This window comes from Arachis ipaensis, chromosome B4 (genome assembly GCF_059453495.1).
Source record: "Arachis ipaensis isolate K30076 ecotype BB chromosome B4, ASM5945349v1, whole genome shotgun sequence".
Taxonomy (NCBI): domain Eukaryota; kingdom Viridiplantae; phylum Streptophyta; class Magnoliopsida; order Fabales; family Fabaceae; genus Arachis; species Arachis ipaensis.
The window spans coordinates 42,526,215-42,598,303 of NC_142439.1; the positions used below are offsets into that span (position 1 = coordinate 42,526,215).

Below are 72,089 nucleotides of genomic sequence, written 5' to 3' on the forward strand. Positions count from 1 at the left end.
GTTGTTGCTTAGTCCACGCGTTCACGTGGATCTTCCTCAAACGCCACTTCCACGTGTACGCGTCATGCACGCATATGCGTGGGTGGCAAATCTTCAATCCATTTTTGAAAGTGTCGCACGCGCTTGTTGGTGGAGAACGTAGTGCTCTTGGTAGAAGAACAGTCCTCATATCTTCACGTACGCATCACCCACGCGTACACGTCACTAGCAAAACTTCCTTGGTGAAGAATGCAGCGCTCTTTGAAAGGGAACGTAGTGCCAAGGGTTATGTTGCAGGGGAACATAGCGTTCTTCAACTTGAGTGAGCGTAGCGCTAAGATAATGTGCTATTCTCCCCTGTCACAGCAAAATAGTAGCACATCAAATTTTATGAAGTTTTTGCACCATACATATCATCAAGTAAGATTTGCATAAAATTTTATGAAGAAGCACATAAACAACCATGTTTAATTGAATCAGGGGATGCATTAATTTCCAATCCAATTACTTACTTGTTGCTTAAGAAATGCATGAAAACTAAGTAATGATGAATGAAAAAGGCTTGTGAAACTAGCCTAAGATGACTTGTCATCACAACACCAAACTTAAATCTTGCTTGTCCCCAAGCAAGCACTAAGACATAAGGAAAATGAATGACAACAGAAAGAGGTATAAGACCTTTATTGAAAGACATTCGATACTCGTTAGTGAGGTTTTCATGCATAGTAATTTAGTGATTTTTATTCTGTGGCTAAGGTATCAACACTCCTTGGGATCCTTACTTGAATTACACAAAAAATGAGACTTGTTATTATTGGTCCTTAATTTTCTTGCTCTCTTTCTTTTGATTGAGATTTATTGTTTGCTGAGGCTAAATGCTATGTGTTGAGGAAGCTCTTTAAAGTAAACTTTCAGCCAACATTCTCGCCCCAGTTGGTTTAAGATGCTTGGTGTTGAGACACCCCTAAGGGCTTACTTGCTCAAGCCACTCCTTAGCACACACACATCACAGGCATTTAGCTTGTTTTGTTCTTTGGAAATTGATGCCCAGCACCTCTTTGGGTTACTAAATGCTTTGTCTCAAAGTAGCTCTTGATGGTGGACTCTCGGTTGGTAATCTCGGGTTAGTTAACCCAAGTTGCCAGGTGATGAAGCACCCCTTAGAACATAGTTATCCAAGCTTATCTTTGTACAAGAGCATCACAGGCATATATCCAAATCTCAAGCCATTGGTGCCCAACCTTGTTTATTTATTTTTGTTTCTTTCTCTTGTGTATTTTTTTTATGGACCTCTTTCATTTTTCAAGTCTCATAGAATGTAACTCAAGTTCATATCTCAAAGTTATGCCAATCTCTAGTCTTATTCATAAATCAACTAATGAACCAGCACATACCACCACATAACATTATTCTGTCTCTTATCAAAATAGACTTTTACTCTTTCTCTATTTCATATCAATTTTTTTCTTTATTCAAGCATGGGAAACAAAGCATACAACTTAAGCAAGATGGCATGACATAAGCACTTAGACTAGCAGCCCAAAATGACAATAAAAAGATAGACAAACAAAATGCAATTAAATTATAACTAAACTGATACAACTCAACATGGGTACAATTATACTTCCAATTTTAAAGCATTTCAAACTAGAAATAATTAAGCAACAATACAACCTCTTGGTGTCTTCTTATTTTTTCCTTGTTATCATCATCCGCAGCTTTTGTATACTTCTTTGTCTCCTTGGATAATGATGCATCTTCCCCTCCAAGAGATTGATTGACTTTCCTGCAAAGATATTGAAAGTTTCTTGTTCCCCAAGCACTTGAGAGATGGTTAGCATGCATGTATGTTTGTAGGCTTCTAAACTTAGGTTGGTGTGTGAACACCAAACTTAGTTCCTTACCTTATGCAGCAAATTGTATACATGCAGAAAACCTCATGTGCTTTTATTAAGAAAAAAACTATAAACTAGAAAATAACTATGAACTAGAAAGCAAACTATGAACTAGAAACTAAACAATGGTTAAGTGGTTTCTCTGATTATTTGGGGCTGATAACTAGTCATGCTGAGGGTGCAATGTGTTCTTAATAAAATCTTTGGTGGAACACCAAACTTAGCATCCAACATTCACCCTTTAATTACTTTGGTGTGCAACACCAAACTTAGCTCCTTGCAATACAGATAAATCTTCTTAACTTTCTTATTGAAACAGTAAAGGAGAAGAGAGTTACCTCTGGTTAGGTTTCCTCCCAACAAGCGCTCTTTTATCGTCACTAGCTTGACGGTTGTCCCTTATTAGGGAGGATGATGAACATAATGCCTCAACCCTTCCCCTCTCACTGTGAGCTTTCCTCTAGTATCATTCTTGATGATTTTCACATGTTCAAGTGAAAGGATCTTATTCACCTGTGTAGTATCCAGAAAAATGTGGGGATGTTTCTATTGGTTGGTAAGCTAGCATCACTTTATCCCCTAGTGTGAAGCCTTCAGTGAGAATTTTTCTATTTCTCCACCCTCTTGGTATTTTCTTCTTTGGATTCTTTTCTTTTCTAGGAGGTGATTCATGTTTTGGAGTCTCAATTTTTGGAAGGTTCTCGCTGAGGATCTCATATGGGGGCTTTGGTTGTGGTTCCTTCTCAACTCCTTGAGCTTGTTGCAGCACTTCTACCTTTTCCCTTCCTTTCCAGCATGAGCTTAAAGGCATTGGAAGTGACTCATTAGGTGCCTCTTTAAAGTTTGGATCCCTTAAATCAATCTTCATACACTATTCTTCTTGATTGGGATCTTGAAAACTTTTAAAGACATGAAATACTATATGCTCTTCATGCACTCTCAGCATTAATTCTCCTTTTTCAACATCAATTAATGCTCTGCCTGTAGCTAGGAAGGGTCTCCCCAGAATGATGGGAGTGTTGTGATCCTCCTCCATGTCTAGAATGACGAAGTCAGCTGGGAAGAAACATTTTCCCACCTTTACCAATACATTCTCCACAACTTCAAGTGCTTGCTTCATGGATTTGTCAGCCATTTGGAGGGCTATCTGTGTAGGTTTCAATTCATGATTTTGAAGCTTCTTCATCAAGGATAGAGGCATCAGATTTATGCTTGCACCAAGGTCACAAAATGCTCTTTCAATTATCATGCTGCCTATGGTGCAGGGAATATGAAAGCTCCCTAGGTCCTTCCTCATTCTTGGAAATTCTCTCTGGATGATGGCACTACACTCCCTGGTCATCACAACCATTTGTCCTTCTTTCAAGGATTTTTTCTTTGTCAACAATTCCTTCATGAACTTAGCATATAATGGCATCTGTTCAAGTGCTTCTATGAAAGGGATATTGATGTGTAGTGTCTTGAATATCTCCAGGAATTTGGAGTATTGATTCTCTTTGTTTTCTCCCTTGAACCTTTTAGGATATGGCAGCATTGGTTGGTATGCTTTCACTGCCTCCTTCTTGATTGACTTATCATTCTGTGTAGAAGTTTCTTGCTCCTGCTTTTGCTCCTTCACTTCTTCTTTTGAGCCTTCTTTGATGTGCTCTTCTTGACTGATGGCTTCTTTCTCCACCTTCTTTTCACTTCTCAAAGTGATTGCTTTGCACTCTGTAACAACCCCAGTTTTCAAGTACGCAAGATCTTTTCTGAAAGTACGGATTTCTCCGAGAGATTAGTAAGGGGAGAACCTTTGATATATCATCAATTATCTCAATCCTTATTGTTATTATGTCATTTTTAATTTAAAACCTTTTCTGAGGCAAGCTCGATAACGCAGTCATGAAGAACCTAGTTTTTGAGCCGTATCAGTTAGGAGTTTTGATTCTGTTTTTCGTAAATAGTTTCAGTTTGACGAACCAGACTCGATTCATGAGAGAAGAGAGGTAATAGGATAATATTACCATTATATTAGTATTAGAATCTTCTTGAATGATATTATAAGGTTACCTGATTAGTTTTAGTTAAAAACAAAAAATCGGTTTAACCGGGTTCACAGTTTACTGGTGGAGTTTAGCACCAGCACTCCCTGATGACTTTAGCAATGCTAAGGCCTCATTATACATATTTTATTCTCACAATAAATATTTTACTAGTGTCATTTATGATAGTAGCTCAGAAAATAATTTATAGAGATGTTTTTACAAGTGTTCCGATACATCTAGTTTTAGTAATTATACACCTGAGATATTTTAATATTATTTTAACCCACCTCCAAGCCAACCAATCACAACTCACCCTACAGCACAAAAACCCCCAAGTCTGGTTCATTTTCTCCTTGTGGCCGAAATTTCCAAGAGAGAAAAAGAGAGAAAAGTTATTAGTTCCAAATCTTCAAAGCTTGATTTCTGCTGAACTAAAACTCAAATCAAAATTCCAATCCGACCAAAATGATTCTCTCTTCTTTATCTACATGATCATATGACTTATCAGGTCTGGAATCAAGGTGATTTGGCTGCACTATCTCCCTTTTGCTTCGGTTTCAAGGAAACATGCTTAAACATGTGTTTTCTTGATGTTCTTCCTTAGAAATCATGCTTAACTTGACTTGAGGGTCAAGAAACATTAATTTCTAGCAAGTCTAAGGTGAGAAATCCCTTCCCAACATGCTGAGTGAGATTAAGTCAGTTGAGAGTTTTTGGATTTAAAGTTGTTCTAGATGTGATTTAGGAGGAAAAAGTGCTTAAGGACCACCTGAAAGTCTAACCGAATTAGGAGCAACAAAACCAGGTAGGATTTGACGAAATTAATCTTGATTGTTTGTTTTTGAGTTGTGTGAATGTTGTATGATTTGGCTGTGCTAAAAATTGGTTGAATATATGATTGATTCTTGGTGAAAATTTGGTGAAATTTGGATGAAATTTGATGAAATTCAAGCTTTGAGTTCATGTTCTTGGAGCTGCTGGAAAAATGAAACCATAGGTTTAAATTGAGGTTCAATTTGTGTTAAAATCATGTGAAAAAGATAGGGTTTTTGTGGCTGGTAATTTATTATGAATTATGATAAAAGTCGGTTGCTGAAAAGGTTGAAAAACGGGGAAAAACAGAGAAAGAATCTGAAGAATTTACGAAGAACATGAAGAACACTTTGAGTGTGATGAAGAACAATGAAGAACATGTTTTAGATCCTTAAAAGGGCAAGGAAGTAAAATTTTTGGTGTTTGGGGGGTTATTTGGTAATTTCTAAAAGTTAGGGCGGTTAAGGTAGAAATATTAAAGTTACGGGTGGTAAAAAGTAAATTTTAAAAGTTAAAAGTTAAAGAGGGGTAATTTTCGAAAATTTATTGATAAAATAATAAATAATAATAAAATATTAAATAATAATATTTAATTAAAAATAATATTTAAATAAAAATAATAAAATAATGCAGAAAGGCAGTTTTTTGTAAAAGTTTTAGAAAGAAAACTTTAAGCGCAGAATCTCATAATTACCTTCATAAAACACTTAAGGAGTGGTAATAACATGTTAGTGAGGCAAACATAAAGGAAAGATAAACAGTTAAAGAAAAGATAAAAAACAAAGAAAAGTCTGTAAAGTTTTAATAACAGAAAAACAGACAGAGATTAGTGAACGAAATAGGGCAACATAGTTAGTCCTTGAGTTGCGACTAGGGTTAGGTATTATATGAAAAATTAAACTATTTCAGTATAGACTTAATGAACCTATACCTGGGACAGGCTAACTATTCATACCGAAATTTACATAAGCTTTAAATGCTAACGTTAAACAGAGTAATCAGAGCAGAGTAAAGAGATACCCAAGAAAAAAAGTAATCAGAGCAAAGTAAAGAGAATGAGAGCAGAGGACCTATTGAAAAGTTATTCATTAGTTGCATTAAGGCAACCCCAGAGATATCTATATGTTCATTGATGATAAGTCATCTTAGCCTAGTTTCACTAGCCTTTTTCTTTGTTTTTATTAGGTTTTATGCACTTTCTTGCATTCTAAGTAAGTAATTTGGAATGAAAATGCATGACTTCTTTAAATCAAACAACCACCATATAACTAATGCAAAATCATGAGGTTTAAGCTAAATTTAATTGATAATTAATTGATTTATAAACCTTGTGAATTTTGTGATACTTTGATTGGTTGTTTTGATTACTTGTAGGTGAAGAAAGAAGAAAAGAAGAAAAGCGTGGCATAAGAAACGTTCCAAAGGAAGCCACAAGCGTGCTCAAGAGAGAAAAACCGTGGCAAAAATCAAGGAAGAATGGAAGCTAAGTTGGAAAAGTAAACTGAGCTTCACAAGGAGTGAAAGGAGAAAGCAAGGTACAAAGCTAAGTTCAAATAGTTAACTGAGCACTAAAGAAAGCAAGGAAATGGCATAAAGCTCAGTTAACTAAGTGAGCTTTATCGGAGACCTCTCCAAATTAATTCAAGATGAAATCCCATGAGTGAAGCCACCAAGATTCGAACCAAGGACCAAGGGAAGGCAAGGAACGTTCCTTACAAAAGAAATCATGAAGAATTAGCCAAAATGCCTCCTCCATGGTTCGAACTTGGAACCACACGCTACTCCTTGCAAGAAAAAATCAAGAGAAATAGCTAAAGTGCTTCCTCTAGGATTCAAACTTGGGAATTCCTTGAAACATAAGGAAGGAGTGCCACCAAGCTTGCAAGGAAAATCAAGAGGAAATAGCTTAAATTCTTGAGCCAAGTTTCGAACTTGGGAATTCCTTGAAACATAAGGAAGGAGTGCCACCAAGCTTGCAAGGAAAATCAAGAGGAAATAGCTTAAATGCTTGAGCCAAGTTTCGAACCTGGGAGTTCTTTAAAACATAAGGAGGAGCACCCACTCATCGAAGGAAATTAGCTTCAAGATTTCCTCCACTTGCTCCCACCAGGATTTGAACTTGGGACCTTGAGGCTGAAAACAAGGCGCTGCACCAAGGAAGCTCAGTTGGATTTTCCAACTGAGCACTACCTTCCCCCCTTCTCCCACTCTTTGGCGCAACAAAAGCTCACAAGGGAGCTTGTCATGCGCAATTTGACACGGCCAAGCAAGTATAACGTGCACCATGACACGGCCTAGAGCTCAGTTCAAAATTCCAACTGAGCTCTAGTGCAATCAACACACCAAGGCTGGGATGCACGCACCAAATGACACGGGCAATAACAATGGAATGCTCAGTTGGTTTTTCCAACTGAGCTTACCCCTGGGAGGTGCATTTGGGCTAAAAAATGGATTAAAAATCTAACTTAATTCATTTCTTCACCAAATCAAAAGCCCATCCAAATTCCAAAATCCAAGAATAGAAAGTGTATAAATAGGAGTTAGTTTGATGTAATTAGGACTTTTTTTACCTTTTTGACACCTCTAGATTTTACTTTGAATTTTCCTTTTTACTTTCATTTTCATTTTGAGCTTTTGAAATTAGATCTTAGGGAATTGGAAAGGAGAATTGATCTCTCTTCTTCCTTGTTCTTGCTTGAGCACTCTTTTATTTTCTTGCTTTGGATTTGGGGTGAAGAATTGAAGAACTTCTGTTTCAATCTCACCTTGAGATCTCTTGTTTAATTTTTCTGCATAATTGAATTCCAATTTCCATTTACTGCTTCATCTTCTACTCTTTCTGCAATTTACTTTTCAGTTTCTTTTGCAATTGTTCTTGTTGGATCAAGAAAGGATTTGAGATCTAGACTTGTTATCTAGTCTCTTCCACTCCTGAGATCGTCAACCTCTTTTACTTTGCTGCAAATTAAGCATTGCTTTCTCTGTTTTTTAAATTCTCAAAGCATTTTACTCTTCTGTTTAAGATCTACTTCACTGCAATTCAATTTTCTCTTTTATGTTTAATGCAATTTACTTGTTCTTGTTTAATTTCTGCAATTCTAACTCCCAATCCCTTTTACAATTCAAGCAATTTATGTTTCTTGCACTTTAAGCTTCAGCCATTTACATTACTTGCAATTTAAGTTTCTGCAATTTAATTTACTTGCACTTTAAGATTCAGCTCCTTTACTTTCCTACTCTTTAATTTACTGCAATTTCCCCTTCCCCTTTTACATTTCATGCAATTTAGTTTCTGCAAAGCACAAACCACTCAACCAATACTTGATTCGCTTGACTAAATCAACCACTAAACTAAAATTGCTCAATCCTTCAATCCCTGTGGGATCGACCTCACTCATGTGAGTTATTATTACTTGATGCGACCCGGTACACTTGCCGGTGAGTTTTGTGTTGGATCGTTTTCCACACATCATTCATCCTCTGCATTGAAGCAGTCAGATAGATGGTGGTGCGACTGGTGCGGCGAAATTGTGATCATCAATGGCGCCATCAACATGGTACGCACAATTGTAATCTCAACTCTTTATCACAACTTCGCACAACTAACCAGCAAGTGCACTGGGTCGTCCAAGTAATAAACCTTACGTGAGTAAGGGTCGATCCCACGGAGATTGTTGGTATGAAGCAAGCTATGGTCATCTTGTAAATCTCAGTCTGGCAGATTCAAATGGTTATGGATGATGAATGATTAAAAGATAAATAAAACATAAAATAAAGATAGAGATACTTATGTAATTCATTGGTGAGAATTTCAGATAAGCGTATAAAGATGCTTTGTCCCTCCCGTCTCTCTGCTTTCCGACTGTCTTCATCCAATCCTTCTTACTCCTTTCCATGGCAAGCTGTATGTTGGGAATCACTGTTGTCAGTGGCTACAATCCCGTCCTCTCAGTGAAAATGTTCAACGCACTCTGTCACAGCACGGCTATTCATCTGTCGGTTCTCGAGCATGTCGGAATAGAATCCAGTGATTCTTTTACGTCTGTCACTAACGCCCCACAACCACGAGTTTGAAGCTCGTCACAGTCATTCAATCCTTGAATCCTACTCAGAATACCATAGACAAGGTTTAGACCTTCCGGATTCTCAAGAATGCCGCCATCAATTCTAGCTTATACCACGAAGATTCTGATTAAGGAATCCAAGAGATAAACACTCAATCGAAGGTAGAACGGAAGTGGTTGTCAGGCACACGTTCATAGGTGAGAATGATGATGAGTGTCACGGATCATCACATTCATCAAGTTGAAGAACAAGTGATATCTTAGAACAAGAACAAGCTGAATTGAATAGAAGAACAATAGTAATTGTATTGATACTCGAGGTACAGCAGAGCTCCACACCTTAATCTATGGTGTGTAGAAACTCCACCGTTGAAAATACATAAGAACATAGTCTAGGTATGGCCATGAGGCCAGCCCCAAAACGTGATCTAAGGTAGCATAGAACTACTCAAAGATTAGACTCAGATTCCAAGATGAAAATACAATAGCAAAAGGTCCTATTTATAGAGAACTAGTAGCCTAGGGTTTACAGAAATGAGTAAATGACATAAATATCCACTTTCGGGCCCACTTGGTGTGTGCTTGGGCTGATCATTGAAGCATTTTCGTGTAGAGACTTTTCCTGGAGTTAAACGCCAGCTTTTGTGCCAGTTTGGGCGTTTAACTCCCACTTTGGTGCCAGTTCCGGTGTTTAACGCTGGTAATTCTGATGCTGAATTTGAACGCCAGTTTGGGCCATCAAATCTTGGGCAAAGTATAGACTATTATATATTGCTGGAAAACCCTAGATGTCTAATTTCCAACGCAATTGAGAGCGCACCAATTGGGCTTCTGTAGCTCCAGAAAATCCATTTCGAGTGCAGGGAGGTCAGAATCCAACAGCATCTGCAGTCCTTTTTAGCCTCTGAATCAGATTTTTGCTCAGGTCCCTCAATTTCAGCCAGAAAATACCTGAAATCACAAAAAAACACACAAACTCATAGTAAAGTCCAGAAAAGTGAATTTTAAATAAAAACTAATAAAAATATAATAAAAACTAACTAAAACATGCTAAAAACATACTAAAAACAATGCCAAAAAGCGTATAAATTATCCGCTCATCACAACACCAAACTTAAATTGTTGCTTGTCCCTAAGCAACTAAAAATAAAATAGGATAAAAAGAAGAGAATATAAAATGAATTCCAAAAACATCTATGAAGATCATTATTAATTAGTTGAGCGGGGCTTTTAGCTTTTTACTTCTGAACAGTTTTGGCATCTCACTTTATCCTTTGAAGTTTAGAATGATTGGCATCTATAGGAACTCAGAATCCAGATAGTGTTACTGACTCTCCTAGTTAAGTATGTTGATTCTTGAACACAGCTACTTTATGAGTCTTGGCCATGGCCCTAAGCACTTTGTTTTCCAGTATTACCACTGGATACATAAATGCCACAAACACATAACTGGGTGAACCTTTTCAGATTGTGACTCAGCTTTGCTAGAGTCCCCAATTAGAGGTGTCCAGGGTTCTTAAGCACACTCTTCTTTTTGCTTTGGACCTCGACTTTAACCGCTCAGTCTCAAGTTTTCACTTGACACCTTCACGCCACAAGCACATGGTTAGGGACAGCTTGGTTTAGCCGCTTAGGCCAGGATTTTATTCCTGTGGGCCCTCCTATCCACTGATGCTCAAAGCCTTGGATCCTTTTTATCACCCTTGCCTTTTGGTTTTAAGGGGTATTGGCTTTTTCTGCTTGCTTTTTCTTTTTCTTTCTCTTTTGTTTTTTTCGCCTCTTTCTTTTTTTTTTTGCAAGCTTTTCACTGCTTTTTCTTGCTTCAAGAATCAATTTTATGATTTTTCAGATCATCAGATAACATTTCTCTTTTTCCTTTCATTCTTTCAAGAGCCAACAATTTTAACATTCATAAACAATCAAATTCAAAAATATGCACTGTTCAAGCATTCATTCAGAAAAACAATAGCATTGCCACCACATCAAAATAATTAAACTATTTTAAAATTCAAAATTTCATGTACTTCTTTTTCTTTTTCAATTAAAAACATTTTTCATTTAAGAAAGGTGATGGATTCATTTTCATAGCTTTAAGGCATAGACACTTAGACACTAATGATCATGTAATAAAGACACAAACATAAATAGACATAAAGCACAATTTTTGAAAAACAGGAAAATAAAGAACAAGGAAGTTAAAGAACGGGTCCACCTTAGTGATGACGGCTTGTTCTTCCTCTTGAAGATCTTATGGAGTCCTTGAGCTCCTCAATGTCTCTTCCTTGCCTTTGTTGCTCCTCTCTCATGGTTCTTTGGTCTTCTCTTATTTCATGGAGGAGGATGGAATGCTCTTGGTGCTCCACCCTTAGTTGTCCCATGTTGGAACTTAATTCTCCTAGGGAGGTGTTGAATTGCTCCCAATAGTTTTGTGGAGGAAGATGCATCCCTTGAGGTATCTCAGGGATTTCATGATGAGGAAATTCCTCATGCTCTTGTCCATGAGTGGGATCTCTTGTTTGTTCCATCCTTTTCTTAGTGATGGGCTTATCCTCATCAATGAGGATGTCTTCCTCTATGTCAATTCCAGCCGAATTGCAGAGGTGACAAATGAGATGAGGGAAGGCTAACCTTGCCATAGTGGAGGACTTGTCCGCCCCCTTGTAGAGTTCTTAGGATATAACCTCATGAACTTCCACTTCCTCTCCAATCATGATACTATGTATCATGATAACCCGGTCTATAGTAGCTTCGGACCGGTTGCTAGTGGGAATGATTGAGCGTTGGATGAACTCCAACCATCTCCTAGCCACGGGCTTGAGGTCATGCCTTCTTAGTTGAACCAGCTTCCCTCTTGAATCTCTCTTCCATTGAGCGCCCTCTTCACATATGTCCATGAGGACTTGGTCCAACCTTTGATCAAAGTTAACCCTTCTAGTGTAGGGGTGTGCATCTCCTTGCATCATAGGCAAGTTGAATGCCAACCTTACATTTTCTGGACTGAAATCTAAGTATTTCCCTCGGACCATTGTAAGCCAATTCTTAGGGTCCGGGTTCACACTTTGATCATGGTTCTTGGTGATCCATGCATTAGCATAGAACTCTTGAACCATTAAGATCCCGACTTGTTGAATGGGGTTGGTAAGAACTTCCCAACCTCTTCTTCGGATCTCATGTCAGATTTCCGGATATTCACTCTTTTTGAGTTTAAAAGGGACCTCGGGGATCACCTTCTTCATGGCCACAACTTCATAGAAGTGGTCTTGATGCACCCTTGAGAGGAATCTCTCCATCTCCCATGACTCGGAGGTGGAAGCTTTTGGCTTCCCTTTCCTCTTTCTAGAGGTTTCTCCGGCCTTAGGTGCCATAAATGGTTATGGAAAAACAAAAAGCAACACTTTTACCACACCAAACTTAGAAGGTTTGCTCGTCCTCGAGCAAAAGAAGAAAGAGAAGAGCAGAAGAAGAAGAAAAATGGAGGAGATGGAGGAGGCTTTGTGGTTCGGCCAAGGGGGAGAAGTGGTGTTGAGGTAGTGTGAAAATGAAGGAGTGAAGATGGGTTTATATAGGAGTTGAGAGGGGTGTAGGGTTCGGCTAGTATGGGTGGATTTGGGAGGGAAAGTGGTTTGAATTTGGATGGTGAGGTAGGTGGGGTTTTATGAAGGATGGATGTGAGTGGTGAAGAGAATGGTGGGATTTGATAGGTGAGGGGTTTTTTGCGAAAGAGGTATTGAGGTGATTGGTGAATGGGTGAAGAAGAGAGAGAGAGGTGGGGTAGGTGGGGATCCTGTGGGGTCCACAGATCCTGAGGTGTCAAGGATAGCTCATCCCTGCACCAAGTGGCGTGCAAAAATGCCCTTTCTGCCAATTCTGGCGTTAAACGCCGGGCTGCTACCCTTTTCTGGCATTTAACGCCAGCTCCTTGCCCATTCCTGGCGTTAAACGCCAGTCTGGTGCCCCTTTCTGGCGTTAAACGCCCAGAATGGTGCCAGACTGGGCGTTAAACGCCCATTTGCTGCCCCTACTGGCGTTTAAACGCCAGCAAGATTTTCCTCCAAGGTGTGCTATTTTTTTCTCTGTTTTTTATTCTGTTTTTTTTTTTCAATTGTTTTTGTGACTTCACATGATCATCAACCTACAGAAAACATAAAATAACAATGGAAAATAGATAAATATAACATTGGGTTGCCTCCCAACAAGCGCTTCTTTAATGTCAGTAGCTTGACAGTGGGCTCTCATGGAGCCTCACAGATGTTCAGAGCAATGTTGGAACCTCCCAACACCAAACTTAGAGTTTGAATGTGGGGGTTCAACACCAAACTTAGAGTTTGGTTGTGGCCTCCCAACACCAAACTTAGAGTTTGACTGTGGGGGCTCTGTTTGACTCTGTTTTGAGAGAAGCTCTTCATGCTTCCTCTCCATGGTTACAGAGGGATATCCTTGAGCCTTAAACACAAGGGATTCTTCATTCACTTGAATGATCAATTCTCCTCTGTCAACATCAATCACAGCTTTTGCTGTGGCTAGGAAGGGTCTGCCAAGGATGATGGATTCATCCATGCACTTCCCAGTCTCTAGGACTATGAAATCAGCAGGGATGTAGTGGTCTCCAACCTTTACCAAGACATCCTCTACAAGTCCATAAGCCTGTTTCTTTGAATTGTCTGCCATCTCTAATGAGATTCTTGCAGCTTGTACCTCAATGATCCCTAGCTTCTCCATTACAGAGAGAGGCATAAAGTTTATGCTTGACCCTAGGTCACACAGAGCCTTCTCAAAGGTCATGGTGCCTATGGTACAAGGGATTGAGAACTTTCCAGGGTCCTGTCTCTTTTGAGGTAATCTCTGCCTAGTCAAGTCATCCAGTTCTTTGATGAGCAATGGAGGTTCATTCTCCCAAGTCTCATTACCAAATAACTTGTCATTTAGCTTCATGATTGCTCCAAGGTACTTAGCAACTTGCTCTTCAGTAACTTCTTCATCCTCTTCAGAGGAAGAATACTCATCAGAGCTCATGAATGGCAGAAGTAAATCCAATGAAATCTCTATTTTCTCATTATGAGCCTCAGATTCCCATGGTTCCTCATTAGGGAACTCATTGGAGGCCAGTGGACGTCCATTGAGGTCTTCCTCAGTGGTGATCACTGCCTCTTCCTCCTCTCCAAATTCGGCCATGTTGATTGTGTTTATGGCCTTGCACTCTCCTTTTGGGTTCTCTTCTGTATTGCTTGGAAGAGTAGTAGGAGGGAGTTCAGTAACTTTCTTGCTCAGCTGACCCATTTGTGCCTCCAAATTTCTAATGGAGGACCTTGTTTCATTCATGAAACTTTGAGTGGTTTTAATTAGATCAGAGACCATGGTTGCTAAGTCAGAGTGGCTCTGCCTAGAATTCTCTGTCTGTTACTGAGAAGATGATGGAAAAAGCTTGCTATTGCTAAACCTGTTTCTTCCACCATTATTGTTGTTGAAACCTTGTTGAGGTCTCTGTTGATCCTTCCATGAGAGATTTGGATGATTTTTCCATGAAGGATTATAGGTGTTTCCATAGGGTTCTCCTATGTAATTCACTTCTTCCATTGCTGGGTTCTCAGGATCATAAGCTTCTTCTTCAGAGGAAGCTTCCTTGGTACTGCCTGTTGCTGCATGCATTTCAGACAGACTCTGAGAAATCATATTGACTTGTTGGGTCAATATTTTATTCTGAGCCAATATGGCATTTAGAGTGTCAATCTCAAGAACTCCTTTCTTTTGACTTGTCCCATTATTCATAGGATTCCTTTCAGAGGTGTACATGAATTGGTTATTTGCAACCATTTCAATGAGTTCTTGAGCTTCTGCAGGCGTCTTCTTCAAATGAAGAGATCCTCCAGCAGAGCTATCCAATGACATCTTGGATAGTTCAGAGAGACCATCATAGAAGATTCATATGATGCTCCATTCTGAAAGCATGTCAGAAGGGCACCTTCTGATCAATTGCTTGTATCTCTCCCAAGCTTCATAGAGGGACTCACCATCCTTCTGTCTAAAGGTTTGGACTTCCACTCTAAGCTTGCTCAATTTTTGAGGTGGAAAGAACTTTGCCAAGAAGGCATTGACTAGTTTTTCCAAGAGTTCAGGCTTTCTTTAGGTTGTGAATCCAACCATGTCCTAGCTCTGTCTCTTACAGCAAAAGGAAAAAGCATAAGTCTGTAGACCTCAGGGTCAACCCCATTGGTCTTGACAGTGTCACAAATTTGTAAGAATTCAGCTAAGAACTGATGAGGATCTTCCAATGGAAGTCCATGAAACTTGCAATTCTGTTGCATTAGAGAAACTAATTGAGGCTTAAGCTCAAAGTTGTTTGCTCTAATGGCAGGGATTGAGATGCTTCTCCCATAGAAATCAAGAGTAGGTGCAGTGATGACAAGTCATCTTAGCCTAGTTTCACTAGCCTTTTTCTTTTGTTTTCAATTGAATTATGCACTTTCTTGAGCCATAAGCAAGCCAATTGGGTAGATTTTCATGCTTCCTTTGATTTAATCAACCATGTATGAATTCATGCTATTTCATGAGGTTTTATGCTATAATTGTCACATATTATGAAAGAATGAATATCTCATGATTTTGAGCATAGCTTTGATGTATTTGGTTGATTAATGATAGGTGAAGAAAGCTTGGAGAAAGGTTGAAGCAAGAAGGAATGGTTAGGAGGAAGAGAGGACAAAAAGTTTGAGCAAAAGTTTGCCTCAAACTTTAGCTCAAACTTTTGGAATAAGTGGAAATGAACCAGGGAGCAAAAAGCTGGACCAAAAGTTTACCTCAAACTTTTGTGCAAACTTTTGGGCAAAAAGCTGGACCAAAAGTTTACCTCAAACTTTTGTGCAAACTTTTGGGCAAAAAGCTGGAGCAAAAGTTTTCCTCAAACTTTTTGGCAAACTTTTGGCATCACAAATCAACACCCTGGAGAGCAAAAGTTTGCGCCAACGTTTGCCTCAAACTTTTTGGCAAACGTTGGCGCATGAACAACACACCCTGGAGAGCAAAAGTTTGCGCCAACGTTTGCCTCTAACTTTTTGGCAAACGTTGGCGCCATGAGTGTGCAAGGGGAGGCCAACGTTGGAGCAAAAGTTTGACCCCAAACTTTTGACCCAACGTTGGTATCAGCAAAAGAGGGTGGCTGATGTGAAAAGTTGGAGTAAAAGTTTGCCTCAAACTTTTACTCAAACTTTTACTTAAGCTTTCATGATTCCAAACCCGGTTCAATTCGGTTCTTCTCCAAACTCCAAGAGCAATCAACCAAGGCCTCTATTAACCCAATTCCATCAAGAGCAAAGGCCCAATTGAAGGCTTGAAGACCATTTGAAGAAAGTGTATAAATAGCATAGGATTTAAGTTTTTCGGAGAGCTTCCTTTTTAGAATTTTCAATACTTGCAGCAGGGAGCTTTTCCCTTTTAGTTTTCATAGAGAGTTTTCGGAGAGCTTTTGGTGTGGAGTGAATTTTAATTTCTATGTCTCGGGGAAGGAGAATTGAATTCCCTTCCTCTTAGTTTTCTTGCTTTCAATTTCAATTACACTTATCTTGGATCTTGGGTTGGAGAATTGAAGGAATTCTGTTTCAATCTCACCTTGGGATATTGTTTAATTCTCTGCTTAATTGAATTTCAATTTCGGTTAATTGCTTCTTCATCTACTTTCTTTTCAATTTACATTTCCTTTGCAATTGTTCTGAGATCTAGACTTGGTTATCTAGTCTCTTGGGTCCTGAGATCTGAATTCCAATTTTACATCCTCTGTTTAATGCTTTTTCAATCTCATTTGCATTTCTGTTTTGAGATCCGATTCAATCCAAGTTATCTTCTATTTCTCTGCTTGTTGAATTTTACTTTCTCCTGTTTAATCTCTACAAATCCAATTCCCAATTCCCTTTACAATTCAAGCCATTTACATTTCTTGCAATTTAAGATTCTGCAATTTACATTTCTTGCGTTCTAAGTTTCTGCCATTTAATTTCTTGTTCTTTAAGATTCAGCACTTTAAATTTCAGTTCTCTTTACTTTCATGCAATTTACCCACTCCCTTTACTTTCTCTGCAATTTAAATTCTGCAAATCACAAATCTCTCAACCAAATCTTGATTCGCTTGACTAAATCAACCACTAAGCTAAAATTGCTCAATCCTTCAATCCCTGTGGGATCGACCTCACTCCCGTGAGTTATTATTACTTGATGCGACCCGGTGCACTTGCCGGTTAGTTTTGGGTGTTTTGGAGAAATTCGTTCTTCCAAAAAAATTTCCGATCATGCAGTAAAGTCACCAAGCACCTTTCTTACATTGTTGGCATTGTTGTCGTTTTCGGCTGCCATGTCTTCTTCTAGTTTGAAGATTTCTGTTAGGTCCTCTACAGAGAGTTGTGCCTTAGCTTCTCTTAGCTTTCGCTTTAAGGTCCTTTCAGGTTCAGGATCAGCCTCAACAAGAATGCCTTTTTTCTTTGCTCCTGCTCATATGAAAGAGAAGAGAGCAAGAAAATATGGAATCCTCTATGTCACAGTACAGAGATTCCTTGAGGTGTCAGAGGAAAAGAATAATAGAAGGAGGAGGTAGAAGAATTCGAACTTATCAAGAGAGATAAAATTCGAATTATTGATAATGGAGGAGTGTTAGTCCTTAAATAGAAGGATGTGAGAAGAGGGGAAGAATTTTCGAAAATAAATTAAAAAGATTTTGAAATAATTAAAAGAAAATTTTGAAAACTTGATGAATGATTTTCGAAATTTGAAGTTGGGAAAGAAATAAAGTGATTTTTTTGAAAAAGATTTTGAATTTATAATTCAAAAAGATATGATTGAAAATTAAATTTTGAAAAAGATGTGATTAAGAAGATATGATTGAAAAGTTATGGTTTCAAAAAGATATGATTGAAAAATAATTTTAAAAAGATTTGATTTTTAAAATTAATCACTTGGCTAATTAGAAAAGATATGATTCAAACATTAAACCTTTCTCAGCAGAAAAGGCAACATACTTGAAATTTTTGAATCAAATCATTAATTGTTAGCAAGTATTTTTGAAAATGGAAAGAACTTGATTTTGAAAATATATGATTGAAAAGATATGATTTGAAAAAGATTTGATTTTGAAAAATTTTGAAAACTTAAAAAAATGTGCATTAACGCCCAAATCTCTACCTTTTTGGGCGTTAAACGCCAGTTTCCCTTCTTCACTGGGCGTTTTGAACGCCCAGCTTTTTCTGTTTGATTCCTCTGCTGACTGTTCTGAATCTTCAATTCTCTGTATTATTGACTTGAAAAGACATAGTTTTGAAAATATTTTTGGATTTTTAATGATGAGAAACAATAAAAATGCAACTAAGATCAAATAAACAATGCAAGCAGGACACCAAACTTAAAAAATTTTCATATAGGAGACACTAACAAATTGAGAATGCATATGAGAAACAACAAAACACACTAAACAAGAGAATTTAAAGATCAGAGCAAGGAAATCATCAAGAACAACTTGAAGATTAATGAAGAACATGCATGAATTCGAAAAATGCAAGAAGAACAGAAACATGCAATTGACACCAAACTTAAAAATTGATACTAGACTCAAACAAGAACATAAAATATTTTTTATTTTTATGGTTTTATAATTTTTTTTTTTGTGATTTTCGAAACTTGAGTGGAAAAGAAAATAGAAGGGATTCAAAATTTTTAATAAGAATTCCAGGAATCATTGCAATGCTAGTCTAAGACTCCGGTCCAGGAATTAGACATGGCTTACTAACCAGCCAAGCTTTCAATGAAAGCTCTGGTCCAAAACACTAGACATGGCCAATGGCCAGCTAAGCTTTAGCAGATCATTGCTAACAACAGCAAAATTGATAGAAATCAACAAGCTCTTGTGATGATAAGTTGAAACCTCGGTCTAATAAGATTAGACATGGCTTCACAGCCAGCCAGACTTCAACAGATCATCATGAAACTCTAGAATTCATTCTTAAAAACTCTGAAGAACAAAATAGAAAATCTTTTTGTATTTTTGAAAAAATTTTTCCGAAAAATAAAAAGAAAAAGTACCTAATCTAAGCAACAAGATGAACCGTCAGTTGTCCAAACTTGAACAATTCCCGGCAACGGCGCCAAAAACTTGGTGCGGCGAAATTGTGATCATCAATGGCGCCATCAACATGGTACGCACAATTGTAATCTCAACTCTTTATCACAACTTCGCACAACTAACCAGCAAGTGCACTGGGTCGTCCAAGTAATAAACCTTACGTGAGTAAGGGTCGATCCCACAGAGATTGTTGGTATGAAGCAAGCTATGGTCATCTTGTAAATCTCAGTCAGGCGGATTCAAATGGTTATGGATGATGAATGATTAAAAGATAAATAAAACATAAAATAAAGATAGAGATACTTATGTAATTCATTGGTGAGAATTTCAGATAAGCGTATAAAGATGCTTTGTCCCTCCCATCTCTCTGCTTTCCTACTGTCTTCATCAAATCGTTCTTACTCCTTTCCATGGCAAGCTGTATGTTGGGCATCACCGTTGTCAGTGGCTACAATCCCGTCCTCTCAGTGAAAATGTTCAACGCACTTTGTCACAGCACAGCTATTCATCTGTCGGTTCTCGATCATGTCGGAATAGAATCTAGTGATTCTTTTGCGTCTGTCACTAACGCCCCACAATCACGAGTTTGAAGCTCGTCACAGTCATTCAATCCTTGAATCTTACTCAGAATACCACAGACAAGGTTTAGACCTTCCGGATTCTCAAGAATGCCGCCATCAATTCTAGCTTATACCACGAAGATTTTGATTAAGGAATCCAAGAGATAAACACTCAATCGAAGGTAGAACGGAAGTGGTTGTCAGGCACACGTTCATAGGTGAGAATGATGATGAGTGTCACGGATCATCACATTCATCAAGTTGAAGAAAAAGTGATATCTTAGAACAAGAACAAGCTGAATTGAATAGAAGAACAATAGTAATTGCATTGATACTCGAGGTACAGCAGAGCTCCACACCTTAATCTATGGTGTGTAGAAACTCCACCGTTGAAAATACATAAGAACATAGTCTAGGCATGGCCATGAGGCCAGCCCCAAAACATGATCTAAGGTAGCATAGAACTACTCAAAGATTAGACTCAGATTCCAAGATGAAAATACAATAGCAAAAGGTCCTATTTATAGAGAACTAGTAGCCTAGGGTTTACAGAAATGAGTAAATGACATAAATATCCACTTCCGGGCCCACTTGGTGTGTGTTTGGGCTGAGCATTGAAGCATTTTTGTGTAGAGACTTTTCCTGGAGTTAAACACCAGCTTTTGTGCCAGTTTGGGCGTTTAACTCCCACTTTGGTGCCAGTTTCGGTGTTTAACGCTGGAAATTCTGATGCTGACTTTGAACGCCGGTTTGGGCTATCAAATCTTGGGCAAAGTATGGACTATTATATATTTCTGGAAATCCCTGGATGTCTACTTTCCAACGCAATTGAGAGTGCACCAATTGGGTTTCTGTAGCTCCAGAAAATCCACTTCGAGTGCAGGGAGGTCAGAATCCAACTGCATCTGCAGTCCTTTTTAGCCTCTGAATCAGATTTTTGCTCAGGTCCCTCAATTTCAGCCAGTAAATACCTGAAATCACAGAAAAATACACAAACTCATAGTAAAGTCCAGAAAAGTGAATTTTAAATAAAAACTAATAAAAATATAATAAAAACTAACAAAAACATGCTAAAAACATACTAAAAACAATGCCAAAAAGGGTATAAATTATCCGCTCATCAGCGACCACTAAGAACGCTTTCCTGTGGTACAGATTCATATTCTATTTCTATAAGGCAGATGGGTTATTTCCTACTACAGAAGTACCGTGACCACCTGTTCTATTTCTGTAGTGGCAGAGGGGTTATTTCCTATATACAGAAGGTGTGTCGGCATACATCCCTGCAGTGGCAGATGTGCTATTTCCTGCGTGCAGAGGACCCTGTGGTGACAGAGGGGTTATTTCCTGTAGACAGGGGTATAACCAACAGGAGAGCCATATCCAGATGGTAATGCTGGGTTACATTGGGAGCGGGTAGAAACCGACAAAAGAGCTCATTACCTGCACTAGAACTAGACATACATCATTCTTGTCTACACATTATTCTCTGTTGCTTTTCTTCCTGTGTGTATGATCTATTGCTCTATGTTTGTTTGCGTGTATGCTATATATGTGTTTTATTTTCTTGTATTTTTCTGTTTGTATTCTACTTTATGTTTTCTCTACTTTCTCTATCTATCTATATCTTCTATTTACTGCTTTGCTATATCCCATTATTCTCCTGCTAATCGACGCCGAATAGATGAATGTAACTAATAACCCCGGCCCTACTAAGAACTCTCCAGTTCTTACCCCCTTCTCTCTCTTCCCCTTCAGATGGAAATGGGCGTGATATTCTATGAAGTCGAAGACCTATACATTTACGAGGATCCAGTTTACTATGGTTACTACATTCTAAGTGCGGAGCCTTGTATGAGACGTTACGCATTACAAAACCGTCCCTTCCAACATTCTTTGTATAGTCCGCTTTTTGATGCTGACGCTCCCTACGACTTTCCCTTATCCTGGTTATACCTTAATGCACCTGGACATCCTTTTCCCGATGGACCCGGACATCCTATACCAGCTCAACCCTGGAACGAGGCGGCACCTGAGCCTATCATTCCTGATGAGCCCGAGTTAGTTGGTGACTACGTACCTGTGATTCCACCAAAGTGGGACTTTTCCCTGAGCCCATTCCTTACTTTCCATAGCCTGATGAATCGGCACTACCGGACGATGGGGTAGCTCCTATTTACGCGAACAGAACTGTTCTCGCGAATGGTTTTTAACATAGTGACAGCAGTGCTTCTGGTGGGTCTGAGGGTATAGCTGCTGTGTACGACGAAGAGGAGGAGGATCCTGAGATAGACATAGAGTAGGATGAGGAGATGGGTGAGCCTCATGACGATCTTCTGAACGGCCATGTGTAGATATAGTCTGACAGCAGTAGGGGCATTCTTTTGATGATACTCTAGTCTGACATTATCAGTTAGTTAGTCTCTCACTTGTGTTAGTACACCCGAGAGGTAGGAGCTATATAGTGGTTAGGCTAGCCTGGGCGCTAGTTTAGTGGCTTTTTGTATGGGCCAAGCCCTGGGAGTGTCGTGTATATATTAGCTACGTAGGTTGACGAGGATGTAAACTGACCTGATCTTGTGTAAACACTACATGTTTTGCTATAGTGTAGATGATATATATTATCAGCTGTGTTTCTTTGTTTCTTTATACTTCCTTTTATTTCTCTCAATGTATGCTTGTTTATTTTACCTTACCACCGCAACGATACTAAGAAAAAAAATTACTCGTGAAATTGGCAACGTTTTAACAAGGAACAGGCTCATATATTAACTAATAGTTAATAATTAGGAAGAACATGTTGGTAACACTTGGCTTCTTGTATGACAATGGCATACTGGAACTTGGGTCATTACAATTTGGTATCAGAGTAGTTTGTTCCCAATAGAGACTGGGGAATGGACTGACTATGCTTCAATGCATACTCTATTCTGTGTCTCATGCTGTTAGGGTATCTTTAAGATATATTTGTTATGAATGTCTATGAGAGATCATTTTGGAAATGTTCGTGCCTTACTTGAAATATTAAGACTGATCACCTTAATGTTAATTATTTGGTGCGGATAGGAGCTTAATGACTGTGAATAGGCATAGTTTAATCGAGCTCCGAACGACGAATCGATGCAAGGCACAGCTATCCTCATAGCTGTTATGATCTCCATGACTATGGCTATGTGAGAATTTGGATGCTGTAAAGAATGAATGCTTGTTTAACTTGTGGAGAATCTGGACACTTGGTGAGGAATTTCCCAAAAGGATTTGCTCAAAATCCAGTGCAAACCCAACAACAAGGTCGAGTATTTGCCATGAGTGCTAATGATGCCATGCACTCAGACGTCCTGATCCAAGGTCAGTGTTATGTCAAGGATTGGTTTCTAACTGTACTGTATGATTCGGGTGCATCGTATTCTTTTATTTCTTTAACTGTGGCTCGTGAGTTAGGATTAGATTTCTCTGAATTAAACTTTGATTTAATTGTCCATACACCTGGATCCCAAAATGTATTAACCAATTTAGTGTGCCTGCAAGTACCATTTGCTATTAGGGATATGACTTTTATACAAGATCTAATCTATTTGCCTCTATGTGGTTTAGAAGTTATTCTAGGATTAGATTGGTTATCTATGTATCATGTTTTCCTTGATTGTTTTGAAAGAACTGTTGTTATTCCATCTGATAGTTTAGATATTAAACCATTTCTGTCCCATACTTTATATCTGAATTCTGTAAGACTTACCTTAGACGGGAGTGGTTGTGAGGGGTACGTTCTGTTAGCGGCTAGCTCGAATGACAGTGAATTAAGCTTAGAACGAATCTGATTGGTGAAGGAATTTCTTGATGTTTTCCCGGAGGACATACCTAAGTTTCCTCCTCGGCAAGAGATAGAATTCAGCATTGAACTAGTACCTGGAACCGGACCGATTTCCATAGCATCGTACCGGATGTCACCACTGGAACTTGCAGAATTGAAGAAGCAGTTGGATGAGCTACTTGAAAAGAAATTTATTCGTCCTAGTGCATCACCTTGGGGAGCTCTAGTATTGTTGGTAAAGAAGAAGGACGATGGAATGAGACTTTGTGTAGATTACCGACAGCTAAATAAAGTCACTATCAAGAACAAGTATCCACTTCAACGGATAGATAATTTGATGGATTAGTTAAAAGGTGCAACTGTGTTCTCAAAGATTGATTTGCGATCAGGCTATCACCAGATTCGAGTGAAAGAGTCAGATATACCGAAGAGTACATTTAGAACTCGATATGGTCACTCTGAGTATATGGTTATGTCATTTGGACTAACTAATGCTCCTGCGATTTTCATGGATTACATGAATCGTATTTTCCGTTCGTACCTTGATTAGTTCGTAGTAGTTTTCATAGATGATATCCTCATCTATTCGAAGATAGAAAGAGAGCATGAAGGACATCTAACGACTGTATTGCAGATATTGAGGACTCGAAAGTTATATGCTAAACTATCAAAGTGCGAATTATGGACAGAGAAGGTGGCATTTTTGGGGCATGTTATATCACAGGGAGGAATTGCAGTGGATCCTTCAAAAATTGAAGCAGTAGTGCAATGGGAACCACCTATGACTGTTACAGAAGTTCGGAGTTTTCTCGGACTTGCTGGGTATAACTGAGGCACCAAGTGGAGTTCGTTTGGCACAGTTGCATATAACACCAGATTTCAAGATTTGTATTCAGCGAGCACAAGCACAGGATTCAGAAATGATGATGATGCTGTCACGGATGGGAGCAGAGGAACTAGAAGCTGTAAAACAAGATCGTAGCAGTCTCTGGAAATACAAGAACAGAATTTGTGTGCCTAGCTCTGGGGATTTGTGACAAAGGATTCTTGCAGAAGCTCATCAAAGTAGATTCTCTATGCATCATGGAGTGACAAAGATGTATCAAGATTTGAAACAAATATTCTGGTGGCCGGGCTTAAAGAAAGAAGTAGCTGATTATGTCTCAAAATGTTTAACCTGCCAGAAGGTGAAGGTGGAACATCAGAAGCCGTTAGGAACCCTGCAACCCTTGGAGATACCGCAATGGAAATGGGAGTAGATCACCATGAATTTTGTCACGGGGTTGCCAATAACCTCAACAAGACATGATGCCATATGGATAATTGTGGACAGATTGACAAAATTGGCGCATTTCCTTCCAATTCGATTTGACTATACTTTAGAAAGTCTGGCATGGATATATATTCAAGAAATCATACGATTGCACGGAATATCTTCGTCAATTGTTTCAGATCGAGATTCGAGGTTTACTTCCAGATTCTGGGGAGCTTTTCAGAAAGCGTTGGGAACAGAGCTGCATATGAGTACAGCATACCATCCTCAGACAGACGGACAATCAGAGTGGATAATCCAGACATTAGAGGCATGCTGAGATCTTGTGTGATGGATAACCAAGGCAGTTGGGATAAATACTTGCCGTTAATCAAGTTTGTCTACAGCAACAGTTATCAACAAAGTATCGGGATGGCACCATATAAAGCTCTCTACGGAAGAAGATGTCAGACAACATTGTGTTGGAATGATGACTGAGAATCTAGTGTCTTAGGTCCAGACTTAGTGCAAGAAACTACTGAGAAGATAAAGGGGATTCCTCAAAAGATCCAAACAGCACAAAGCCGTCAAAAGAGCTATACCGATAATAGACGTAGACCCCTAGAGTTTAGTGAGGGAGACCATGTCTTTCTAAAAGTAATCCCGACTACTGGAATAGGTAGAGCCCTTAAGACTAAAAAGCTTAACCCTTGATATATAGGACCTTCCAAATAGTTAAAAGAGTTGGTCCAGTAGCTTATCAGGTAGCCCTTCCTCCATACCTGTCAAATCTTCATGATATTTTTCATGTCTCGCAACTTAAGAAATATATTCCCGACGAGAGTCACATTTTACAACTAGAGACAGTACAGTTACGAAATAATTTGACATATCAAGCATCACCAGTTCAGATCGTAGAAAGAGTGATAAGCAGCTAAGAGGCAAGATTGTTTGCTTAGTTAAAGTAGCATGGGAACCAAGAGGAGAAGAAGAGCACACTTGCGAACTGGAAGATAGAATGAAAGCTGACTGCCCACATCTGTTCTCAGGTAATAAAATTTTGAGGGCAAAATTTTCTTTTAGGAGGGTAGAATGTAACAACCCCGGTTTTTGAAGACACGAGATCTTTTCTGAAAGTACGGATTTCTCCGGAAGATTAGTAAGGGGAGAACCTCTGATATATCATCAAGTATCTCAATCCTCATTGTTATTATGTCATTCTTAAGTTAAAACCTTTTCTGAAGCAAGCTCGATAACGCAGTCACGAAGAACCTAGTTTTTGAGCCGTCTCGGTTAGGAGTTTTGATTCTGTTTTTCGTAAATAGTCTCAGTTTGATGAACCAGACTCGATTCATGAGAGAAGAGAGGTAATAGGATAATATTACCATTATAATAGTATTAGAAACTTCTTGAATGATATTATAAGGTTACCTGATTAGTTTTAGTTAAAAACAGAAAATCGGTTTAACCGGGTTCACAGTTTACTGGTACAGCTTAGCACCAGCACTCCCTGATGACTTTAGCAATGCTAAGGCCTCATTATACATGTTTTATTCTCACAATAAATATGTTACTAGTGTCATTTATGCTAGTAGCTCAGAAAATAATTTATAGAGATGTTTTTACAAGTGTTCCGATACATCTAGTTTTAGTAATTATACACCTGAGATATTTTAATATTATTTTAACCCACCTCCAAGCCAACCAATCACAACTCACCCTACACCCCAAAAACCCCCAAGTCTGGTTCATTTGCTCCTTGTGGCCGAAATTTCCAAGAGAGAAAAAGAGAGAAAAGTTATTAGTTCCAAATCTTCAAAGCTTGATTTCTGCTGAACTAAAACTCAGATCAAAATTCCAATCCGACTAAAATGATTCTCTCTTCTTTATCTACATGATCATATGACTTATCAGGTCTGGAATCAAGGTGATTTGGATGCACCATCTCCCTTTTGCTTCGGTTTCAAGGAAACATGCTTAAACATGTGTTTTCTTGATGTTCTTCCTTAGAAATCATGCTTAACTTGACTTGAGGGCCAAGAAACGTTAATTTCCAGCAAGTCTAAGGTGAGAAATCCTTTCCTAACATGCTGAGTGAGATTAAGTCAGTTGAGAATTTTTGGATTTAAAGTTGTTCTAGATGTGATGTAGGAGGAAAAAGTGCTTAAGGACCACCTGGAAGTCTAACCGAATTAGGAGCAACAAAACCAGGTAGGGTTTGACGAAATTAATCTTGATTATTTGTGTTTGATTTGTGTGAATGTTATATGATTTGGCTGTGCTAAAAATTGGTTGAATATATGATTGATTCTTGGTGAAAATTTGGTGAAATTTTCATGAAATTTGATGAAATTCAAGCTTTGAGTTCATGTTCTTGGAGCTTCTGGAAAAATGAAACCCTAGGCTTAAATTGAGGTTCAATTTGTGTTAAAATCATGTGAAAAAGATAGGGTTTTTGTCGCTGGTAATTTATTATGAATTATGATAAAAATCGATTGCTGAAAAGGCTGAAAAACGGGGAAAAATAGAGAAAGAATCTGAAGAATTTACGAAGAACACGAAGAACACTTTGAGTGTGATGAAGAACAATGAAGAACATGTTTTATATCCTTAAAAGGGCAAGGAAGTAAAATTTTTGGTGTTTGGGGGGTTATTTGGTAATTTCTGAAAGTTAGGGTAGTTAAAGTAGAAATATTAGAAGTTACGGGTGATAAAAAGTAAATTTTAAAGGTTAAAAGTTAAAGAGGGGTAATTTTCGAAAATTTAATGATAAAATAATAAATAATAATAAAATATTAAATAATAATATTTAATTAAAAATAATATTTAAATAAAAATAATAAAATAATGCGAAAAATGCAGTTTTCTGTAAAAGCTTTAGAAAGACAACTTTAAGCGCAGAGTCTCATAATTACCTTCATAAAATACTTAGGGAGTCGTAATAACATGTTAGTGAGGAAAAGATAAAAGAAAGATAAAAAGTTAAAGAAAAGATAAAAACCAAAGAAAAGTCTGTAAAGTTTTAATAACAAAAAAACAGACAGAGATTAGTGAACGAATTAGGGCAACATAGTTAGTCCTTGAGTTGCGACTAGGGTTAGGTATTATATGAAAAGTTAAACTCAGTATAGACTTAATGAACCTATACCTGGGACAGGCTAACTATTCATACCGAAATTTATATAAGCTTTAAATGCTAACGTTAAACAGAGTAATCAGAGCAGAGTAAAGAGATACCCAAGAAAAAAAGTAATCAGAGCAGAGTAAAGAGAATGAGAGCAGAGGACCTATTGAAAAGTTATTCATTAGTTGCATTAAGGCAACCCCAGAGATATCTATATGTTCATCCTCTGCATTGAAGCAGTCAGATAGATGGTGGTGCGACCACTGAGAACGCTTTCCTGCGGTACAGATTCATATTCTATTTCTGTAAGGTAGAGGGGTTATTTCTTGCTACAGAAGTACCGTGACCACCTGTTCCATTTCTGTAGTGGTAGAGGGGTTATTTCCTATATACAGAAGGTGTGTCGGCATACATCCCTGCAGTGGCAGATATGTTATTTCCTGCGTGTAGAGGACCCTGTGGTGGCAGAGGGGTTATTTCCTGTACACAGAGGTATAGCCAACAGGAAAGCCATATCCAGCTGGTAATGCTGGGTTACGTCGGGAGAGGGTAGAAACTGACAAATGAGCTCATTACCTGCAGTAGGACTAGACATGCATCATTCTTGTCTGCACATTATTCTCTGTTCCTTTCCTTCTTGTGTGTATGATCTATTGCTCTATGTTTGTTTGCATCTATGCTATATCTGTGTTTTATTTTTTTGTATTCTTCTGTTTGTATTCTTCTTTCTATTTTCTCTACTTTCTCTATCTATCTTTATCTTCTATTTACTGCTTTGCTATATCCCATTATTCGCCTGCTAATTGACGCCGAATAAATGAATGTAACTAATAACCCCGGCCCTACTAAGAACTCCGCAGTTCTTACCCCCTTCTCTCTCTTTCCCTTCAGATGGAATTGGGCGTGATATTCTATGAAGTCGAAGACCTATACATTTACGAGGATCCAGTGTACTATGGTTACTACATTCTAAGTGCGGAGCCTCGTATGAGACGTTACGCGTTACAAAACGTCCCTTCCAACATCCTTTGTATAGTCCGCTTTTTTATGCTGACGCTCCCTACGACTTTCCCTTGTCCTGGTTATACCTTAACGCACCTGGACATCCTTTTCCCGATGGACCCGGACATCCTATACCAGCTCAACCCTTGAACGAGGCGGCACCTGAGCCTATCATTCCTGATGAGCCCGAGTTAGTTGGTGACTATGTACCTGTGATTCCACCAGAGTGGGACTTTTCCCTGAGCCCATTCCTAACTTTCCACAGCCTGATGACCCGACACTACCGGACGACAGGGTAGCTCCTATTTATGCAAACAGACTTGTGCTCGCGAATGGTTTTGTACATAGTGACAGCATTGCTTCTGGTGGGTCAGAGGGTATAGATGTAGCTGCGGACGAGGAGGAGGAGGAGGATCCTGAGATAGAGATAGAGCAGGATGAAGAGATGGGCGAGCCTCATGACGATCTTCTGAACGGCCATGTGTAGATATAGTATGATAGCAGTAGGGGCATTCTTTTGATGACACTCTAGTCTGACATTATCAGTTAGTTAGTCTCTCACTTGTGTTAGTACACCCGAGAGCTAGGAGCTATATAGTGGTTAGGCTAGCCTGGGCGCCATTTCAGTGGCTTTTTGTATGGACCAGGCCCTGGGAGTGTCGTGTATATATTAGCTACGTAGGTTGATGAGGATGTAAACTGACCTGATCTTGTGTAAACGCTACATGTTTTGCTATAGTGTACATGATATATATTATTAGCTGTGTTTCTATGTTTCTTTATACTTCCTTTTATTTCTCTCAATGTATGCTTGTTTATTTTACCTTACCACCGCAACGATACTAAGAAAAAAAATTTCTCGTGAAATTGGCAACGTTCTAACAAGGAACAGGCTCATATATTAAGTAATAGTTAATAATTAGGAAGAACAAGTTGGTAACACTTGGCTTCTTGTATGACCATGGCATACTGGAAGTTGGGTCATTACACACTCCTCCCATTTGATGGCTTTTCCTATGTCTCTTGGATTGTTTTCAGTGTCACTAGGGAAGGCATTCACTCTCTTCTCTCCTATTTCTGAAATTTGTTTAGCCATTTACCCCATGTGTCTTTCAAGATTTCTGATTGAGGCCTCTTGGTTTTTGAATGCCAGGGCTTGGTCTTTTCTTGCAGCTTCCTGATCTTGTCTTGCCATCTCTTGATTTTTCATAAGTTTCTCCATCATTATCTCTAGACTAGAGATTCTCTGAGAGTCTGGATTTGGTTGTGGTTGTGTGAAATGAGATGGTTGTTGCTAGAAGTTGTTTGAATTATTTACAGGGGTATTTTGTGGGTAGAATGTGTGTGTGGAGAAGTTATTCTGGTGGTTTTGTGAGTTGTTGTAGGATTGGTGATATGTGTTTTGTGGGTTCCTGAATTGGTTAGTATTATTGGATGAATGACTTTGGTTGTTTGTGTTGCGGGAGTTGTTGGAATTGTGGTTCCTCTGCCATGAATTTTGATTATCACCCCCACCTAAAGTTGGGATGGTTCCTCCAGGATGAATTGTAAGTGTCACCATGGAAGTCATTCTGAGAAGATCCTGAGGAGTTATGCATGTACTGGACTTGCTCTGGTTGTTGCTCATTGTTGCATTTCTCAAAAACTTCTTCACCTTGGCCCCATCCACTTGAAGGTTGACTTGCTGTATTTACTGTGGCCACTTGAAGTCCATCTATTCTCTTTTCCATCATCTCTATTTGCTGTTAGATTTGTTGGTGCATCAATTTGTTTTGTGCCAATATGGTGTCGACACCTTCAAGCTCCAACACACCTTTCTTTGGGGCTGGTTGGCGTTGCCCTTGATGAGCATAAAAGTATTGATTGTTGGTCATAGTGTCTATGAAATTCTGAGCTTCTTCAGCTGTCTTCATTAGCTGTACTGAACCTCCTGTAAAGTAATCCAGGGCCTCCTGATCTTTTAGAGTCAAGCCCTCATAGAAATTCTGAAGTCTGTCCCATTCGCTAAATATTTCAGGTGGACATTTCCTAATCAAGGCTTTATATCTCTCCCATGTCTCTTAAAGTGAATCTCCATCCATTTGGGTGAAAGTCTGTACTTCTGTCTTCAACCTGATGATTCTGTAAGGTGGATAGAACTTAGCCAAGAATTTGCTCACCAAATCATCCCAAGTATTGATGCTTTCTTTGAGAAATGTCTCCAGCCATTGAGATGCCTTATCCCTCAAAGAGAATGGAAATAAAAGCAACTTGTAGATATCTGGATGCACACCATTTGTTTTGACTGTTTCACATATCCTCAGGAAGACAGATAAGTGTTTATTTGGGTCTTCCAGAGGACCTCCTCCATAAGAACAATTATTTTGCACCAAAGTGATAAGTTGAGGCTTCAACTTAAAGTTATTGGGATGAACATTTGGAGTGAGTATACTGCTCCCACAGTTTCTTGGGTTGGGGAAGGTGTAAGAGCTAGAACTCTCCTTGGGGTTGGCCATTGTTGTTGGCCACCTCCTCTAGTAGATTAGGGAGATTATCCTCCATCTCTTAATCTCCCTTTTCTGACTCTTCTTCTCCAATTACTCCCTTCTCTCTGGCTTATCTTCTCAATCTCAAGAAGGTTCTCTCTGGTTCCGAATCAAAAGAGGTAGATACACATCTTCTTCCTCCTTGCATACAACACAAACCAACCAAAAAAAGAAAAACAAAAGCAGAACACTCTATTGCTAGAGTGAAGTTATAGTTAGTAGAAACAAAATCTCGAACAGTTAGTAGGCTTAATAAAAACAAATGAAAATGCTTAATCTAGATTATCACCTACTTAATCATTGTTAATCTAAATCAATCCCCGGCAACGATGATGCCAGGGCATCTTGGCTAGTTTTACTAGCCATTTTTTGTATGCTTTAGGTTAGTTTCATGCATTTTCTTAGGAAATAAGAAAGTACTTGGTTGAAAATGCATTCATACCATGATTCAAGCAAACATTGTGAATTTTGAATGATTTCATGAGAATTATGCATGAATTGAATGATAAAATGGATGATGCATGATCTCATGATTAAGAGCAAGACTTTGATGTACTTTGTTTGATTGATTTTAGGTAACAAGAAGCAGAGAAGAGCCACGATAGTGGCTACGTTAGTGCCACTAACGTGGCCATTAAAGTGGAAGGAAGGAAAGCTTGGAAAGTTAGTGAGAACGTTAACGCCACTAACGTTAGCGAAGGGCAAGAAGACCCACGTTAGCGACCCCGTTAGCTCCACTAACGTGGGCACTAACGTGGAAGAAAAGAGAAGTCCCAACATTAGTGAGAAAGTTAATGGTATTAACGTGGAAGAAAGGAGGCAGCTATGAAAGTTAGTGAAAAAAGTAAACGCCACTAACGTTTGCGAAGCCAAGGCCACTAACGTGAGCATTAACGTGGAACAAAGGAGGCAGCTGTGAAAGTTAGTGGAAAAAGTGAACACCACTAACGTTTGCAAAGAAAAGAAGGCCTACGTTAGTGGCCACGTTAGTGCCACTAACGTGAACACTAACGTGGGGAAAATCTCACCCGGCAGCCTGACCATGCCTTCTTCAAACAAGAATAACTTGAGCCACAAAGCTCCAAATGAGGTGATTCCAGTGGCATTGGAAAGTAGGATTCCAGAGCTTTCCAAGGATATATGGCACTATATGGTGGACACTAAATTTGAGGGAGAAAACCTGCCCTGAAAGTGCAAAGATGAACATGGTATCAACCTGTAGTAAGGCCAGCTGACCTCTTCACCTTCCAAGAAGTGTAACTCGAGCTGTAGAGCTCCAAATAATGCTCTTCCAAAGGCATTGGAAAGTAGACATCCAGGGATTTCTAACAATATATAATAGTATGGGGTGGATGGTATGCAAAATCGTGATCGTTCATTCCTTGGTAACGGTGTCAAAAACTTAATATGCACGTTCATAATTTTAGTTCTTTATCACAACTTCGCACAACTAACCAGCAAGTGCACTGGGTCATCCAAGTAATAAACCTTACGTGAGTAAGGGTCGATCCCACGGAGATTGTCGGCTTGAAGCAAGCTATGGTCACCTTGAAAATCTCAGTCAGGCGGATTCAAATGGTTATAGAGTTTCAATAACTAAAAGATAAATAAAACATAAAATAAAGATAGAGATACTTATGTAATTCATTGGTGAGAATTTCAGATAAGCATATGGAGATGCTTTTATTCCTTCTGAACCTCTGTTTTCCTACTGCTTTCATCCAATCCTTCATACTCATTTCCATGGCAAGCTTTATGTAGGGCATCACCGTTATCAATGGCTACTTCCCGTCCTCTTAGTGAAAATGGTCCAAGATGCGCTGTCACCGCACGGCTAATCATTTGTCAGTTCTTGATCATACTGGAATAGGATTTAGTAATCCTTTTGCGTCTGTCACTACGCCTAGCACTCGCGAGTTTGAAGCTCGTCACAGCTATCCCTTCCCAGATCCTACTCGGATTACCACAGACAAGGTTTAGACTTTTCGGATCTCAAGAATGGCCGCCAATAATTCTAGCCTATACCACGAAGACTCTGATTGTAGATCAGGAGGCTAAGAGATATGCATTCAATCTTGTTTGCATGTAGAACGGAAGTGTTTGTCAGGCACGCGTTCATAAGTGAGAATGATGATGAGCGCCACATAATCATCACATTCATCATGTTCTTGTGTGCGAATGAATATCTTAGAGAAGAAATAGGCTCGAATTGAATAGAAGAACAATAGTACTTTGCATTAATTCATGAGGAACAGGAAAGCTCCACACCTTAATCTATGGTGTGTAGAAACTCTACCGTTGAAAATACATAAGTGATAATGGTCCAGGCATGGCCGAATGGCCAGCCCCCTAAACGTGATCAAAGGATCAGAAGATAATCCAAAGATGTAAAAACAATAGTAAAAAGTTCTATTTATACTAAACTAGTTACTAGGGTTTACAGAGATAAGTAAATGATGCAAAAATCCACTTCCGGGCCCACTTGGTGTGTGCTTGGGCTGAGCATTGAAGCTTTCATGTGTAGAGGTCTTCCTTGGAGTTAAACGCTAGTTTGTAACCTGTTTCTGGCGTTTAACTCTGCTTTGCAACCCGTTTTTGGTGTTTAACTCTAGAATAGGGCAGAAAGCTGGCGTTGAACGCCAGTTTGCGTCATCTAAACTCGGGCAAAGTATAAACTATTTTATATTGATGGAAAGCCCTGGATGTCTACTTTCCAACACAATTGAAAGCGCACCATTTGGACTTCTGTAGCTCCAGAAAATGCACTTTGAGTACAGGGAGGTCAGAATCCAACAGCATCTGCAGTCCTTCTTCAACCTCTGAATCTGATTTTTGCTCAAGTCCCTCAATTTCAGCCAGAAATTACCTGAAATCATAGAAAAACACACAAACTCATAGTAAAGTCTAGAAATGTGAATTTTATTTAAAAACTAATAAAAATATACTAAAAACTAACTAAATCATACTAAAAACTATGTAAAAATACTGCCAAAAAGCGTATAAATTATCCGCTCATCACAACACCAAACATAAATTGTTGCTTGTCCCCAAGCAACTGAAAATCAAATAGGATAAAAAAAGAGAATATACTATAAATTCCAAAATATCAATGAAACTTAGCTCCAATCAGATGAGCGGGACTAGTAGCTTTTTGCCTCTTGAATAGTTTTGGCATCTCACTTTATCCATTGAAGTTCAGAATGATTGGCATCTATACGAACTTCGATTTTAGATAGTGTTATTGATTCTCCTAGTTCAGTATGTTGATTCTTGAACACAGCTACTATATGAGTCTTGGCCGTGGCCCTAAGCACTCTGTTTTTCAGTATTACCACCGGATACATACATGCCACAGGCACATAACTGGGTGAGCCTTTTTAGATTGTGACTCAGCTTTGCTAAAGTCCCCAATTAGAGGTGTCCAGCGTTCTTAAGCACACTCTTTTTTTGCTTTGGACCTTGACTTTAACCGCTCAGCCTCAAGTTTTCACTTGACACCTTAACGCCACAAGCACATGGTTAGGGACAGCTTGGTTTAGCCGCTTAGGCCAGGATTTTATTCCTTTAGGCCCTCCTATCCACTGATGCTCAAAGTCTTGGATCCTTTTTATTACCCTTGCCTTTTGGTTTTAAGGACTATTGGCTTTTTGCTCTTGCCTTTTGGTTTAAAGAGCTTTTGGCTTTTTCTGCTTTCTTTTTCTTTCTCTTTCTTTTTTTTTTCACCATTTTTCTTTTCTTTTTTTTTCGCAAACTTTTGTATTCACTGCTTTTTCTTGCTTCAAGAATCAATTTTATGATTTTTTAGATTATCAATAACATTTCTCCTTTTTCAACATTCTTTCAAGAGCCAACATATTTAACGTTCATAAACAACAATATCAAAAGACATATGCGCTGTTCAAGCATTCATTTAGAAAATAAAAAGTATTGTCACCACATCAAAATAATTAAACTAGTTTCAAGGATGAATTCGAAACCATGTACTTCTTGTTCTTTTGTTTTTAGAACAGTTTTCAATTAAGAGAGGTGATGGATTCATAGGAAATTCATAGCTTTAAGACATAGACACTTAAACACTAATGATCATGTAATAAAGACATAAACATAAATAAACATGAAGCATAGTAAACGAAAAACAAGAAAATAAGAACAAGGAGATTAAGGAACGGGTCCACCTTAGTGAGGGTGGTGCCTTCCTCTTCTTGAAGAACCAATGGTGCTCTTGAGCTCCTCTATGTCTCTTCCTTGTCTTTGTTGCTCCTCCCTCATAGCTCTTTGATCTTCTCTAATCTCATGGAGGATGATGGAGTGCTCTTGGTGCTCCATCCTTAGTTGTCCCATGTTGGAACTTAATTCTCCTAGGAAAGTGTTGATTTTCTCCCAATAGTTATGTGGAGGGAAGTGCATCCCTTGAGGCATCTCAGGGATTTCATGGTGAGGAATTTCCTCATTCTCTTGTTGAGGTCCATGATCTCTTGTTTGTTCCATCCTTTTCTTAGTGATGGGCTTGTCCTCATCAATGAGGATGTCTCCCTCTATGTCAATTCCAGCCGAATTGCAGAGGTGGCAAATGAGGTGAGGAAAGGCTAACCTTGCCAAAGTGAAAGACTTGTCAGCCACCTTATAGAGTTCTTGAGGTATAATCTCATGAACTTCCACTTCCTCCCCAATCATGATACTATGGATCATGATGGCTCGGTCTATAGTAACTTCAGACCGGTTGCTAGTAGGAATGATTGAGCGTTGAATGAACTCCAACCATCCTCTAGCTACAGGCTTAAGGTCCGATCTTCTCAATTGAACCGGCTTGCCTCTTGAGTCAACTTTCCATTGAGCTCCTTCCACACATATGTCCATGAGGACTTGGTCCAACCTTTGATCAAAGTTGACCCTTCTAGTGTAGGGGCGTGCGTTTTCTTGCATCATTGGCAAGTTGAACGCCAACCTTACATTTTCCAGACTAAAATCTAAGTATTTCTCCCGAACCATGGTAAGCCAATTCTTTAGATTCGGGTTCACACTTTGATCATGGTTCCTAGTGATCCATGCGTTTGCATAGAACTCTTGAACCATTAAGATCCTGACTTGTTGAATAGGATTAGAGAGAACTTCCCATCCTCTTCTTCTAATCTCTTGTCGGATCTCCGGATATTCGCTCTTTTTGAGCTTGAAAGGAACCTCAGAGATCAATTTTTTCGTGGCCACAACTTCATAGAAGTGGTCTTGATGGACCTTTGAGATGAATCTCTCCATCTCCATGACTCAGAGATGGAAGCAATTGCCTTCCCTTTCCTCTTTCTTGAGGTTTTTCTGGCCTTAGGTGCCATTAATAGTTATGGAAAAACAAAAAGCAATTCTTTTACCACACCAAACTTAAAATGTTTGCTCGTCCCCGAGCAAAAGAAGAAAGAAAGAAGGAGAAGAAGAAGAAAAATTGAAGAGAGGGAGAGATGTGTGTATTCGGCCGAGGGGAAGAAGAAAGGGTTGTGTTGGGTTAAAAAGAAGAAGAAATGAGGGGTTTATATAAGAGTGGGGGAGGTTTAGGGTTCGGTCATTAGAGTTGGGTTTAGGAGGGAAAAGACTTTGAATGTTGGAGGTAGGTGGGGTTTATCGGGAAGAGTGGAGGGATGTGAGTGGTTAAGAGGTGATGGGAAAGAGCGATTGAGGTGATTGGTGAAGGGTATTTGGGGAAGAGGGTTATGAAAAGGTGTGAATAGAGAGAGTTAGGGTAGGTGGGGATCCTATGGGATCCACAGATCCTGTGGGAAATCCTATGGGGTCCACAGATCATGAGGGGTCAAGGATTTAGCATCCCTGCTCAAATTAGGCGTGCAAAACGCTCTTTGTATGCAATACGGGCGTTTAACGCCAGACTGCTGCCTGTTTTGGCGTTAAACGCCCAAATGTAGCCTGTTTCTGGCATTTAACGCCAGGTTGATGCTTGTTTCTAGCATTAAACGCCAGCTTGGTGCTTGTTTCTGGCGTTAAACGCCAGATAGATGCTTGTTTCTGGCATTTAAACGCCAGAATGCTCTTCCTCCAGGGTGTACTGTTTCTTTTGCTATTTTTTTTATTCTGTTTTTAATTTTTCAGTAGTTTTTGTGACTCCACATGATCATCAACCTAAAAAAAACATAAAATAACAATAGAAAATAAATAGATATAATTAAATAACATTGGGATGCCTCCCAACAAGCGCTTCTTTAATGTCAATAGCTTGACAGTGAGCTCTCATGGAGCCTCACAGATATTCAGAGCATTGTTGGGACCTCCCAACACCAAATTTAGAGTTTGAATATGGGGGTTCAACACCAAACTTAGAGTTTGGTTGTGGCCTCCCAACACCAAACTTAGAGTTTGACTGTGGGGGCTTTGGTTGACTCTGCAGTGAAAGAAGCTTTTCATGCTTCCTCTCCATGGTTACAGAAAAAGATCCTTGAGTTTTAAACACAAGGTTGTCCTCATTCAGTTGAAGGACCAATTTTCCTCTGTCCACATCAATCACAGCTCTTGTTGTGGCTAGGAAGGGTCTTCCAAGGATGATGGATTCATCCTCATCCTTTCCAGTGTCTAGGATTATGAAATCAGCAGGGATGTAAAGGCCTTCAACCTTTACTAACACGTCCTCTACTTGTCCATAAGCCATTTTCATGGATTTGTCTGCCATCTCTAATGAGAAATTGGCAGCCTGTACCTCAAAGATTCCTAGTTTCTCCATTACAGAGAGTGGCATTAAGTTTATTCCTGACCCCAGGTCACACAGAGCCTTCTCAAAGGTCATCGTACCTATGTTACAGGGAATTAGGAATTTACCAGGATCCTGTTTCTTTTGAGGTAATTTCTGCCTATCCAATGCATTTAGTTCATTGGTAAGTGGTGCACGAAATTGTGACGTCCAGGCTCGAACAATCCCTGGCAACGTGAGCAACTTGGTACGCGTAATCGTGATTACACTTTAATTACGTAAAATTCATGGCTCTTTCTTTTCCTGGCAATGGCGCCAAGAACATGGTGCCAATACCATGGTTCACAACTTCGATACAACTAACCAGCAAGTGCACTGGGTCGTCCAAGTAATACCTTACGTGAGTAAGGGTCGAATCCCAGGGAGATTGTTGGTATGAAGCAAGCTATGGTCACCTTGTAAATCTCAGTCAGGCAGATATAAAGTGATAATGGTGTTTTCGAATATTATATAATAAAATAGGGATAGAGATACTTATGTAAATCATTGGTAGGAATTTCAGATAAGCGAATGGAGATGCTTTTCGTTCCTCTGAACCTCTGCTTTCCTGCTATCTTCATCCAATCAGTCTTACTCCTTTCCCTGGCTGGCTTTATGTGATACATCACCACTATCAATGGCTACTTTCGGTCATCTCTCGGGAAAATGATCCAATGCCCTGTCACGGCACGGCTAATCGTCTGGAGGCATCACCCTTGTCAATGGCTTCATCTTATCCTCTCAGTGAATAATATGCTCACGCACCCTGTCACGGCACGGATATTCATCTGTCGGTTCTCGATCATGCTGGAATAGGATTTATTATCCTTTTGCGTCTGTCACTAACGCCCTGCAATTGCGAGTTCGGAGCTCGTCACAGTCATTCAATCATTGAATCCTACTCGGAATACCACAGACAAGGTTTAGACTTTCCGGATTCTCTTGAATGCCGCCATTATTCTAGCTTACACCACGAAGATTCTGGTTGGGAGATCTAAGAGATATTCATTCTAGCTTATTTCATGTAGAACGGAAATGTTTGTCAGGCACGCATTCATAAGGGAGAGGGATGATGAGCGTCACACATAATCATCACCTTCATCACGTTCTTGGGTGCGAATGGATATCTTAGAAGCGAAATAAGATGAATTGAATAGAAAACAGAAGTACTTTGCATTAATCTTTGAGGAACAGCAGAGCTCCACACCTTAATCTATGGAGTGTAGAAACTCTACCTTATGAAAATACATAAGTGAAGGTCCAGGCATGGCCGAGATGGCCAGCCCCCTAAAACGTGATCAATAGTCTCCTAAGATGAACAATGGATTACAACTGAGACCAAAGATGCCAAATACAATAGTAAAAGGTCCTATTTATAATAAACTAGTCACTAGGGTTTACATGAGTAAGTAATTGATGCATAAATCCACTTCCGGGGCCCACTTGGTGTGTGTTTGGGCTGAGCTTGAGTGTGGCACGTGTAGAGGTCCTCCTTGCAGTTGAACGCCAGTTTTAGTGCCAGTTTGGGCGTTCAACTCTGGTTTTGGCTCCTTTTCTGGCGCTGGACGCCAGATTTGGGTAGAAAGCTGGCGTTGAATGCCAGTTTACGTCGTCTATTCTTGGCTAAAGTATGGACTATTATATATTTCTGGAATGCGCTGGATGTCTACTTTCCAACGCAATTGAAAGCGCGCCATTTCGAGTTCTGTAGCTCCAGAAAATCTATTTTGAGTGCAGGGAGGTCAGAATCCAACAGCATCAGCAGTCCTTCTTCAACCTCTGAATCTGATTTCTGCTCAAGTCCCTCAATTTCAGCCAGAAAATACCTGAAATCACAGAAAAACACACAAACTCATAGTAAAGTCTAGAAATGTGAATTTAGCATAAAAACTAATGAAAACATCCCTAAAAGTAACTAGATCCTACTAAAAACATACTAAAAAGAATGCCAAAAAGCGTATAAATTATCCGCTCATCACAACACCAAACTTAAATTGTTGCTTGTCCCCAAGCAACTGAAAATCAAATAGGATAAAAAGAAGAGAATATACTATGAATTCCAAACTATCAATGAAACAGAGCTTCAATCATATGAGTGGGACTTATAGCTTTTTGCCTCTTGAATAGTTTTGGCATCTCACTTTATCCATTGAGGTTCAGAATGATTGGCATCTATAGGAACTCAGAGTTCAGATAGTGTTATTGATTCTCCTAGTTCAGTATGATGATTCTTGAACACAGCTTTTTTATGAGTCTTGGCCGTGGCCCTAAGCATTTTGTTTTCCAGTATTACCACCGGATACATAAATGCCACAGACACATAATTGGGTGAACCTTTTTAGATTGTGACTCAGCTTTGCTAAAGTCCCCAATTAGAGGTGTCCAGGGTTCTTAAGCACACTCTTTTTTTGCTTTGGACCTTGACTTTAATCGCTTAGTCTCAAGTTTTCACTTGACACCTTCACGCCACAAGCACATGGTTAGGGACAGCTTGGTTTAGCCGCTTAGACCAGGATTTTATTCCTTTAGGCCCTCCTATCCACTGATGCTCAAAGCCTTGGGATCCTTTTTATTTCCCTTGCCTTTTGGTTTTAAGGGTTATTGGCTTTTTGCTCTTGCCTCTTGATTTTAAGAGCTTTTGGCTTTTTCTGCTTGCTTTTCCTTTTTCTTTCTAAAATTTTTTTTTTCGCCCAAAATTTTTTTTTTCTGCAAGCTTTGTTCTTTGCTGCTTTTTCTTGCTTCAAGAATCATTTTTATGATTTTTCAGATTATCAAATAACATGTCTCCTAGTCATCATTTTTTCAAGAGCCAACATATTTAACATTCTTAAACAACAACTTCAAAAGACATATGCACTGTTCAAGCATACATTCAGAAAACAAGAAGCATTGTCACCACATCAATATAATTAAGCTAAGTTCAAGGATAAATTCGAAACTCATGTACTTCTTGTTCTTTTGAATTAAAACATTTTTCATTTAAGAGAGGTGATGGATTCATAGGACATTTATAACTTTAAGACACAGTTACTAACTACTAATGATCATGTAATGAAGACACAAACATAGATAGGCACATAACATAGAAAACGAAAAACAGAAGAAAGAAGAACAAGGAATGAATCCACCTTAGTGATGGTGGCATTTCCTTCTTGAGGAACCAATGATGTCCTTGAGCTCTTCTATGTCTCTTCCTTGTCTTTGTTGCTCCTCCCTCATTGCTTTTTGATCTTCTCTTATTTGATGAAGCATGATGGAGTGCTCTTGATGTTCCACCCTTAGTTGTCCCATATTGGAACTCAATTCTCCTAGGGAGGTGTTGATTTGCTCCCAATAGTTTTGTGGAGGAAAGTGCATTTGAGGCATCTCTGGGATCTCATGGTGATGAGCTTCATACGCCTCTTGAGCTCCATGAGTGGGCTCTCTTGCTTGCTCCATCTTTTTCTTGGTGATGGGCTTGTCCTCCTTGATGAGGATATCTCCCTCTATGTCAATCCCAGCCGAATTGCATAGGTGGCAAATGAGGTGAGGAAAGGCTAACCTTGCCATGGTTGAGGACTTGTCAGCCACCTTGTAGAGTTCTTAAGGTATAATCTCATGAACTTCCACCTCTTCTCCAATCATGATGCTATGGATCATGATGGCCCGGTCTATAGTAACTTCAGACCGGTTGCTAGTGGGAATGATTGAGCATTGAATGAACTCCAACCATCCTCTAGCTACAGGCTTGAGGTCCAATCTTCTTAGTTGAACCGGCTTGCCTTTGGAGTCAATCTTCCATTGAGCTCCTTCTACACATATGTCCATAAGGACTTGGTCCAACCTTTGATTAAAGTTGACCCTTCTAGTGTAGGGGCGTTCATCTCCTTGCATCATGGGCAAGTTAAACGCCAACCTCACATTTTCCGGACTAAAATCTAAGTATTTCCCCCGAACTATTGTAACATAGTTCTTTGGATCCAGGTTCTTACTTTGATCATGGTTCTTGGTGATCCATGCATTGGCATAGAACTCTTGAACCATTAGGATGCCGACTTGTTGGATGGGATTTGTTAGAACTTCCCAATCTCTTTTTTGAATTTCATGTCGGATCTCCGGGTACTCATTTCTTTTGAGTTTGAAAGGGACCTCCAGGATCACCTTCTTCTTGGCCACAACATCATAGAGGTGGTCTTGATGGGCTTTGGAGATGAACCTTTCCATCTCCCATGACTCGGATGTGGAAGCTCTTGTCTTCCCTTTCTCTTTTCTAGAGGATTCTCCGGTCTTAGGTGCCATCAATGGTAATGGAAAAACAAAAAGCTTATGCTTTTACCACACCAAACTTAGAATTTTGCTTGCCCTCGAGCAATAAAAGAAAGAATAGATGAAGAAGAAGAAGAAATGGAAGAGAGGGAGAGTGGGAAGTGTTTCGGCCAAGAAGGGTGTAGAGGGGTGTGTTGTGTGAATTTGATGAAGAATGGAGGGCTTTATATAGGGAAGGGAGGGGGGAAAGGTTTCGGCCATATGGGTGGGTTTGGGTGGGAAATTGGTTTTGAATTTTTGAAGGTAGGTGGAGTTTATGAGGTAGGTTTATGGGGAAGAGTGGATGGATGTGAGTGGTGAAGAGGTGATGGGGAAGAGAGTTTGAGGTGATTGGTGAAGGGTTTTTGGGGAAGAGTGTTTATGGGGTTGTGTGAAAGAGAGTGGTGAGAAGAAGTGAGTGGAGGTAGGTGGGGATCCTGTGGGATCCACAGATCCTGAGTGGATCCTGTGGGGTCCACAGATCCTGAGTGGATCCTGTGGGGTCCACAGATCCTGAGGTGTTCAAGGATTTACATCCCTGCACCCATTAGGCATGTAAAAATGCCTTTGCACCCAACTCTGGGCGTTCAGCGCCAGGTTGGTGGCCATTTTGGGCGTTCAACGCCCATTTGTGTGCCATTTCTGGCGTTGAACGCCAGAACCATGCCTGTTCTGGCGTTCAGCGCCCAGAAGCTGCCCATTTTGGGCGTTCAGCGCCAGACAGATGCTCCTCCAGGGTGTGATTTTTCTTCTGCTATTTTTAATTCCGTTTTCAATTTTTATATTTATTTTGTGACTCCACATGATCATGAACCTACAAAGACATATAACTAAGAAAAATATAGTTAGATAAATAAAAATTGGGTTGCCTCCCAACAAGCGCTTCTTTAATGTCAATAGCTTGATAGTGGGCTCTCATGGAGCCTCACAGATGTGCAGAGCTTTGTTGAGACTCTCCAACACCAAACTTAGAGTTTGGATATGGAAGTTCAACACCAAACTTAGAGTTTGGTTGTGGCCTCCCAACACCAAACTTAGAGTTTGACTGTGGGGGCTCTGGTTGACTCTGCTTTGAGAGAAGCTTTTTCTGCTTCCTCTCCATGGTTGCAGAGGGAGATCCTTGAGTTTTAAACACAAGGGAGTCCTTATTCCATTGAAGGACTATTTCACCTCTGTCAACATCAATTACAGCTCTTGCTGTGGCCAGGAAAGGTCTTCCTAGGATGATGGATTCATCCTCTTCCTTTCCAGTATCCAGGACTATGAAATCAGCAGGGATGTAAAGGCCTTCAACCTTTACTAACACGTCCTCTACTTGTCCATAAGCCTATTTTCTTGAGCTGTCTGCCATCTCTAATGAGATTTTAGCAGCTTGCACCCCATAGATTCCCAGTTTCTCTATTACAGAGAGGGGCATGAGGTTTATTCCTGAACCAAGGTCACATAGAGCCTTAAAGATTATGGTGCCTATGGTACAGGGTATTATGAACTTTCCAGGATCCTGTCTCTTCTGAGGCAATGTCAGTTGATCCAGATCACTTAGTTCATTGATGAACAAGGGAGGTTCAACTTCCCAAGTATCAATGCCAAATAATTTGGCATTTAGCTTCATGATTACACCAAGAAACTTGGCAGTTTACTCTTCAGTAACATCCTCATCCTCTTCAGAAGAGGAATACTCATCAGAGCTCATGAAGGGCATAAGGAGGTTCAATGGAATCTCTATAGTCTCTAGATGTGTCTTAGAGTCCTTTGGTTCCTCAGAGGGAAGCTCCTTATTGATTACTGGATGTCCCAGGAGGTCTTCCTCCTTGGGATTCACGTCCTCTCCTCTCCTCACAGGTTCGGCCATGGTGCTTATGTCAATGGCCTTGCACTCTCCTTTTGGATTCTCTTCTGTATTGCTTGGGAGAGTACTTTGAGGGATTTCAGTGATCCTTTTACTCAGCTGGCCCACTTGTGCTTCCAAATTTCTAATGGAAGACCTGGTTTCATTCATGAAACTCACAGTGGCCTTAGATAGATCAGAGACTAGATTTGCTAAATTAGAAGCATTTTGTTCAGAGTTCTCTATCTGTTGTTGAGTGGATGATGGAAAAGGTTTATTATTGTTAAACCTATTTCTTCCACCATTATTAAAGCCTTGTTGAGGCGTTTGATCCTTCCATGAGAAATTCGGATGATTTCTCCATGATGAGTTATAGGTGTTTCCATAAGGTTCACCTAAGTAATTCACCTCTGCTATTGCAGGGTTCTCAGGATCATAAGCTTCTTCTTCATAAGAAGCCTCTTGAGTACTGTTGGATGCAGCTTGCATTCCATGCAAACTCTGAGAGATCATATTGACTTGCTGAGTCAATATTTTATTCTGAGCCAATATGGCATTCAGAGTATCAACTTCAAGAACTCCCTTCTTCATAGGCGTCCCATTACTCACAGGATTCCTTTCAGAAGTGTACATGAACTGGTTATTAGCAACCATGTTAATGAGTTCTTGAGCTTCTGCAGGCGTTTTCTTTAGGTGAATGGATCCACCTGCAGAAGTGTCCAGTGACATTTTTGATAGCTCAGATAAACCATCATAGAATATATCCAAGATGGTCCATTCTGAAAGCATGTCAGAAGCACACTTTTTGGTCAACTGTTTGTATCTTTCCCAAGCTTCATAGAGGGATTCACCTTCTTTCTGTCTGAAGGTTTGAACATCAGCTCTAAGCTTGCTCAGCTTTTGAGGAGGAAAGTACTTGGCTAAGAAAGCCGTGACCAGCTTATCCCAAGAGTTCAGGCTGTCTTTGGGTTGAGAATCCAACCATAATCTAGCTTTGTCTCTTATAGCAAAAGGGAAAAGCGTGAGCCTGTAGACTTCAGGATCTACTCCATTAGTCTTAACAGTACCACATATCTGCAAGAATTCAGTTAAGAACTGAAAAGGATCTTCAGATGGAAGTCCATGAAACTTGCAGTTCTGCTGCATCAGAGAAACTAATTGAGGTTTCAGCTCAAAGTTGTTTGCTCCAATGGCAGGAATGGAGATGCTTCTTCCATGTAAATTGGAATTAGGTGCAGTAAAGTCACCAAGCATCTTCCTCACATTATTATTATTTTCGGCTGCCATCTCCTCTTTCTGTTCGAAAATTTCTGAAAGGTTATCTCTGGATTGTTGTATTTTAGCTTCTCTTAGTTTTCTTTTCAGAGTCCTTTCAGGTTCTGGATCTGCTTCCACAAGAATATTCTTATCCTTGCTCCTGCTCATATGACAAAGAAGAGGGCACAAAAATAATAATAATAATAATATGGATCCTTTATACCACAGTATAGAGGTTCTTGTGTTAGTAGAAGAAAAGAAGAAGAGGAAATTCGAACACAGATAGAAGAGGGGGTTCGAATTTAGTGAGTGATGTGAAGGAAAGATGTTAGTATATCAATAAACAAATAGAAGAAGATGAGAGGGGGGAGTGAATTTTCGAAAACAATTTTTTGAAAAAGAGTTAGTGATTTTTGAAAATAGTTTTTTTTTTTTTGAAAAATGTTAGTAGTTTTTCGAAAATTAAGATTTAAAATTTAAAATAATAGTTAATTAAAAAGAAATTTTGAAAAAGAAGGAAGGAATTTCGAAAATTAGAGAGAGAGAGTTAGTTAGGTAGTTTTGAAAAAGTTAAGAAACAAACAAAAAGTTAGTTAGTTAGTTGAAACAATTTTTTGAAAAGATAAGAAGTTAGGAGGTTAGAAAAGATATTTTGAAAAAGATAAGATGAGAAGATATTTTTGAAAAGTAGTTTTGAAAAAGATTTGATTTTTAAAATCTCAATTAATGACTTGATTCATAAGAAATCACAAGATATGATTCTAGAACTTAAAGTTTGAATCTTTCTTAACAAGCAAGTAACAAACTTCAAATTTTTGAATCAAACATTAATTGTTGATGTTATTTTCGAAAATATGATGTAAAATTAAGAAAAAGATTTTTGAAAAATATTTTTGAAATTTTCGAAAATAACTAAAAATTTTGAAAAAGATTTGATTTTTGAAAAAGATTTTGAAAAAGATAAGATTTTCAAATTGAAATTTTGATTTGACTTATAAGAAACAACTTGATTTTAAAAATTTTGAAAAAGTCAACTCAATTTTCGAATTTGATGAGAGAAAAAGGGAAAGATATTTTTTTGATTTTTGAAACTTTATGATGAGAGAGAAAAACAACAAAAAGACTCAATGCATGAAAATTTTTGAATCAAAACCATGAATGCATGCATGAATGATATGAATGTCAAGATGAACACCAAGAACACTTTGAATGTCAAGATGAACATCAAGAACATATTTTTGAAAAATTTTTGATGCAAAGAAAACATGTAAGACACCAAACTTAGAAATCTTTCATGTTTAGACTCTAAGAAACGAAAAATGCACATGTAAAACAAGAAAAGACACAAAACATGAAATCATCAAGATCAAATAAGAAGACTTACCAAGAACAACTTAAAGATCCTGAAGAACACTATGAATGCATGATATTTTCGAAAAATGCAAGATGCATATGCAAGTGACACCAAACTTATGATATGACTCAAGACTCAAAAAAGAAACAGAAAAATATTTTTCATTTTTATGATTTTCTAATTTTTTTGGATTTTTTTGAAAATTATATGAAAAAGAAAAAATAAGGATTCCAAAATTTTCAACATGAATTCCAGGAATCTTGCATTCTTAGTCTAAAGCTTCAGTCCAGGAATTAGACATGGCTCACTAGCCAGCCAAGCTTTCAATGAAAGCTCCAGTCCAAAACACTAGACATGGCCAATGGCCAGCCAAGCTTCAGCATGTAATTCGGACATGACACGCCTGACATACTCATTCCCAAAGGAATTAGACATGGCTTTACAGCCAGCCAGACTTCAACATGCTTCATGAAACACTAGAATTCATTCTTAAAAATTTTGAATAAAATTTTTTTTTTGAAAACATTTTTATTTTTTTCGAAAACAGATGAGAAAATTTTAGAAATATTTTTGAAAAATTTTTGAAAATAAAAAAAAAAAGAAAATTACCTAATCTGAGCAACAAGATGAACCGTTAGTTGTCCAAACTCGAACAATCCCCGGCAACGGCGCCAAAAACTTGGTGCACGAAATTGTGACGTTCAGGCTCGAACAATCCCTGGCAACGTGAGCAACTTGGTACGCGTAATCGTGATTACACTTTAATTACATAAAATTCATGGCTCTTTCTTTCCCTGGCAATGGCGCCAAGAACATGGTGCCAATACCATGGTTCACAACTTCGATACAACTAACCAGCAAGTGCACTGGGTCGTCCAAGTAATACCTTACGTGAGTAAGGGTCGAATCCCACGGAGATTTTTGGTATGAAGCAAGCTATGGTCACCTTGTAAATCTCGGTCAGGCAGATATAAAGTGATAATGGTGTTTTCGAATATTATATAATAAAATAGGGATAGAGATACTTATGTAAATCATTGGTAGGAATTTCAGATAAGCGAATGGAGATGCTTTTCGTTCCTCTAAACCTCTGCTTTCCTGCTATCTTCATCCAATCAGTCTTACTCCTTTCTATGGCTGGCTTTATGTGATACATCACCACTGTCAATGGCTACTTTCGGTCATCTCTCGGGAAAATGATCCAATGCCCTGTCACGGCACGGCTAATCGTCTGGAGGCATCACCCTTGTCAATGGCTTCATCTTATCCTCTCAGTGAATAATATGCTCACGCACCCTGTCATGGCACGGCTATTCATCTGTCGGTTCTCGATCATGCTGGAATAGGATTTACTATCCTTTTGCGTCTGTCACTAACGCCCTGCAATCGCGAGTTCGGAGCTCGTCACAGTCATTCAATCATTGAATCCTACTCGGAATACCACAGACAAGGTTTAGACTTTCCGGATTCTCTTGAATGCCGCCATCATTCTAGCTCACGCCACGAAGATTCTGGTTGGGAGATCTAAGAGATATTCATTCTAGCTTATTTCATGTAGAACGGAAGTGTTTGTCAGGCACGCGTTCATAAGGGAGAGGGATGATGAGCGTCACACATAATCATCACCTTCATCACGTTCTTGGGTGCGAATGGATATCTTAGAAGCGAAATAAGATGAATTGAATAGAAAACAGAAGTACTTTGCATTAATCTTTGAGGAACAGCAGAGCTCCACACCTTAATCTATGGAGTGTAGAAACTCTACCGTATGAAAATACATAAGTGAAGGTCCAGGCATGGCCGAGATGGCCAGCCCCCTAAAACGTGATCAATAGTCTCCTAAGATGAACAATGGATTACAACTGAGACCAAAGATGCCAAATACAATAGTAAAAGGTCCTATTTATAATAAACTAGTCACTAGGGTTTACATGAGTAAGTAATTGATGCATAAATCCACTTCCGGGGCCCACTTGGTGTGTGTTTGGGCTGAGCTTGAGTGTGGCACGTGTAGAGGTCCTCCTTGGAGTTGAACGCCAGTTTTAGTGCCAGTTTGGGCGTTCAACTCTGGTTTTGGCTCCTTTTCTGGCGCTGGACGCTTGATTTGGGTAGAAAGCTGGCGTTGAACGCCAGTTTACATCGTCTATTCTTGGCCAAAGTATGGACTATTATATATTGCTGGAAAGCCCTGGATGTCTACTTTCCAACGCAATTAGAAGCGCGCCATTTCGAGTTCTGTGGCTCCAGAAAGTCCATTTTGAGTGTAGGGAGGTCAGAATCCAACAGCATCAGCAGTCCTTCTTCAACCTCTGAATCTGATTTCTGCTCAAGTCCCTCAATTTCAGACAGAAAATACCTGAAATCACAGAAAAACACACAAACTCATAGTAAAGTCTAGAAATGTGAATTTAGCATAAAAACTAATGAAAACATCCCTAAAAGTAACTAGATCCTACTAAAAACATACTAAAAACAATGCCAAAAAGCGTATAAATTATCCGCTCATCAGTAAGCAAGGGTGGTTCATCCTCCCAAGTCTTATTACCAATTAATTTGGCATTCAACTTCATGATTGCTCCTAAATATTGAGCAACTTGCTCTTCAGCAATGTCTTCATCTTCTTCAGAAGATGAATAGTCATCAGAGCTCATGAATGGTAAAAGGAGGTTCAATAGAATCTCTATGGTCTCTAGATGAGCCTCAGATTCCTTTGGTTCCTCAAAGGGAAACTCCTTATTGGTCAGTGAACGTCCCAGGAGGTCTTCCTCACTAGGATTCACGTCCTTCTCCTCCTCTTTGGGTTCGGCCACACCAAGTAAGGTTATGGCCTTGCACTCTCTTTTTGGATTCTCTTCTGTATTGCTTGGGAAAGTACTAGGAAGAGTTTCAGTGACTCTTTTACTCAGCTGGCCCACTTGTGCCTCCAAATTTCTTATGGAGGACCTTGTTTCATTCATGAAACTTAGAGTGGCCTTAGATAGATCAGAGACTATATTTGCTAAGCTAGATGGATTCTGCTCAGAATTCTCTGTCTGTTGCTGAGTGGATGATGGGAAAGGCTTGCTATTGCTAAACCTGTTTCTTCCACCATTATTAAAGCCTTGTTGAGGCTTTTGTTGATCCTTCCATGAGAAATTTGGATGATTTCTTGGTGCACAAAATTGTGATCTCAGGTAACGGCACCAGAAACTCTGTACGCACATCTTAATAAATCATTTTTCATTCACAACTTCGATACAACTAACCAGCAAGTGCACTGGGTCGTCAAAGTAATAAACCTTACGTGAGTAAGGGTCGATCCCACGGAGATTGTTGGTATGAAGTAAGCTATGGTCACCTTGTAAATCTCAGTCAGGCGGATATAAAATAGTCATGGAGTTTTCGAACATAAATAATAAATAGATAGAAAATAAGGATAGAAACACTTATGTAATTCATTGGTGAGAATTTCAGATAAGCGTATAGAGATGCTTTCGTTCCTCTGAACCTCTGCTTTCCTGCTGTCTTCATCCAATCAGTCTTACTCCTTTCCATGGCTGGCTTTATGTAAGGGCATCACCATTGTCAATGGCTACATCCCATCCTCTTGTGAAAATGGTCCAAATGCTCTGTCACAGCACGGCTAATCATCTGAGGTTCTCGATCATGCTGGAATAGGATTCACCCTCCTTTTGCGTCTGTCACTACGCCCAGCAATCGCGAGTTTGAAGTTCATCACAGTCATTCAATCCCAAAGTCCTACTCGGAATACCACAGACAAGGTTTAGACTTTCCGGACTCTCATGAATGCCGCCATCAATCTAGCTTACACCACGAAGATTCTGATTAAGAGATCCAAGAGATACTCATTCAATCTAATGTAGAACGGAAGTGGTTGTCAGGCACGCATTCATAGGGAATGATGATGATTGTCACGTTCATCACATTCAGGTTGAAGTGCGAATGAATATCTTAGAAGCGGAATAAGTTGAATTGAATAGAAAAACAGTAGTACTTTGCATTAATCTTTGAGGAACAGCAGAGCTCCACACCTTAATCTATGGAGTGTAGAAACTCTACCGTTGAAAATACATAAGTGAAAGGTCTAGGCATGGCCGAATGGCCAGCCCTTCTGATCTAAGAACTAGGCGTCCAGAGATGATTCGAAGATCTCTAATACAATAGTAAAAAGTCCTATTTATAATAAACTAGTTACTAGGGTTTATAGAAGTAAGTAATTGATGCATAAATTCACTTCCGGGGCCCACTTGGTGTGTGCTTGGGCTGAGCTTGAATGTTGCACGTGCAGAGGCTCTTTCTGGAGTTGAACGCTAGAAACGCCAGGTTGTAACGTATTTCTGGCGTTCAACTCTGGTTTGTGACTTGTTTCTGGCGTTTAACTCCAGACAGCAGCGTAGAACTGGCGTTCAACGCCCTTTTACGTCGTCTAAACTCGGCCAAAGTATGGACTATTATACATTGCTGGAAAGCCCTGAATGTCTACTTTCCAACGCAATTAGAAGCGCACCATTTCGAGTTCTGTAGCTCCAGAAACGCCACTTTGAGTGCAGGGAGGTCAGAATCCAACAGCATCAGCAGTCCTTCTTCAACCTCTGAATCTGATTTTTGCTCAAGTCCCTCAATTTCAGCCAGAAAATACCTGAAATCAAAGAAAAACACACAAACTCATAGTAAAGTCCAGAAATGTGAATTTAACATAAAAACTAATGAAAACATCCCTAAAAGTAACTAGATTCTACTAAAAACATACTAAAAACAATGCCAACAAGCGTATAAATTATCCGCTCATCATTTCTCTATGAGGGATTATAGGTGTTTCTATAGGGTTCACCCATGTAATTCACCTCTGCTATTGTAGGGTTCTCAGGATCATAAGCTTCTTCTTCAGAAGATGTTTCTTTAGTACTGTTGGATGCAGCTTGCAATGCATTCAGACTCTGAGAAATCATATTGACTTACTGAGTCAATATTTTATTCTGAGCCAATATGGCATTCAGAGTATAAATTTCAAGAACTCCCTTCCTCTGAGGCATCCCATTACTCACAGGATTCCTTTCAGAAGTGTACAAGAACTGGTTATTTGCAACCATGTCAATGAGTTCCTGAGCTTCTACAGGCATTTTCTTTAGGTGAATGGATCCACCTGCAGAATGATCTAATGACATCTTTGATAATTCAGACAGACCATCATAGAATATATCCAGGATGGTCCATTCTGAAACCATGTCAGAAGGACACTTTTGGTCAGTTGCTTATATCTCTCCCAAGCTTCATAGAGGGATTCACCTTCTTTCTGTTTGAAGGTTTGAACATCCACTCTAAGCTTGCTAAGCTTTTGAGGAGGAAAGAACTTGGCTAAGAAAGCCGTGACCAGCTTATCCCAAAAGTTAAGGGTATATTTAGGTTGAGAGTCCAACCATATTCTAGCTCTGTCTCTTACAACAAACGGAAAAAGCATAAGCCTGTAGACCTCGGGATCAACCCCATTGGTCTTAACAGTATCACAGATTTGCAAGAATTCAATTAAGAACTGAAAAGGATCTTCTGATGGAAGTCCATGAAACTTGCAGTTCTGTTGCATCAGAGAAACTAATTGAGGCTTTAGCTCAAAATTGTTTGCTCCAATGGCAGGGATTGAGATGCTTCTTCCATGTAAATTGGAATTTGGTGCAGTAAAGTCACCAAGCATCTTCCTTACATTATTATTATTTTCGGCCATGTCTCCTTCTTTTTCGAAAATTTCTGTCAGATTTTCTCCAGAAAATTGTGCTTTAGCTTCCTTTAGCTTCCTCTTCAGAGTCCTTTTAGGTTCAGGATCAGCTTCAACAAGAATGTTCTTATCCTTGTTCCTGCTCATATGAAAAAGAAGAGAACACAAAAGAAAATATGGAATCATCTATGTCACAGTATAGAGATTCCTTATATGAGTATGAAACAAGAAACAAAAAGATCTGATTTAAAATTTAAAGATTGAACCTTTCTTACTAGGCAAGTAACAAACTTAAAATTTTTTGAATCAATCACATTAATTGTTAGCATTAATTTTGAAAATATGAAATAGAAATAAGAAAAAAATTTTGAAAATAAATTTTGAAAATTTCAAAATTATGAAAGAAAAAATGAAAAAGATTTGATTTTTGAAAAAGATTTGAAAAAGATAGAATTCTTAAATTGAAAATTTTATTTGACTCATAAGAAACAACTAAATTTTAAAAAGTTTTGAAAACGTCAACTCAAGTTTTCGAAAATTTTTGAGAAGAAAAAGGAAAAGATATTTTTTTTTAATTTTGAATTTTAATGATGAGAGAGAAAAACATCAAAAAGACTCAATGTATGAAAATTTTGGATCAAAACACACAATGCATGCAAGAACACCTTGAATGTCAAGATGAACATCAAGAACACCTTGAATGTCAAGATGGACACCAAGAACTTATTTTTGAAAATTTTTAAGAAAAGAAAAACATGCAAGACACCAAACTTAAAAATTTTTAATGTTGAGACACTAACAATTTGAAAATGCACATGAAAAACAAGAAAAGACACCAAACAAGAAAAATTTAAAGATCAAACAAGAGGATTCATCAAGAACAACTTGAAGATCATGAAGAATGCAATGCATGAATTTTCGAAAAATGCAAGAGATAAACATGCAATTGACACCAAACTTATAAATTGACAATGGACTCAAACAAGAAACACAAAATTATTTTTAGTTTTATGATTTTATTAAATTTTTTTGTATTTTTTGAAAATTAATTGGAAGAAGAAAAATAAGGATTTCAAAATTTTTAGTGAAAATTCTAGGAATCATACAATGTTAGTCTAAAACTTCGGTCCAGGAATTAGACATGGCTTACTAGCCAGCCAAGCTTTCATTGAAAGCTCTGGTGCAAAACACTAGACATGGCCAATGGCCAGCCAAGCTTTAACATACAAATCAGGCATACAACAGCTGATACGATGGGAGTCCAAGGACTCTTTGTGATGATAAGTTGAAATCCCGGTCCAAAAGAATTAGACATGGCTTCACAGCCAGCCAGATTTCAACAGATCATCATGAAACTCTAGAATTCATTCTTAAAAATTTTGAAGCCATAGAATAATTTATTTTTTTAAAAATTTTTCAAAAATATTTATTTTTTTATTTTTTTTCGAAAATAAATAAAAGTAAAAAGCTTAAAAATAAAATTACCTAATCTGAGCAACAAGATGGATTGTCAGTTGTCCAAACTCGAACAATCCCCGGCAACGGCGCTAAAAACTTGGTATGCAAAATCGTGATCGTTCATTCCTTGGTAACGGCGTCAAAAACTTAGTACGCACGTTCATAATTTTAGTTCTTTTTCACAACTTCGCACAACTAACCAGCAAGTACACTGGGTCGTCCAAGTAATAAACCTTACGTGAGTAAGGGTCGATCCCACGGAGATTGTCGGCTTGAAGCAAGGTCACCTTACAAATCTCAGTCAGGCAGATTCAAATGGTTATAGAGTTTTAATAACTAAAAGATAAATAAAACGTAAAATAAAGATAGAGATACTTATGTAATTCATTGGTGAGAATTTCAGATAAGCGTATGGAGATGCTTTTATTCTTTCTGAACCTCTGTTTTCCTACTGCTTTCATCCAATCCTTCATACTCCTTTCCATGGCAAGCTTTATGTAGGGCATCACCATTGTCAATGGCTACTTTCCGTCCTCTCAGTGAAAATGGTCCAAGATGCGCTGTCAATGGCTACGTTCTCGATCATACTGGAATAGGATTCAGTAATCCTTTTGTGTCTGTCACTACGCCCAGCACTCGCGAGTTTGAAGCTCGTCACAGCCATCCCTTCCCAGATACTACTCGGAATACCATAGACAAGGTTTAGACCTTCTGAATCTCAAGAATGGCCACCAATAATTCTAGCATATACCACGAAGACTCTGATCGTAGATCAGGAGGCTAAGAGATATGCATTCAAGCTTGTTTGCATGTAGAACGGAAGTGTTTGTCAAGCACGCGTTCATAAGTGAGAATGATGATGAGCGTCACATAATCATCACATTCATCATGTTCTTGTGTGCGAATGAATATCTTAGAGAAGAAATAGGCTCGAATTGAATAGAAGAACAATAGTACTTTGCATTAATTCATGAGGAACAGCAGAGCTCCACACCTTAATCTATGGTGTGTAGAAACTCTACCGTTGAAAATACATAAGTGATAATGGTCCAGGCATGGCTGAATGGCCAGCCCCCTAAATGTGATCAAAGGATCAAAAGATAATCCAAAGATGTAAAAACAATAGTAAAAAGTTCTATTTATACTAAACTAGTTACTAAGGTTTACAGAGATAAGTAAATGATGCAGAAATCCACTTCCGGGCCCACTTGGTGTGTGCTTAGGCTGAGCATTGAAGCTTTCACGTGAATCTGATTTTTGCTCAAGTCCCTCAATTTCAGCCAGAAATTACCTGAAATCACAGAAAAACACACAAACTCATAGTAAAGTCCAGAAATGTAAATTTTATTTAAAAACTAATAAAAATATACTAAAAACTAACTAAATCATACTAAAAACTATGTAAAAACACTGCCAAAAAGTGTATAAATTATCCGCTTATCAGTGGACATTAAGTTTGAGCTTCAGAACCTGGCAATACTAATCCCCTGAACGCGGACGTTATTGGCACTCACTTTTGCCAATAACGCCAGCGACTATGCCAGCGACCCTGTCCCCTTCAAGGGAGCATAACTTGAGTTATAGAGGTCCAATCGAGGTGATTCCAGTTGCGTTAGAAAGATGACATTCAGAGCTTTCCAACGATATATAATAGTCTATAGTGGGCATGAAATTGGAGTACAAACAAAAGGCATCTTTTAAGCCCCAAAAACACCAACTGGGTAGCAAGTGTGACGTTAGCCACAGTAACTTCAGCACTAACGCCACACTTGTAGCGTTAGTGTGACTAACGGTAGTACTAACGATTAGCACCTGGACCTCAACTTGATTCACTTCTCTTTCAAGGACCACCCAACCACAAGGAAGCAAGCCCACAAGTGTCAACCAATCAAGGTCACAAGAAGCATCTAGAATAGTTAATTTTCATTTCATTGTAATTTGCTTTTAATTTCATTTCATTTTGTAATTTAGGAGAGCCTATAAAAAGGCCTTAGTTTCTACATTAAATTGATTCTGGAATTGGGGATTGAAGAGGGGTCTTCGGACTCCCTCCCCTCACACACTTTTCCTTCTCTTTCTTTTCTTTGTACTTTTCATTTATGAATTTTGATGTTTCAATTTCAGTTTTAATCTTCATCTTTATTTTTCTTCACTTTCTTTCTTTTCTGTTTAAGTAGAGCAATGAACAACTAACTCTTTTCATTGGGTTAGAGAGCTCTATTGTGATTCAATGGATCAATTGTAGTTCTTATTCTTCTTCTTCTTTCTTTTCTCTTGATTTTACTAGAGAGCTTTCGATCTTCATCCAATTGGGTAATTGTCTCGGAAGAGAAATTGCTCATACTTGGATTTCCTCTGAACCTTGGAAGAGGAATGAGGAAATCATGCTAGAAATGCTCTCTCACATCGGATTAGGTTGGGGGTTAGATGGATATTGTGACATTTAATCCTACCAATACTTTGATCTATGAATGTGTGTGGTATAATCAGTGACCAAATTTTATCTCTTCCCATGAGCAATTAAATCAAGGAATTGGGAAATTGTTCAAGCTTAGAGAGATTGGATTGCCAAGGAATTGGGATCCAATCACTTAAGATTGTCAAGGAGATCAATGAATGCATTGATTGAGGAAGAGATGAGAATGAACTTGATCCAGAGGATTGCAATATCTCTTGATCCCAATGTTCATTTTATTTTTAGTTCTTATATTTACTTTTCTTGCCATTTTACTTTTCTGCACTTTATTGCTTTCTTTACTTTTATGCTATTTACATTTCCTTGTTACTTATCACTCCAATATGATTCGTCTAACTAGGATAATCAATTAACCATTGATTGCTTAATCCATTAATCCCTGTGGATTCGACCTCACTCTATTGTGAGTTTTTACTTGACGACAATTCGGTATACTTGCCGAAGAGAAATTTGTTGAGAGACAAGTTTCTGTGCATCAAACGGTGCCAAAAACTTGATACGTGAAAATTAGATTTCACATGTATGAACTACTGGCAAGTATACCAGGTCGCATCAAGTAATAAAACTCACTAAGAGTGAGGTCGATCCCACGAGGATTGATAGATCAAGCAACTTTAGTGAGGTGATTAGTATAGTTAAGCGAATATTGATGAATTGAGTATTATTTGATTAACAGAAAGTAAATTGCAGGGAATCTAAAATGCTGAATGTAAATTGCTTGAAACTTAAATGGCAAGAGATTTAAATGACTGAAACTTAAAGAGTAAGAAAGTAAAAGAGCTGAATCTTAAATTGCAAGAAAGTAAAAGCTGAATGTAAATGGCAGAAATTATAAATTGCAGGAATGTAAACAAGGAATTGGGTACTGGGTAAAGAGAAATTCAAAATAACAGAAGCAAAGATTGATGGTGAGTGAGATCATTAGGGATCAGAACTAATGGTGATCAATTTCTTCTCAATCATGCGGATAGATCTATGGCAGATTGTAATTAATTAAGTCACAATCTCTTGGTGACTCAATTTCTCTCAACACAATCAATTGCCACTCTCGCGATCTAATTGGTCATGAGAAGAGATAAAGCTCACTTTCTAATCCAAAAACCACATAACTCTTAGGATTTCAATTCAGGGTAGTTACATCTCACATACCAACCCAGAATATATCAATCAGGAGAATCATGAGAGGATAAACCCCAAATTGAATTCTATGACTCCTTTCTCAAGTTTATCACATAATTTAAATAGATTCAATCCCTCTCCCGACAGTAATTGAATCTATGAAGAACAAGAGTTTCATCTTAGATAAATAAACTTGAATTGAGAAGAAAAGAAGAAGTATTAATTCATTGAAAATCAACAAAGCTCCTCCCCCTAGTGAAAATGAGGTTTAGTGACTCATAGCTCTAAGTGCAAACAGAATTCTAAAATTTGAAATTAAACTAAGCATAGAAACGAAAAGAGAACTGCAAACTGAAATCAAAACCCAGAACTGATATTCAGAACTGGAAAATAAAACTATAAACAGAAAGTAGAGTCTCAGCAGAAAGTAAAATGCAAAAGTACAAAAGAGATCTAAAAATAAAAGTAAAAAAGCTAAAACAAAGATCTAGAAGCCCCCCAAAATAATCTAAGATACCCTCTATTTATAATAGTATACTTGCTTCTTTAGGTGTACTTGGAAACTCTTCAAAATGGGCTTTTCTGTTAGTTGGAATATTCATCTCCAGGAGAACGTAGCGCTCTTTGGGAAAACGGAGCACTCAGGAATCGACGCGTACGCGTCCCCCACGCGTGCGCGTGGTTCATCATTGTGGCACTTGTGATGTGTACGCATCACCTACGCGTGCACGTCGTTTCTCTCTGCAGCCCTTGTCACTCGTACGCGTCTCCTACGCGTACGCGTCATCTTCAGAGTGCTCTTCATGCGAGCGTAGCGCTCTTGTCAACAACGCTCTCCCATGCGTACGCGTCGCCCATGCGTACGCGTGGACTTCAGAAAACCACTTCCATGCTGTTTCTTAGTCCATGCGTTCACGTGGATCTTCCTCAAATGCCACTTCAACGCGTACGCATGGGTGGCAAATCTTGAATCCATTTTTGAATGTGTCGCACGCGCTTGTTGGTGGAGAATGTAGCGCTCTTGGTAGGAGAACGCTCCTCATATCTACGCGTACGTGTCGCTAGCAAAACTTCCTTGGTGAAGAACGCAGTGCTCTTTAAAAGGGAACATAGCACCAAGGGTTATGTTGCAGGGGAACGTAGCGTTCTTCAACTTGAGTGAGCGTAGCGCTAAGGTATTGTGCTCTTCTCCCCTGTCACAGCAAAATAGTAATACATCAAAGCTCTGCCTTTCCCTTGCTTCTTTTCCACCAAATATCAATCAAATAATTGCATTAAAGTTTGCTATAATCATAAGGTTTTTGCACCATTCATATCATCAAGTAAGATTTGCATAAAATCTTATGAAGAAGCACATAAACAACCATGTTTAATTGAATTAAGGGATGCATGAAATTCCAATCCAATTACTTACTTATTGCCTAAGAAATGCATGGCTTTGATGGCATTTAGCACATATTCATCCTCATTGACTCTCAGGATTACTTCCCCTCTTTGGACATCAATGGGGTTTCTGCCTGTAGATAGGAAGGGTCTTCCTAGGATAAGGGATGCACTCTTGTGCCCATCCATATCCAATACCACAAAGTCAGTGGTGAAAGCAAAGGGTCCAACCCTGACAATCATATCCTCAACTACGCCTGATGGAAATTTCACTACAAGAAAAAGCAATATTTGTAACAAAAAAAAATGTTACAAAAAATCGAAATTTTGAAACAAAAGGATTTTGTAACAAAAAAGGAGTCGTTGCAGTATGTCCCTTTACAAAAAATTTTTGTAACAAAAAATGAAACTGTTACAATTCAAGGTAATATTTTGTAACAAATTTTTCTGATACAAAAAAACCAAAAGTCGTTACAAAAGTGATAACAAATTTTGATCTTCAGAATATTTAGTAACAATATATTTTTTCCTATCATAAAATTTTGTTACAAAATGTAACTTGATTTTGTAACATTTTTTTCTTTAGTTACAAAACACTATTTATTTTGTAATAATTTTTTTAATACAAATTACACGCATGATTTGCCAAATTATATTATTTTTTAATTAATTAATATATTAACTAATTTACTCAGCAAGTCAACATTCATATAATATATAATAACATAGATAGTTCAAATATCTTTCGTTTAACTAAGATTATTTTATAAATCTTCAACATATAAACTTTAAAGTACAAACTAACAAGATACATTGAAGAACCCTAATGAACTAGATAGATACATAGGACAAGAAAAACAAGGAATTATAAATCTCCAAAATATAAACTACAAATTACAAACTCCATCATGTTCATACATCTTCTTTCTCATGGAGAAGCTTCTAATAAGTGACACACACCTGAAAAGACGACCAACAATAACAATATGATGTCAATTAATGCAATTCTAAAAAATTGTCTAGAAAATTTGAGCTTTATTGTCTCTAGTACTTATAGTTTCGAATTGTTCATTTAGCACAAACATGTGAGAAAATCACACAGCCAACATAACCAAATTGTTCAACTCAAATTAAATGAGACCTGCAACATTGAAAACAAGACACTTTGCTTTTAGTTCCTTTTTTCTCTTTTTAATCGAATGAATATTCAACAACAACAAAAATTTCAACAACAATAAAAATTCCATCATTCATTTTAATCAATCCAAAACAAGATACAGAACAAGCAAAATTTAATTCAATTTTTATTAATCATTCATCCTTCTAACATATGCCCGCAGTTGAACTCCCAAGTCCCAAAACAAGTTTCCTATTTGCAGCTTCAATACGATCGATATTCAACCCCACAGTTGGAACGATTTGATCAGGAGGAAGGCTTTCTATGTTTGCGTACACTGATTTATATGCTTTTCGGCATTATTTTGAGGTAGTTTTTAGTATAATTTAGTTAGTTTTTACTATGTTTTTATTAGTTTTTATGTAAAATTCACATTTCTGGACTTTACTATGAGTTTGTATATTTTTCTATGATTTCAGGTATTTTCTGGCTGAAATTGAGAGACCTGAGCAAAAATCTTATTCAGAGGCTGAAAAAGGACTGCAGATGCTGTTGGATTCTGACCTCCCTGCACTCAAAGTGGATTTTCTGGAGCTACAGAAACCCAATTGGCACGCTCTCAATTGCGTTGGAAAGTAGACATACAGGGATTTCCAGCAATATATAATAGTCCATACTTTGCCCAAGTTTTGACGACGTAAACTGGCATTCAAACGCCAACTTCCTACCCTATTCTGGAGTTAAACGCCAGAAACAGGTTACAAACTAGAGTTAATGGCCACAAACAGGCTACAACCTGGCGTTTAACTCCAAGAGAAGTCTCTACACGTGTAAAGCTCAATGCTCAGCCCAAGCACACACCAAGTGGGCCCCGGAAGTGGATTTCTGCATTATTTACTCATTTCTGTAAATCCTAGTTACTAGTTTAGTGTAAAAACTACTTTTAGTGATTTATTTCACATCTTTTGATCATTTTTGAGACTATCTTTGTATCACTTTTGATCTCTTGATCACGTTTAGGGGGATGGCCATTCGGCCATGCCTGGACATTCATCACTTATGTATTTTCAACGGTGGAGTTTCTACACCCCATAGATTAAGGTGTGGAGCTCTGCTGTTCTTCATTAATTAGTGAAAAGTACTATTGTTTTTCTATTCAATTCAAGCTTATTCTTATTCCAAGATATTCACTCGCACTTCAACCTGATGAATGTGATGATCCGTGACACTCATCATCATTCTCACCTATGAACGCGTGCTTGACAACCACTTCTGTTCTATCTGCAATAGCTTGAGTGTGTATCTCTTAGCCTCCTGGTTCATGATTAGAATTTTCGTGGTATAGGCTATAATTATTGGTGGCCATTCTTGAGATCCAGAAAGTCTAAACCTTGTCTGTGGTATTCCGAGTAGGATCTGGGAAGGGATGACTGTGACGAGCTTCAAACTCGCGAGTGTTGGGCGTAGTGACAGACGCAAAAGGATCAATGGATCCTATTCCAACATGATCGAGAATCGACAGATGATTAGCCGTGCGGTGACAGCGCATTTGGACCATTTTCACTGAGAGGACGGACGATAGCCATTGACAACGGTGATCCCTCAACATAAAGCTTGCCATGGAAAGGAGTATGAATGATTGAATGAAGGCAGTAGGAAAGCAGAGATTCAGAAGGAGAAAAGCATCTCCATACGCTTATCTGAAATTATCACCAGTGAATTACATAAGTACTTCTATCCTAGTTTATATTTTAATTATATTTTAATTATCAAAATCCCTTAACCATTTGAATCTGCCTGACTGAGATTTACAAGGATGACCATAGCTTGCTTTAAGTTGACAATCTCCGTGGGATCGATCCTTACTCACGTAAGGTTTATTATTTGGACGACCCAGTGCACTTGCTGGTTAGTTATGCAGAGTTGTGAAAAAGAATTGAGATTATGAACATGCGTACCAAGTTTTTGGCGCCGTTTTAAAGATCACAATTTCATGCACCAAGTTTTTGGTGCCGTTGCCGGGGATTGTTCGAGTTTGGACAACTGACGGTTCATCTTGTTGCTTAGATTAGGTAATTTTATTTTAATTTTAAGGTTTTTAATTTTCAAAAAATTCAAAAGAAAATACACAAAAAAATAAAAAAAAATTAATAATAATAAAAATATATGTTCTTCAGAATTTTTAAGAATGAATTCTAGAGTTTCATGAGATATGTTGAATCCTGGCTGGCTGTTAAGCCATGTCTAATCTTTTTAGACTGAAGCTTTAGACTAACATTGCATGATTCCTGGAATTCCCATTAAAAATTTTGAAATCCTTATTTTTCTTTTTCCAAATAATTTTTGAAAAATACAGAAAAATTTTTTTTTATAAAATCATAAAACCAAAAATAATTTTATGTTTCCTGTTTGAGTCTAGTATCAAATTTTAAGTTTGGTGTTAATTGCATCCTTTTTTTATTTTTCTAAAAAATTTTTTTCGAAAAATTCATGCATGTGTTCCTCATGATCTTCAAGTTGTTCTTGATGATCTTCTTTGTTTGATCTTTGCATTTTTATGTTTTGTGTCTTTTTTTGTTTCTCATATGCATTTTTGAATTATAAGTGTCTAAAGTTTGAAAATTTCTAAGTTTGCTGTCTTGCATGTTTTTCTTTTCTTAAAAATTTTCAAAAATAAGTCTTGATGTTTGTCTTGATCTTCAAAGTGTTCTTGGTGTTCATCTTGACATTCAAAGTGTTCTTGCATGCATTAGTTGTTTTGATTCATAATTTCTATGCTTTGTTTCAAGTTGGTGTTTTTTCTCTCTCTTTACTAAAAATCCAAAAATCAAAAATATATCTTTCCTTGTTTTACTCATCAATTTCAATTTCAAAATTTTATCTTTTCAAATCTTTTTCAAAAATCAAATCTTTTTCATTTATCCTTACATATTTTTGAAATTTTTTTATTTTTTATTTGATTTTCAAAATCTTTTTCTTATTCTTACTTCATATTTTCGAAAATCTCACTAACATTTAATGTTTTAATTCAAAAATTTTTTTAAGTTGTTACTTGCCTAGTAAGAAAGGTGCAATTTTTAAATTTTAGAATCATATCTTTTTGTTTCTTGTTAGTCAAGTAATTAACTTTAATTTTAAAAATCAAATCTTTTTAAATTTCTTTTTCAAATCTTTTTCAAAATAAATTTCAATCATATCTTTCTAAAAACTTAATTTCAAAATCTTTCCTAACCTCTTATCTTTTCTAACTTCCTATCTTTTCAAATTTGATTTTCAAATCTTTTTCAATTAACTACTTGACTTTTTGGTTTGATTTTAAAAGTTTTCTATTTCAATCATATCTGTTTCAAAATCACCTAACTAATTTTTTCTCTCTCTAATTTTTGAAAACTCCTACCCACTTTTTCAAAATTCTTTTTAATTAACTAATTGTTTCAAATTTTAATTTTAATTTTATTTCTCTTTTTAATTTTCGAATTCTAACTAACAATTAAAATAAAAACAAAAATATTTTCCTTTTATTCTTTTTAAATTCAAAATTCTCTCTCTCTCATCTCTTTCTATTTATTTATTTATTTACTAACACTCCTCTTCTACTCAAAATTTGAACCCCCTCTTCTTCACTGTGTTCGAATTTTTCTCTTCTCCTTCTTCTATTCTTCTCTTCTTCTACTCACATAAAGGAATCTCTATACTGTGACATAGAGGATTCCATATTTTCTTTGTTCTCTTCTTTTTCATATGAGCAGGAACAGGGATAAAGACATTCTTATTGAAGCTAATCCTGAACCTGAAAGGACTCTTAAGAGGAAACTAAGAGAAGCTAAAGCACAACCCTCTGGAGAGGACCTGACAAAAATTTTCAGAAAAGAAGGAGACATGGCCGAACCCAACAACAATGCCAACAATGCAAGGAAGATGCTTGGTGACTTCATTGCACCTTCTTCTGACTTCTGTGGAAGAAGCGTCTCAATTCCTGCTATTGGAGCAAACAACTTTGAGCTTAAGCCTCAATTAGTTTCTCTGATGCAGCAGAATTGCAAGTTTCATGGACTTCCATTGGAAGATCCTCATCAGTTCTTAGCTGAATTCTTGCAAATCTGTGACACTGTCAAGACCAATGGAGTTGATCCTGAGGTCTACGGGCTTATGCTTTTCCCTTTTGCTGTAAGAGACAGAGCTAGAACATGGTTGGATTCACAGCCTAAGGAAAGCCTGAACTCTTGGGAAAAGCTGGTCAATGCTTTCCTGGCCAAATTCTTTCCACCTCAAAAGATGAGCAAGCTTAGAGTGAAAATCCAAACCTTCAGACAGAAGGAAGGTGAGTCCCTCTATGAAGCTTGGGAAAGATATAAGCAATTGATCAAAAGGTGTCCTACTGACATGCTTTCAAAATGGAGCATCATATGTATATTCTATGATGGTCTGTCTGAGTTGTCAAAAATGTCATTGGACCATTCTGCAGGAGGATCTCTTCATCTGAAAACCCCTGCAGAAGCTCAGGAACTTATTGAAATAGTTGCAAATAACCAGTTCATGTACACCTCTGAGAGGAATCCTGTGAACAATGGGACACCTCAGAAGAAGGGAGTTGTTGAAATTGATACTCTGAATGCCATATTGTCTCAGAACAAAATATTGACTCAGCAAGTCAATATGATTTCTCAGAGTCTGAATGGGTTGCAAGCTGCATCCAACAGTACTAAAGAAGCATTTTCTAAAGAAGAAGCTTATGATCCTGAGAACCCTGCAATGGCAGAGGTGAATTATATGGGAGAACCCTGTGGAAACACCCATAATCCTTCATGGAGAAATCATCCAAATTTCTCATGGAAGGACTAACAGAAGCCTCAACAAGGCTTCAACAATAATGGTGGAAGAAATAGGTTTAGCAATAGCAAGCCTTTTCCATCATCTTCTCAGCAACATACAGAGAATTCTGAACAGAGTCATTCTGGCCTGGCAACCATAGTCTCTGGTCTATCCAAGACCACACTAAGTTTTATGAATAAAACAAGGTCCTCCATTAGAAATTTAGAGGCACAGGTGGGTCAGCTGAGTAAGAAGATTACTGAAACTCCTTCCAGTACTCTTCCAAGAAATACAGAAGAAAATCCTAAGAGAGAGTGCAAGGCCATAATCATGATCAACATGGCCGAACCTGGAGAGAGTGAGGAGGACATGAGTCCCAGTGAGAAAAGCCTCATGGGACATCCTCTAGACAGAAAGGAATTTCCCTTTGAGAAACCAAAGGAATCTGAGGCTCATACAAAGACCATAGAGATTCCATTGAATTTTCTTCTGTCATTCATGAGCTCTGATGAATATTCTTCCTCTGAAGAGGATGAAGACATCACTGCAGAGCAAGTTGCTAAATATCTAGGAGCAATCATAAAGCTGAATGCCAAGTTATTTGGTAATGAGACTTGGAAGGATGAACCCCCCTTATTCACCAATGAACTGAATGCATTAATGAGGCAGACATTACCTCAGAAGAAACTGAATCCCAGAAAATTCTTCATACCTTGTACCATAGGCACCATGACCTTTGAGAAGGCTCTGTGTGACCTGGGGTCAAGGATAAACCTCATGCCACTCTCTGTAATGGAGAAACTGGGAATCTTTGAGGTACAAGCTACAAGAATCTCACTAGAGATGGCAGACAAATCAATAAAATAGGCTTATGGACTAGTAGAGGACGTGCTAGTAAAGGTTGAAGGCCTTTACATCCCTGCTAATTTCATAATCCTAGACACTGGGGAGGATGAGGATGAATCCATTATCCTTGGTAGACCCTTCCTAGCCACAGCAAAAGCTGTGATTGATGTTGACAGAGGAGAGTTGGTCCTTCAGTTAAATGAGGACTACCTTGTATTTAAGACTCAAGGTTCTCCTTCTGTAACCATGGAGAGGAAGCATGAAAAGCTTCTCTCAATACAGAGTCAAACAAAATCCCCACATTCAAACTCTAAGTTTAGTGTTGGGAGGCCACAACGAAACTCTAAGTTTGGTGTTGGGAAGCCACAATCAAACTCTAAGTTTGGTGTTGAGAGGCCCCAACCCTGCTTTGATTATCTGTGAGGCTTCATGAGAGCTCACTGTCAAGCTATTGACATTAAAGAAGCGCTTATTGGGAGGCAACCCAATGTTATTTAGTTATATCTATTTATTTTCTATTGTTATTTTATGTTTTCTATAGGTTGATGATCATGTGAAGCCACCAAAACAACTGAAAAATTAAAAACAAAATGAAAAATAGCATTAAAAACAGTACACCCTGGAGGATAAGCTTACTGGCGTTTAAACGCCAGTAAGAAGCATCAGACTGGCGTTTAATGCCAGAAAGAAGCATCAAGCTGGCGTTAAATGCCAGAAACAGGCACCAAACTGGCGTTTAACGCTATAACAGGGCACCAAGTTGGCGTTAAACGCCAAGAAAGGGAGAAAAGCTGGTGTTTAACACCAGAAACAAGCAGCAGTCTGGCATTAAACGCCAGGATTGCACTCTAAGGGCGTTTACACGCCTAAATAGAGCAGGGATGATAAGTCCTTGACCCCTCAGGATCTATGGACCCCACAGGATCCCCACCTTCCCCATTTCTCTCTTCTTCACACCTTTTCATAACACTCTTTCCCAAATACCCTTCACCAATCATCTCCATCACCCTTACCCATCACCTCTTCACCAATCACATCCATCTACTCTTTCCCAAAAACCCCACTTACCTCCAAATTCAAAATCCTTTCCCTCCCAAACCCAACCCTAATACACGAAACCTAACCCTCCCCACCCCTATATAAATCCCTCACCACTCCTTCATTTTCACACATTACAACCACTACTTCTACCCCTTGGCCGAATCACATATCTCTCTCCACCTCCTCCATTTTCTTCTTCTTCTACTACTTTCTTTCTTCCTTTGCTCGAGGACGAGCAAACCTTTTAAGTTTGGTGTGGTAAAAGCATTGCTTTTGTTTTTCCATAACCATTTATGGCACCTAAGGCCAGAGAAACCTCAAGAAAGAGGAAAGGGAAGGCAATTGCTTCCACCTCTGAGTCATGGGAGATGAAAAGATTCATCTCAAAGGTCCATCAAGACCACTTCTATGAAGTTGTGGCCAAGAAGAAGGTGATCCCTGAGGTCCCTTTCAAGCTCAAAAGGAAGAGAGCCCACTCATGGACCTCAACAAGAGCATGAAGAAGCTTCTCATCATGAAATCCCTGAGATGCCTCAAGGGATGCACTTTCCTCCACAAAACTATTGGGAGAAAATCAACACCTCCTTAGGAGAATTAAGCTCCAACATGGGACAATTAAGGGTGGAGCACTAAGAGCATTCCATCCTCCTCCATGAAATTAGAGAATATCAAAGAGCTATGAGGGAGGAGCAACAAAGGCAAGGAAGAGACATAAAGCAGCTCAAGAGCACCATTGGTTCTTCAAGAGGAAGGAGACGCCACCCTCATTAAGGTGGACCCGTTCCTTAATCTCCTTGTCTATTTATTTTTTCTGTTTTCATTCTCTATGCTTTATGTTTATTTATGTTTTGTGTCTTTATTACATGATCATTAGTGTTTAAGTGTCTATGCCTTAAAGCTATGAATGTCCTATGAATCCATCACCTTTCTTAAATGAAAAATGTTTTAACCACAAAAGAACAAGAAGTACATGATTTCGAATTAATCCTTGAAATTAGTTTAATTATTTTGATGTGGCGACAATACCTTTTGTTTTCTGAATGAATTCTTGAACAGTGCATATGTCTTTTGAATTTGTTATTTATGAATATTAAAATTGTTGGCTCTTGAAAGAATTATGGAAAAGGAGAAATGTTATTGATAATCTGAAAAATCATAAAATTGATTCTTGAAGCAAGAAAAAGTCGTGAAAAACAAGGCTTGCGAAAAAAAAAAGGCGAAAAATAAAAGAAAAAGAAAAAGCAAGAAAAAAAAGCCAGTAACCCTTTAAACCAAAAGGCAAGGGAAAAATAAAAAAGATCCAAGGCTTTGAGCATTAATCGATAGGAGCGCCACAGGAATAAAATCCTGGCCTAAGCGGCTAAACCAAGTTGTCCTTAACCATGTGCTTGTGGCGTGAAGGTGTCAAGTGAAAAGCTTGAGACTGAACGGTTAAAGTCGTGATCCAAAGAAAAAAAAGTGTGCTTAAGAACCCTGGACACCTCTAATTGGGGACTCTAGCAAAGCTAAGTCACAATCTGAAAAGGTACACCTAGTTATGTGTCTGCGGCATTTATGTATCCGGTGGTAATAATGGAAAACAAAGTGCTTAGGGCCACGGCCAAGACTCATAAAGTAGTTGTGTTCAAGAATCAACATACTAAACTAGGAGAATCAATAACATTATCTAAATTCTGAGTTCCTATAGATGCCAATCATTCTGAACTTCAAAGGATAAAGTGAGATGCCAAAACTGTTCAAAGGCAAAAAGTTACTAGTCCCGCTCATCTAATTGGAGCTAAGTTTCATTGATATTTTAGAAATTATATTATATTCTCTTCTTTTTATCCTATTTGATTTTCAGTTGCTTGGGGACAAGCAACAATTTAAGTTTGGTGTTGTGATGAGCGGATAATTTATACGCTTTTTGGCATTGTTTTTAGGTAGTTTTTAGTATAATTTAGTTAGTTTTTACTATGTTTTTATTAGTTTTTATGCACAATTCATATTTCTGGACTTTACTATGATTTTTTGTGTTTTTCTATGATTTCAGGAATTTTCTGGCTGAAATTGAGAGACCTGAGAAAAAATCTTATTCAGAGGCTGAAAAAGGACTGCAGATGCTGTTGGATTCTGACCTCCCTACACTCGAAGTGGATTTTCAGGAGCTACAGAAACCAAATTGGCACGCTGATGAGCGGATAATTTATACGCTTTTTGGCATTGTTTTTAGTATATTTTTAGTAGGATCTAGTTACTTTTAGGGATGTTTTCATTAGTTTTTATGTTAAATTCACATTTTTGGACTTTACTATGAGTTTGTGTGTTTTTCTGTGATTTCAGGTATTTTCTGGCTGAAATTGAGGGACTTGAGCAAAAATCATATTCAGAGGTTGAAGAAGGACTGCTGATGCTGTTGGATTCTGACCTCCCTGCACTCAAAGTGGATTTTCTGGAGCTACAGAACTCGAAATGGCGCGCTTCCAATTGCGTTGGAAAGTAGACATCCAGGGCTTTCCAGCAATATATAATAGTCCATACGTTGGCCAAGAATAGACGACGTAAACTGGCGTTCAACGCCAGCTTTCTGCCCAAATCTGATGTCCAGCGCCAGAAAAGGAGCCAAAACCAGAGTTGAACGCCCAAACTGGCACAAAAGCTGGCGTTCAACTCCAAGAAGGACCTCTACACGTGCAACACTCAAGCTCAGCCCAAGCACACACCAAGTGGGCCCCGGAAGTGGATTTATGCATCAATTACTTACTTCTGTAAACCCTAGTAGCTAGTTTATTATAAATAGGACCTTTCACTATTGTATTAGACGTCTTTTTGACCATCTTTGGACGCCTGGTTCTTAGATCAGAGGGGCTGGCCACACGGCCATGCCTGGACTATCACTTATGTATTTTCAACGGTAGAGTTTCTACACTCCATAGATTAAGGTGTGGAGCTCTGCTGTTCCTCAAAGATTAATGCAAAGTACTACTGTTTTCTATTCAATTCATCTTATTTCGCTTCTAAGATATTCATTCGCACTTCAATCTGAATGTGATGAAAGTGACAATCATCATCATTCCCTATGAACACGTGCCTGACAACCACTTCCGTTCTACATTAGAATTGAATGAGTATCTCTTAAATCTCTTAATCAGAATCTTCGTGGTGTAAGCTAGAATGATGGCGGCATTCAAGAGAATCCAAAAGGTCTAAACCTTGTCTGTGGTATTCCGAGTAGGATTCAATGAATGAATGATTGTGACGAGCTCCAAACTCGCGATTGCAGGGCGTTAGTGACAGACACAAAAGGATAGTAAATCCTATTCCAGCATGATTGAGAACCGACAGATGAATAGCCGTTCCGTGACAGGGTGCGTTGACAATTTTCACTGAGAGGATAAGATGAAGCCATTGACAAGGGTGATGCCTCCAGACGATTAGCCGTGCCGTGACAGGGCATTGGATCATTTTCCCGAGAGATGACCGAAAGTAGCCATTGACAGTGGTGATGTATCACATAAAGCCAGCCATGGAAAGGAGTAAGACTGATTGGATGAAGATAGCAGGAAAGCAGAGGTTCAGAGGAACGAAAGCATCTCTATTCGCTTATCTGAAACTCTCACCAATGATTTACATAAGTATTTCTATCCTTTCTTTTATTTATTAATTTCGAAAACACCATTATCAATTTATATCCGCCTGACTGAGATTTACAAGGTGACCATAGCTTGCTTCATACCGACAATCTCCGTGGGATTCGACCCTTACTCACGTAAGATATTACTTGGACGACCCAGTGCACTTGCTGGTTAGTTATGCGAAGTTGTGAAGATATGTTTAGACCATGGTTCTGTGCATCCGTTTTTGGTGCCATTGCCAGGGAATCAATTTCGAACCACAATTCACAACCTGAGTAGCAATTTCGCATACCAAGTTTTTGGCGCCGTTGCCGGGGATTGTTCGAGTTTGGACAACTAACGGTTTATCCTGTTGCTCAGATTAGGTAATTTTCTCTTTGTTTTGTTTTCAAAAATTTTTCAAAAATCTTTCAAAAATTTTTCTTTTGTTTTCGAAAAAAAAAATGTTTTCAAAACTCTATTTTTCTTCAGAATTTTTAAGAATGAATTCTAGTGTTTCATGAAGCATGGCTAGCTGTAAAGCCATGTCTAATACGACTGTAGGGCATGTTAGACGTGTCATGTCTGAGTTACATACTAAAGCTTGGCTGGCTATTAAGCCATGCCTGACCCTTTGATTGGAGCTTTAGAGCATAAGATTCCTGGAATTCATATTAAAAATTTTGAATCCTTATTTTTCTCTCTTCTAAATAATTTTTGAAAAATATAAAATAAAAATCCAAAAAAATTAGAAAATCATAAAAATCAAAAATATTTTTGTGTTTCTTGTTTGAGTCATGTGTCATGTTATAAGTTTGGTTTCAATTGCATGTGCATCTTGCATTTTTCGAAAATAATCATGCATTCATAGTGTTCTTCATGATCTTCAAGTTGTTCTTGGTAAGTCATCTTGTTTGATCTTTGCATTTGCATGTTTTGTGTCTTTTCTTGTTTTTCATATGCATTCTTGAATTCTTAGTGTCTAAGCATTAAAGAATTCTAAGTTTGGTGTCTTACATGTTTTCTTTGCATTAAAAAAAATTTTTCAAAAATGTGTTCTTGATGTTCATCATGATCTTCATAGTGTTCTTGGTGTTCATCTTGACATTCATAGCATTCTTGCATGCATTCATTGTTTTGATCCATAACTTTCATGCATTGCATCATTTTTCTTGTTTTTTTCTCTCATCATAAAAATTCAAAAATAAAAAAGAAAAATATCTTTCCCTTTTTCTCTCTCATAAATTCGAAAATTAGATTTGACTTTTTCAAAAATTTTTAAAATCTAGTTGTTTTCATGAGTCAAATCAAATTTTCAATTTAAAAATCCTATCTTTTTCAAAAATCTTTTTCAAAAATCAAATCTTTTTCATTTTTTTAGTTATTTTCCAAAATTCTAAAAACATTTTTCAAAAATCTTTTTCTTATTTTTATATCAAATTTTCGAAAATAACATCACCAATTAATGTTTTGATTCAAAAATTTCAAGTTTGTTACTTGCTTATTAAGAAAGATTCAAACTTTAAGTTCTAGAATCATATCTTGTGATTTCTTGTGAATCAAGTCATTAATTGTGAGTTTAAAAATCAAATCTTTTTCAAAAACTAACTTCAATCATATCTTTTCAAAAAAAAAAATATCTTCTTATCTTATCTTTTTCAAAATTTGATTTCAAAATATCTTTTCTAACTTCTTATCTCCTTCTCGTTTCAAAAATTGATTTTCAAAATTTGTTTCAACTAACTAACTAACTTTTTGATTGTTTCTTATCTTTTTCAAAACCACCTAACTAACTCTCTCTCTCTAATTTTCGAAAATATCTTCCCCCTTTTTTCAAAATTTCTTTTTAATTAAACTAATTATTTTTTTTATTTGAATTTTCGAAAAACCACTAACCTTTTTCAAAAACTATTTTCGAAAATCACCAACTCTTTTTCAAAAA

General features: G+C 38.2%; 3 non-coding genes across 3 annotated transcripts; 2 read left to right on the plus strand and 1 right to left on the minus strand.

The window, feature by feature from the left end:
• Positions 1–14,715: 14,715 nt before the first annotated feature.
• Positions 14,716–14,823, plus strand: LOC148567327 (small nucleolar RNA R71). The gene has a single exon (XR_015882930.1). It is a non-coding gene; the product is annotated as a small nucleolar RNA R71 (small nucleolar RNA).
• A 36,987-nt stretch (positions 14,824–51,810) lies between these two features.
• LOC148567328 (small nucleolar RNA R71) lies at positions 51,811–51,918 on the plus strand. Its single transcript, XR_015882412.1, has one exon. It is a non-coding gene; the product is annotated as a small nucleolar RNA R71 (small nucleolar RNA).
• Positions 51,919–64,136: 12,218 nt separating this feature from the next.
• LOC148567329 (small nucleolar RNA R71) lies at positions 64,137–64,244 on the minus strand. The gene has a single exon (XR_015882185.1). It is a non-coding gene; the product is annotated as a small nucleolar RNA R71 (small nucleolar RNA).
• Between the last annotated feature and the right edge of the window lie 7,845 nt (positions 64,245–72,089).